Source organism: Eurosta solidaginis, chromosome X (assembly GCF_040869045.1).
Source record: "Eurosta solidaginis isolate ZX-2024a chromosome X, ASM4086904v1, whole genome shotgun sequence".
NCBI lineage: Eukaryota > Metazoa > Arthropoda > Insecta > Diptera > Tephritidae > Eurosta > Eurosta solidaginis.
Window position 1 is genome coordinate 47,531,840 of NC_090324.1, and position 67,091 is coordinate 47,598,930.

At 39.4% G+C, this 67,091-nt stretch overlaps 2 pseudogenes; one reads left to right on the forward strand and one right to left on the reverse strand.

Moving 5' to 3' along the window:
• Positions 1–40,405: 40,405 nt before the first annotated feature.
• Positions 40,406–41,034, reverse strand: LOC137234910 (zinc finger protein 254-like; annotated as a pseudogene).
• An 18,835-nt stretch (positions 41,035–59,869) lies between these two features.
• Positions 59,870–60,714, forward strand: LOC137234911 (uncharacterized; annotated as a pseudogene).
• The last annotated feature ends 6,377 nt before the right edge of the window (positions 60,715–67,091 follow it).

Here is a 67,091-nt window from a genome sequence, read left to right on the forward strand (position 1 = left end):
GTCTTTCTTACCTCTGTAATCTTCGCTTTTAGCCACTTGCACTCGTCTTTGCCTTGCTCTACTGTCAACGTAGTTAGTTGCTCGTCCACCGGCTGTCTCAAAAGTGCATCTGCCACCACGTTTAGCTTTCCTTTCCGGTACTGTACGTCGAATGAGTATTGTTGTAGTTCTAGTGCCCATCTAGCAATCCCTCCCGTCGGACTGTCTATTGCGTTTAACCATTTTAGAGCTAGGTGGTCTGTGATTGCCGTGAACGTGTATCCCTCTAGGTAGGGTCTCATCTTCCTTATCGCCCAAACTATTGCCAAACATTCTTTCTCTGTCGGGGAGTAATTTGTTTCTATCTTGTTAAGTCGGCGACTCGCATAAGCAATCACTCGTTCTTCGGTGTCTGATCCTTGGGTGAGCACTGCTCCGAGGCCAAAATCGCTTGCATCCATCTGTAGGCAAAACTTCTTCGAAAAATCTGGACAAGCTAGTACAGGTGCTTGGGTGAGAGCGGCTTTTAATGCTTCGAATGCCGACTGCTGCTCTTCCGACCACTTCCACTTCCTTCCTTTCTTTAGCATTGACGTCAACGGATGTGAAACTTGTGAAAAGTCTGAGACGAATCTCCTGTACCACGATACCACTCCTAGGAATCTTCGTAGTTCGCGTAAATTGTTTGGTGGTGTCAACTCTTTGATGGCTGCTATCTTGTCCGGGTCCGTGTGAATCCATTCCTCGCTAACGACATGACCTAGGTACTTTAAACTTTTCTTAAAAAACTCACATTTTTCCGGGTTTATCTTAAGGTTTGCTCTTCGCAGCAGTTGAAATACTTCCGCCAGGTGTCTTATGTGTTCTTCCAATGTTTTGCTCGTATTGATGATGTCATCTAGATATGCGAATGCGTAAGGTTCCAACTCTGGTCCTATAATGTGATCGAGTGCTCTCTGGAAAGTTGCTGGGGCTGAGTGCAGACCGGACGGCATTACTTTCCATTGATATAGCCCACGTCCGGGTACAGTGAATGCGGTGTATTGTTTGCTGTTTTCTTCCATGGGGATTTGCCAATATCCGTTTTTTAAATCGAGGCTGCTGATAAACCGAGCACTTCTCAATCTATCCAGGATGTGTTGGATACGGGGTAACGGGTATGCGTCTGGTACTGACCTTGCGTTTAGTTGGCGGTAATCTACGCATAATCTCCACTTACCATTTTTCTTCCTTCCCAAAATTATTGGTGCGCTGTGCGGACTTCTAGAAGGTTCGATGCAACCTTTCTCGATAAGCTCATCGATTTCCTTATTAATAACCTCTTGCATCTTGGGATTCTTCGGGTAATAATTTTGTTTTATGGGACGATCTTCTCTCATCACTATCTGGTGCGTGGCCACGTTGGATACACCTGACATCTCCTGGAACATCTGTAATTCTTTGTTGAGAAATATACTCACCGACTCGTCTGTGTTCGTAACTTTTAGGCTGTTTCCTTTGTGACTACTTTCATTTCTACTTTCGACCATTGTTGTACAAGTGACCGCATCCTCCTCCTGATTGTTTGTGTTCAAGGTTAGCGTTTGTTCTCCGCATCTCATCTCAATGTTCACCTTCGCTAGGTAATCCGTTCCAAGCACCACTTCGTCGACTAGTCCTGGTAGGATTAGCATTTCATTTCGCAGCACTTGGTTACTCATTCTCACTTCTACATCTACGGCTTCTATGATAGTCTTAGGTTTCCCATCTCCCAGTATCACTCGCGTTTCTATCGCCTTGAATATACCTGTCTTCAACCTTCTTGCCATTGTTCCACTTACAAAGCTTCGCGTCGCCCCTGTATCGATTGCTGCTACTACCTCTTCGCCATTCACCGTAATATTCGCCAAGATCCGGCCCTTTGTATGTCTTAACGTATTTAGTTTTCCCGAGGTTGCGTTTGGGGAGACCCCACTCCTCGGTGCCAATGAGGTCTCTGGCCGTTTCCCTGCGTTCGTCTACAACAATTTCGTGTGAGTGTGCCTACTTTTCCGCATGTCCAGCAGAATTCGATGCGAGCGCTACGGCAACCGTATGCGACATGGCCGCCTCCTCCGCATCGTCTGCACGCCGTGTTTGTATCGATGTATCTTGGTGCCGGGTCTGATTTCTGGAATGGTTGTTTCTCTGTCTGCTGTTCCCGCTCCTCTGCCTGTATATATTGGTAACGTTCTTCTGGGCGCCTTGGTACAAATGGTCTTGCCGTTGGTCGCATCGGATCTCTGTCAGGGGTAATATCTTCATAATCTTCTACCAAACTTACCAATTCTTCCAGGCTGCTGATCTCGCCTCTTTTAACATACAGCTGGATTTCTCTGCGGGAGTTCCTGTATATGCGGTTTAGCTTTTTGTCTTCGGTGTAGGCGGCATGTCGCATAAGCCCTTGTAGTGCTAGCACATAATCCTTGAACTTCTCTCCTCGTCTTTGCATGCGTGTCCGTATCTCGTCGTCCAACTGTTCAAAATATCTGGAGCTGAGGAAAAATTTTAGGAAGTCTTTCTTGAATGAGTCCCACTCTTTCCAACTCCGGTTGTTATTTCGGTACCAAACCAACGCTTTGTCCTTGAGTAGCTCCGGCAATGCTCTTGGTATAGAGTTGACGTTTATTTCGTATCCTTCTGCCAGTTCTTCAACGCGTTCTATGAACCCTAGAGGATTCTTACCCCCGTCGTATTTCAAACCCCATTTTCTTACCCTATCCATAGTGGTTGGGTATGTGCCTGGCTGTTGCATCGTATATCGTTGTTTTGACTTTATTTCCGTATGTCGCTGTTACCTTCCTTTGAATATCCCTGATGTAAAGCCTTGTTGATTTCCATGATCTTATTTAAGCCTGCTCGGTCGCCATATGTGATTTTATTTATAAGCCTGCTCGGGCGCCATATGTGACGGACTTATTCCTGCTGAGGTATGCCCAGTCCGTCCAGGGTTCCTATATTTGGTGGGAGAACCTATTCCGATGAAAATAAATTGACAAAGGAGTTCTAAAAACGTTATAAAGTTTATTTAAAAAAACTCAATGCCCTTAAGAGCTACTCCTATTCTTTGTCCCTGTTTAAATAAGAGTAGCTGAGGTAGAACCCCTCTGCTAGCTCTCCGTCAGTTGGAGTAGAAACCTCCTACTGAATATAAAATAATGCACGAAATGAAGTAGAAACCTTCAGGTCGTGTTGGTCAGTGGTAGAAGCTCACTGACTCGTATGCCTATCTCCTAGCTTCTGATCTTACAAGCTAATTTGCCGCCCTTATATACGATTTTGTACGCCGGTGGACAGTTATTTCCTAAAAACAATTCATTGTAATAATTCCTCAGTTATAGAATTATGTAGGACTGCACGCAGGCAGTCAGTAATTTTACAATAACAATTATAAAAGTTGGAAATGCAAAAATCGAATTCTAGTTTAACGCTACTTTCGCTGTATTCTATTGGTACATACATACGCTTACATGCTAACATGCGTTTTCACTCTTTCCATTATCATACATATGGTGGTACATCGGTATATATACATATATGCATATTTTCGATCATGTATGACAATCCGCTATCCCGGCATTTCATATCCCAATTTTAGGGAGCCCTAATATACATAGCGAACAATGTGCCAAATCTCGTACGTACGCTTGTTGTATGCCTGCCGTGTTTTCCAGTCATTGCTTTACCTATCGAATTCGATCATTTGTGTTTATGCGTATGTTCGCTGTCACTTGGTTTTGATGGTGCGTTGGCCTCGTTTGATGCTTTCGGCTTCTGCTTAGCGCGTGCGTTGGTGTGTCGTATGCTTGTACGTAAGTATGTAGAGAAAAGGCCCAATTAGTAGCGGCGCTTAGTTTGGCGACTTTTACTGCTGATCTTTGTTTATCCAAATTATTATGTATATTGTATTTGTGGCTGAGTGCATTGGATGCGCAAAGGGTTGGTTGACCGGCATAATTTTATGTTTTTGTGCGTTTCCATTTTCCTTCCAAATGTTTTAGTGTATGTTAGGGTGACCTATATTTGAAACTTATGTGGGCGAAAAATGTAAATATTGTGCTTGCGTGCAAAAGTGCGCAAGTCTGGTTTATCCTTCAATTTAGTAAATAATAATTCAATATGCGACCGCATGTATTTGTTTTGACGTGTAATTCATAAAGGTATAATTCATGTCATAAAAATGTATAAATGTTAAATTCAGGGTTAAATTCAATTCTTGTATAACATGTATGTAAGAAAAAATGAAAAAAAGGTATATGTTGTGAGGGTACAAGACCCTCGGTTTTGGGGTCCTCACAACTCTCCAGTTGGCGGCTGGCAGCGTCGGGTTGAGGACCCTTATCATACTGAGTATCCACTCTGGTTCAGCTGGTTTTGCCGGTACCACACCCTTGCTCGTGGCCGTGACGGTATGCCTTTGAAATCAACCACCCTGAGCTTCGCTCCAGGGTAGGCTTCACCTACAGACTCTACCGCCGTTTTGTATATGGCTGCGGACCTCTCGTCTCCGCATGCCACGACTTTTATACTACCCTGGAACCAACCCGCATCCTTGCATACCGGTGGCGGTCCAGGATTGCGCATAAGAACGTCCAGGGTGATATTTGACAGCTCGCTTTTCACCCATTTCCATTAGTCTTTTTTTATTGCGCCGTCTTCCTGATTGTCGTCAAGGACTGGTACCTAACTGCTTGTGTTGGGAGAGGAGGAGTGGCGGCTCGGCATGGTTGTAGCCCGGCTGAGGCTCATCGGCTTAGGGCGCGGTTCTTGCCACGTCTCTTTCCAACACTTACATAGCAAAAAGGGTTCATGCCTAGATGTGCGTGTTTGTGCAAAAAAAGGAAAAGAGATAGGGAAGCAAAAGCGGGAGAAATGACCAGACCTTGTCAAGTGTGGAGCCTTCCCACGCTTTCTGTTCACAAAAGAGTGAACAGCCTTGGACTCCACTATGGCTCCGTCATCCGAGTGGAGTCCCCTATTTCCTGACATCGTCTGTCACTAAGTCTTCAGTCCCTGTCCATCACTCCTACAACTATCTCAACTCACCTGCAACACTTGCCACAAAGGCAACACCTGCACCAACAAGGAAAGAAACTTTAGCCTGACATACCTGTGGTCATTGCTCTATAGACTCAACCCATATAAATAAATTTTCTGACGATTTCTCTAAAAATTTACAATAATTTCTTTATTCACAATTTTATTGTCTTAAATTACCAAAGAAAATCAAACATGGAACTATCAATAGGTACTATATTAAAACTTAAAATTCAATAAATTTAAATTTAAAGTGATTTTACTCAATTACCCAGTTTCAATTATCATCAAAATTTTATACAAAAAGTATTCAGGCTACACTAATACGAAATTTATTTTCTTTTCATTATTATTATTAATCTATTGATATATATTTTTCTTCAATAAAAAGTTTATTAAATTCGTCAATAAATTTCATGATAATTTAATTTATTTGATTTCAAAATCTCTATATGCCTTATTCTTCCAACAAAAGAAAAAAACCCCTAAAATTGGTACGCTCTAACGCCTATTCAGGTATTTTCCTTGCACTTGCTCTAAGACAAGCTTTCGCAAAAACCCTATTAACTTCTTAAAATATGTACATACGTGTGTACACGCATATCTATTGAAAACAAGAAAAATGTGTTTATAAGTATGTTAATTGTTGTTCAAACTCACCTCCCATTGTCAACCGGGTTTGGTACCAAATGCGGCGTATAGCTGAAAGTGGAGGATAAAAAAAAAACATACAAAGCTACAAAGCAAAATTAGTATACTTATTTGATCAGTTAGTAGGGCTTTGGCCGTGTGACCACGATCAAGGACAATATTTGCCTTGATTTCGAAATTAACAGCTTGGCGTGAGGAAACAAATTAAAAAGTAATAAAAACAAAACGCGTATTCGATTACGTGAACTTTGGTTTGGCCCTTGGCCTAAAAGTGCAAAAAAAAATTGAACGAAATGGTAAGTTTGTTACTACTGTCGGGCAGTAGTTACGCAACTTAAAAAAATGTAATTATTACAAAATTTTAAAGAACGAAATCAAAGTTGATTTTATCGAAGTTATGTGTTTTTACACATAACCCCAAGCATGAGTCAACTATAAAACAAAATGAAAAAGTATAAGAAAATTCCAAGGTGCAAAATATTACAAGTTTCTCCTTTCACACGAGTTGAGGAGAATTATTAAAAATTATAAGTTCAAAAAAAAATTCAAAAAAATCAAATTCAGTAAAAAAAAGACAAAAAATCGAAAATATGGATATGATGTGATTGCCTTCTAATAAGATTAGAAGGATTATTTCAAATTGAAATTCGAAAAAAATTTATAATGCCTAAAAAAAAATTCATTAATTCAAACAAAAATTCTCAATTTTTATTGGATTAAAAAAATGTGTGTGTTAAAAATAAGGTAAAAAAAATGTTTAAATCTAAATATTAAAAAAAATTTTTTTTTTCGAGGAAATAATATTACGAAAATTGTGGTGCTCCCTAATGGTGTGATTCGTTTTGGTTATTTTTAAGTGTTGTGAGAGCCGCTGATTGATTTTGGATGTGAAGATTACTGAGAGCCGCTGTGGTGGGTTCTCCGTGATGTGCTCTGTCTGTCTCCTTTTGGATGCTGATGGAAGGTTGCCGCTTTATTGCTACCCCCTTAAAAACGTTTTATGGGCTTTTCTCCGGGCTGGTGGATGACGTCCTCTACCCACTATCTTCTCCTTCTGCTTTAAACCTCCTGGGTAATTTTAGTCTTTCTTAAAATTCGTCCAAGTCGCGGGAAGTAAATGTAGACGAAGGTAATACATTCTTAGACTGTCTCTATGTTAGTCCTCCAGAGGCAATATGGCGACTTCATGAGCGCCAACTCTTTCACTGTTCACATTCATTTGTGCGGCTACCTGTTCATTTACAAGAAGAACATATGATTTACTTCCGAGCTGGTCGCGAATCTGAAACCAATATTAGCAAGGACTCCAAACTCATGGCGTTTTTCAAGCTTTGCAACGAAGAAGAGAACGCCCGTCAGTATTTATACCACGAAATTCCCGAACACTACGTATGGTCTAAAGGCAAATGGTGCATAAGGGCGAGAAACAGTAAGTGCATTGGTCGGATGTACACCGTAAATCTAATGGATTATGAAAGATATTTCCTTCGTCTTTTACTTCTCTATACCAAGGGACCAAAATCATACACGGAAATACGTACGGTCAATGATGTAGTATATGATAGTTTTCAAGCAGCTGCGGGAAAATTGCATTTAGTATGTAACAATGCTGAGTGGAAAGAATATTTGCAGGAAGCTGTAACTTACCAAATGCCAACTCAGTTGAGATGACTTTTTGCAATTATTTGCGTTTTCTGTTCACCAACCAGCATTTTGGAACTTTGGCATATATTTCGCGATGCATTATCAGAGGATTACCAAAAACAACACCAGCGCGAAGAGTCCTACAATCTTGCTTTACTAGATTTAGAAAACATTTTTAAAATGCATGGCAGAACGTGTCAACACTTTTGCTTACCTCAACCAACAATGAACAAGAACGTCAACATGGGCAAGAAGCTTTTATCAAACTGAATAAAGAGCAAACGTCAATAGTGGAAGAAGTCTTGAGTTCGGTTAGAAATGAATCTCCAAACTGCTATTTCATTGACGGAACAGGTGGTTCAGGAAAAATATTTATTTACACTACGCTATGTCACATCCTCCGAGAGGAAAATATAGTGATTTTACCAGTTGCATGGACAGGCATTGCTGCTAATCTGTTACCTGGGGGACGAACTTCACACGCTCTTTTTAAACTACCTGTGCCTATTTCAGATACTTCAGTGTTATCTATGCGGCCAAACTCAAAAGAAGCACAGCTTTTAAGGGAAACAGATTTATTTATTTGTAACGAAGTATCTATGGTACCTAAGGATGCAATAACCATTGTTGATAAGCTTTTGAAAGATACAAAAAATGCGAATTTGCTATTTGGAGGAAAAATATTTGTATTTGGAGGTGATTTTAGACAAGTTATTCCAGTTGTTAGACATGCCACCAGAACTTCAATTATTGAAAATTGCATTAAACGCTCACCGTTGTGGTCAAAGGTGAAAATTCATAGATTAGTTCAAAATATGCGAGCCAATAATGACCCTGAGTTTAAAAATTGGCTACTCAAACTGGGAAATGGTGACTTAAAAATCCAACATGAAATATCCGAAGATACTAACTATTAAAATTCCACGACAATACTACGCTGATTATTATAACCTAATTGCTAAGGTTTACGGCACAAATGAAATAAATGACAGTAACATATCTAAGTTTTACTCAAGAGCTATTTTATATCCAAAAAATGACGAATGCTCGTCTTTTAATGAGTATATAGTATCAAAATTATTGCCCGGGGATATTAAAGTTTATCTAAGTTGCGATACAGTCGAAAACAATGAAAGTTATAATGCTCAGTGTTATCCAACTGAGTTTCTTAATTCTCTAAATCCTTCCGGCTTACCTCCACATAAACAAATTTTGAAGAAATATACAATCGTTATGTTGATTCGTAATCTTAATGCCAAAGAAGGACTTATAAATGGTGCAAGAATGGTCGTCAGTCATTCAGGCGAGAACGCAAAACTGTCAAATTAATTGATTCGGGAAAAATAGCTATCATACCGCGAGTTAAACTAACTCCTTCAGATCCAACTATAGCCTTCCAGATGACTAGAAAACAGTTTCCTTTAAAAGACGCTTTCGCTATGACTATCAACAAAGCCCAAGGTTAAACATTCGATAAAGCCGGTTTATATTTACCTAGCCCAGTATTTTCACATGGACAGTTATATGTGGCATTTTCTAGAGTCGGGCGATTCGAAGATATCACTTTTTCAGCCCAAGCGACATTCAAGCAAAAAATTTAAAATGAATTTATTTTTACATCGAATATTGTATTTAAAGAAGTTTTGTAGACAAATGTTAAGTTAATAAATACATGTACATATCGAACATAGCTAAAAACATATACATATATCTATTACTTCTTATTGGTGGTTTTGTAGTCATTAGGTCATATTTATAAAAAAAAAAACTATTTTTTTTTATTTTTTATGATTTGTAGGCTAGTCTGATCTAATTTATGCTGGTGCAAATAAAACAATTAATTCACCTTACGCCCGACGCTTCGCTGAATATTTCAGCATCCTCAGGGGCAACACTATTTATTTCCAAATTAAATAAACAAACAAAAAATATTTTATGTTGAAAAGCACATACATATAAATTAACACAGTAGTTTTAAAGTAAACAAAATTTCTACACTTACAACAATATCGGACAATATTAAAATTTACTTATCAGTACCACCTTGTGTGGTAGTCTTGTCATAACTAATTTGTTTTTTGTTTAGACAAAGCATGTATGCTGCGGCAATATTATCGCTATCTTCCTTCTTGTTCATGGTCCTTTCTCTGTTTTGTAAAATGTGCAAGCTTTCCAAGGTATATCTCGTCATTTCTCATTTCTCCTTATCAATAATTGTCGTGTTGGTAAAATCTGCTGTATGGCCGTTGTTAATCATATGTTGTGATAGGGCTGTAGTGGGTTTTGGTTTTTTTATGTCTGCTTCGTGTTCGGCAATGCGAATACCTAGTGCGCGCTTTGTCGTCCCAATGTATGCTTTACGCATTGCTTGTTTTCTTTTCCCGTGCATTCAATTTTATATATGACGTTGTTTTGTTGTTGCTTGTCTATTGGAGATTTTGTTCTTGTGTATATTTTGGATAATGTATTGTTGGACCTGTAGGCTAGTGTGATGTTTTGTTGTTCGAGTATATTATGATCGATGCTTGCACTTAATTTCGGTATGTATGTCACACTGTAGTATTTCTTTTTATCTGTTGTTACTGTGTTAGAAGGTATGTTGTGTTGGTTGCTGTTTTTCATGGTTTCCTGGTTGATTAATTCGTGTATAAGGTGGTCGGGGTAGTTATTATTTTTCAATATTGCGTGTATCTTTTCTAAATTAGCGTCACTATTATTTTTATTCTGAAAAACAAAACAACAACATTGATCCAAAATGAAAGACTTCTACAAACATATGAAGTTCAAACACGGAGAAGATACATGCATTACATTAAAACACTACAGCAAACAAAAACATAAATTGGCAAAACAGACAGAACAGCTGAAATTTCTCCTGCGTTGCAAGCAGTACGGGCTCATACCTAACTATCGCACGAACTCAATGAAGAAGGTAACAATTAGCACAACATCGGAAAAAATTAGGAAACAAATGGAACATTGTAAACGTTTATTTCTAACAAATGCACTTAATATTGACATAACACAAACAAATATCAACATAAAAGTAACGAAAGATCTACTACGCAATGCACAACAACGGCTAAAAACAAATTTAAGTCCCTTAGAGTATGAGGCTTTCATAAGTAAACAGCACATACAATGTCACAAGACTGCAAAAGAAACAGCATCGACACACAATACGAAACTAGAGAGACTCAAACAAGATCAGATGAGAAAACTTGGAATAGGCAAGAACAACAACTGGTTCGTGAATAAAACCAAAGTAAGTTTTCCTGAGGAGGTAAGGTGGCTACTTTCGCTCGGAAAAAAGTTCGCTGTACCAACAACAAGCAAAAGTTTCTCGCCAATACGTATTATAGCGGAAATGGAACAAGTAATCATGGGCATAAAAGACCAAAAGGTTAAAGATATAGCGCGAATCAAGGTGAGCAATAGTATACTACTTTTCAAACGCAACATTAAACACAATTCGGCCGAAAAATTCATACTTGCGGCGTTTAATCAACCGAAAGCGTTCCTTAAAGCTCACACTAACATTGTTATAACAGATGCGGACAAGGGAAGTAAGACTGTAGCAATGTACAAATCTCAGTACACAGATAAAATGAACGAATTATTAGAGGATAAGAATACATATAAATCTATTAGAGCAGATCCAACTAGTACGCTACAAAGAAAAAACAACAAAATAGTAGAGGAACTTTACAAAACAAAACAAATAAATAAGAAAGAGAAAATGCAATTAACTTACACGGCCGCAGCAGCGCCGAGGCTATATGGGCTACCAAAAATCCATAAGCCACAGATACCTTTACGCCCTATTGCTTCATCAATTATGGTACCCTGTTATAACCTGTCAAAATTCGTTGGACAAATACTTAAACCTCTTATTTCAGAAGAATATAATGTGGAAAATGCGTTCATATTGAAAGACCGATTGAATAATATTAATGTGTGTGACGAAGATGTTTTAGTTTCCTTTGATGTTGTGTCCTTATTTACGAATATACCTACAATGTTAGCAACTAAAATTATAATGAGAAAATGGGAGCAAATACAAAATAAAACTGAGATTAATAAAGCCAAGTTCCAACAAATTCTAGATTTTTGTCTCAGAGAGAATAATTACTTTATGTGCAATAACAAAATATACACTCATACTTTTGGAATGCCAATGGGAAACCCACTTTCGCCTACAATCGCCGATATTATTATGGACGACCTTTTTGACTACACCATCTCGGAGCTTAAACAACAACACAATATTGATATAAAATTCTTGACCAAATATGTAGACGACGTTTTTGCAATAGCAAATCGTAATGACGTGAATAAAATTCTAGAGATTCTTAACAGTTACCACCACAAACTCCAGTTCACCATGGAAATGGAGGAGAACGCGAGCATCCCTTTCCTCGATGTTCGCATATACAGAGATAACAACAAAATCAAATTAAATTGGTACTCTAAGCCAACATCCTCTGGTCGCCTGATCAATTTCTTTTCGTCCCAACCGACCAAGTACAAAATTAATACAGCGAAGAATCTTATACACAAAATACTAACGCTAAGCCACCGAGATTTCCATGACGCTAATTTAGAAAAGATACACGCAATATTGAAAAATAATAACTACCCCGACCACCTTATACATGAATTAATCAACCAGGAAACCATGAAAAACAGCAACCAACACAACATACCTTCTAACACAGTAACAACAGATAAAAAGAAATACTACAGTGTGACATACATACCGAAATTAAGTGCAAGCATCGATCATAATATACTCGAACAACAAAACATCACACTAGCATACAGGTCCAACAATACATTATCCAAAATATACACAAGAACAAAATCTCCAATAGACAAGCAACAACAAAACAACGTCATATATAAAATTGAATGCATGGGAAAAGAAAACAAGCAATGCGATAAAGCATACATTGGGACGACAAAGCGCGCAATAGGTATTCGCATTGCCGAACACGAAGCAGACATAAAAAAACAAAAACCCACTACAGCCCTATCACAACATGTGATTAACAACGGTCATACAGCAGATTTTACCAACACGACAATTATTGATAAGGAGAAAAGAGAAATGACGAGATATACCTTGGAAAGCTTGCACATATTACAAAACAGAGAAAGGACAATGAACAAGAAGGAAGATAGCGATAATATTGCCGCAGCATACATGCTTTGTCTAAACAAAAAACAAATTAGTTATGACAAGACTACCACACAAGGTGGTACTGATAAGTAAATTTTAATATTGTCCGATATTGTTGTAAGTGTAGAAATTTTGTTTACTTTAAAACTACTGTGTTAATTTATATGTATGTGCTTTTCAACATAAAATATTTTTTGTTTGTTTATTTAATTTGGAAATAAATAGTGTTGCCCCTGAGGATGCTGAAATATTCAGCGAAACGTCGGGCGTAAGGTGAATTAATTGTTTTATTTGCACCAGCATAAATTAGATCAGACTAGCCTACAAATCATAAAAAATAAAAATTATTGAACTGATCGCAAAAAACCCAACAAAAAAACTATTGCTTTTTCTCAAATTTTCAGAAATTCGACATATGTAAGTTTGTGTGAAAGAAACTTCAAAATGTGAGAAAAAAGTTTGAAAAATCCTGGACCTGGACTAATAAAAGGTTTCAAACCATTTTTGTTTTTTTTTTTGCGCAAGGCGCGCACGGGTCCACCTAGTTTATAATATTATTATTATTATTAATTGGTCTGGAAGCACTGCGACCTTTGTGCAGATCTATTGTGTAAGACCTTTCAGCCTTATTTTGTATCTAGAGGATCTTGATGTATCTAAGTACTGTAAAGGTATGATTGTAGATTTAAAACAAAAGTGTTATTATTAGCGCTAATGTTCAGCGCAGACATCAGATTCTGTTTACTAACAAAATCCGTTCCCTTTTATAGGAATTCTACTTACAATACTATTACAATATATATTTTTTTTTTTTTTACTTACACATTAAAAATAACTACATTCTATTTCTATATATATATTCAGGACAATATTCTTATTACCTAACTATGTAATAATGTTTGGTCAGTCGCACCGGCAAACTGACGTTGTCATTCAGTTATGTTTTCGGGTTAAGCCACTGTAAATGGATATGGCTCCCCACTGGGTTCAATGTAACTTAGTTATGCTGCTATGAGTAATTTGTGTGTGTTCGAAAGTGAAATTTATTTGTTTATGCATTTCAAGTTAGACCTATTCTGGCGTGTACATAAGTACAAATATCTTGTAATGCGGTGATACCACATTATCCACCTTTAAGAAGATTCGCATACACTTGAGAACAATTGTATGTGATTCTTAAAGTGATTTAATGACCATGTAGAGTTTACTAAATTTTAATTGCTTTTTACTTTGCTTTTGTAATTTATTGTCTTGCGGTAATTTGATATTGAGCGTGAAGCGTTGTTTACTTATTTTTATATCCGTTCACATTTGCTTGCCATGTGTGATTTTTGCGTTGACAAATTTTTTTTCTATTGTTCTTTTGCTTGTACAAAATTTTTTTTTGTTGTTTCGAAGTATAATATATGTATGTACATTTGTATGGTATGTGCTTGTGTTTATGAATAATGTTTTGCTTCAAGTTTTATTGACATTTAGTTTTATATATCATAATTTTAAATTATTTTGCACAGCCGGTCTTTAAGAGCGTCGACTCACTTAAAAACCGGCATGAGGTAACCGTAACTTGATGCCAACATGACTTCATATTTATGCATTTTTCTTTCTTTATGTGTTTACATTTTACTGATGAGTAAATTGGAATAAATAAAAAGAAAAATAAATAAATGTAAGACGTGATAACCTCCGAAGAGATCTAAGGCCGAGCTTCTCTTCCAATTTGCGTCGTGCTCTTGATTTTCTCTACAAATTGGCCGGACGGGACCTGCATGATTTTATGCCGACTCCGAACGGCATCTGCAAGGCAGATGAGTTTTCACTGAGAGCTTTTCATGGCAGAAATACACCCGGAGCGCTTGCCAAACACTGCCGAGGGGCGACCCCGCTTATAAAAATTTTCTTCTAATTGAAAAACCTTATTTCTAAAATTTAATTTGAGCGAAGTTTCCCTTTTGCAATAAATGTAAAATTCATTAAAATAGACCTTGATCTTAAGTTCAAATGACGCAAAAGAATTTTTTTGCAGACAGTTGAACTTTTGCAATATTATTTTTCGCCACGGTAAAATTATCTGAATTATTCCCTCAGTTGACATAAATTAAAATTTAGCTTTTTCTTCAACTTAAATCTAATTTAAAGGAGATTTTTTTTGTATTAAAGTGGAAGATAAAATAATCTCTTTAAAATGGAGGCTGAAATTGAATAAAAATTAAATGAATGGAAAAATAAAGAGGCAGAAAAAAAATTTTAATTTTTGGAAGTTAGAAATTAGTTAAAGTAAAATTGGTGTAAAATGAAAAAATTAAATAAACCCAAATTCTTGAAAAAAAGAAAAAAAATTTGTATTAATCAGAATTTGTTTTGAGTTTCAATTTTTGAGCATCAGAAGTTAATTTAAATAAAAATAAAAATCCGAATTAAATTAATGGAGTTTTCTTTTCTGAAAATAGTGTCGCCCTCTTGTTTTTTCCCAGCTCTCTTGTGAGTTTGTTTGTTCTTTTCACAAAATATTTTCCACCGAATAAGAAAAGGCGTCCATTAGCTACGAAGAAGAGCCATTTTGCATCGCGGCAGGTGGCTAGATAAAAAGTTAGAATTTAAGAGGGCAACATGAGGGCAACATTTTTTACAGAAAAGAAAACGCTATAAAATGAACTTGAAATTAATTAAAAACGACAAAGCATAATTGATTTGAAATAAAATTCGTAGTTGAAATGAGATTAGTAGGTGAAAACACTTTTCTTTAGTTTATTTTATTGCATGCACATATGTATGTATATCCATACATACTGCCTTATGTGCCAATTGGGGTTGGAAAGTTAGGGTATGGCTGGGCATACATACATAGGTACAGGAAGCAATAAAGGAAGCAACGAGGCCTATGATATTCAGCCTGTAGAAAATGTTTCGTTTTTCTCTTGTTTCTTTTATAGATTTTGTGGCAGGACCTAGGAAGGGGCTAAGGAACGTACTTACCCGCATTTTCAAACATTTTTTAAGGGAGTGATTGGAAATTTGGAAACACATATGTTCCAACGACATACGAAGCGCACTGGATTGCCGTGGAATGTCATAGAGAGCAGGGAAAGAGAGACAACGAGAGAAAGAGAGAGAGAGAGTTTTCCAGGCTAGAGAGTGATCGTGGCCTGCAAGCGACATTACCGATAGAGCGAAAGCCAGCGCCAACGCCAACGCCAACACAGCGAAGCCCAACTAGCAGCAGCGAAGCATCGCCACCATTAGCAAAGCCGACAGCAACACCAGCGACGGTACCATCACCAAATTCCGAGGAGGGCCGAATCAGCACTTTTTTTATCACTGCCTGAAATTGTATTTATTTCTTGTGAATTTCTTTATATTTTGCTTCAAGTTTTTTTTTTGCTACATGCACGTGGCTTGCACATTTTTCTTATGTTAGGACTTAACATAAGCAAATTTTTTTTTGATAAACAAGTTCCCGATACCTTTTTCTGTAATTCTCATTGTTTTTTTTTGCAATGTACAAAAATTTTTCACGCACTTTTATATTCAAATAACTTTTCAATCGTAAGCACAATTTTTTTTTTTGATGTCAATTATATTTTTTTTTTGATTTTCTTTTCTCAAGTTTTGTTAAAATTTTTTTTTGGCCACGCAATTTCGTAACCCACTCGACGCCCGCTACCGCGAGTGAGTGAGCGTGGAGTTGATTGCAAAAATCCATTGAACCTTTCTTAGGCAATGAATGCATGGCATTTGTACGAGTAGGAAGAGACATATGCTTGAAGGCGCCTACAGTGCTGATGTGCTGAGATCAGGTGAGTGAGAAAACGAAGAAAAAAAGAACAAAAAAAAAAAACAATGCAAGCATTGACCTACATATATGCCTATGTACATAATACCTTAGCCTAGGTCAGGAATTTGCATTAACTTTATCTGCTTTGGTTTCTTTTTTTCATATATATACATACCGATAAACCTTTTTGCTGTCTGTTGAAAGGAAAGATATGACAACGATTTTTTTGTAGAAACAAAGTATTTTCCTAATACATAATACATAAGGGGTGACGAGTTATACACAACCCTCAATATCGTTCACTTAATTTTGTTTGAATTGATTATTTTTTTTTTTGCTTCAAACTCGATTGTTTTTGAATTTATGGTCGAAGAGTTATTTGAAGATTTCAAGCTTTTGTTTATATAGATATATTGTATTGCTAAATAGAATTGTCAAAATACTTTGTTAGCCTTTTGGTTGCGAAAATTTTTTTTATGTAGATTTAAACCTAGTGGTTAGGGTATCATCTATTTATTTTGTTTGCGAGTTTAAATTTAATAAAATAATGTTTATAACGTTGTCAAATTTGAAAGGTTGAAACTAACTTTATTTCGGTAATGGAAGGCAAACTTTTCAACTCGTTGGTATGGGTGTTGTTCCCGGTAGGAAGAGGGGAAGTGGGTGGAACAATGACGTGAAATACCCTTAGACAGACGAACTTGAGTCAGGTATTGGGGGCGCTGTAAGAATAGAGGAGTCAGCAAAGCGCCTATGGCTTCGCGTAAGTTCCGCGAAGAGGGTGGGTAGACTCCCCCTGACTCTGGACGGGCCTTCTTCCTTTCTTTCCCTTCTCCTTCTTTCCGATACCCAATCTTGTTTTTTTACTCATATAGGCATGAACATCTTAACTTTTTTTCCACTTCCTACTTCCCCCATTTATATATTCTCCTCTAGGCATGAACCTCATCTTTTTGTTTGTGTAACTGCGGGCAAGGCTGGGGAGCAAAACCCCAAACAATTCGACGAGCTAGCAGGGGCTTGCAACCATGCCACATGCCACCTCCGCCTTGCCACCAAAAGTCAGTTATCATAACATTCACTTGCACAACCTCTTGGGTTTGTGGAATTAGTTGATCTTGAGAACCTGGTTATCAATTTTAAATTTGCCTACTGTATTAAATATTCAATTCATTTTTCCTTATAAATTTCAAGTCCTGGATTGCCGGCATTTCTTGTATGCCTGGTCGAATATTGTCCTAAGTCAATAACTTCCTCAACAATCTGGTTGCTTGATAATTTTCTACGCTACCATTTTTCCATCCTAAGATGAAAATGAGCGCGACCAGTTTTTTATTGCAAATTTATGTAGCGGTTCACATATATTTTTAACACGCTTTTATTAGCTTGGCCTTTATGTAACGGAATATTTGAGCTTAATTTTCACCGGTTTCTTGAAGTCAAGGACCGATGAAAATGCATTAGTGTGATGGTGTGGTGCATTAGGGTCAACGGCCATAAGGTCAATTGGCCTTATTACCACTTTGAATGGCCATAAGTTTGATTGAAACTTGCACACGTATCACGGCTCGATGACAATGCATTATTGTGATGGTGTGGTGAAATAAGGTCAATGGACATAAGGTCAATTGGCCTTTTTACCACCTTGAATGGCCATAAGTTTGATTGAAACTTTGCACACGTTGATGTGACATAAGTTCAACGGCCATAAGGTCAATTGGCCTTATTACCACTTTGAATGGCTATAAGTTTGATTGAAACTTTGCATACGTATCAAGGCTCGATGACAACGCAATAATGTGATGGTGGGGTGACATAAGGTTAATGGACATAAGGTCAATTGAACTTATGACCACCCCAAATGACCATAGATTTGAAACCTTGCACATAATGTGAAAAACGCATTACTTTATTAATGATAGAAGTGGATGCATGGCACATCTACGAAAGAGCATCCTGGAGCCCTTTTCAACACACTTTTATTAGCTTGGCCTGTATCTATCTATGTATCTATGTATCCATGTATGTATGTATGTAACGGAATCTGGAGTGGAGCCGAGAGCCCCGGTAATGCAGAGATCCGAACTCCGTTGCGCCTTTTGAAGCATTTTAAGATAGGTAATTTTAACTAGTGCAGGCCATCAGACCAAGGCACCATAAAGAATAATCGGGCGCACAATGGCTGTGTAAATCAAGTAGGTCACCTTAGGGGAGAATCCCCAGGAGGTGCCAATTGCCCTCTTGCAGGTGAATAGCTCTGCTGCTGCCTTCTTGGATCGTTCCACTATATGGCCACTCCATAATAGCTTAATATCCAAAATGACTCCCAAATACTTGACTTGATCGCTAAACGCTAAGAACGTACCCCCAATTCTTGGCGGTGTAAGATTTGGTACTTTGTACCTCCTCGTGAAGAGGACAAGCTCGGTTTTATCCGGGGTGACTTCCAAACCTGTGGCGGGTTGTACTCCTGGAGCAGCTCCACGATGCCAGCTGGGTCCGTTGGCGTCACTGGAACCCAGGCTCTAGCCCTTGGTCGTGAGGGTATATCACGCGTCTCCAATACTTTGAGGCTCGCACCAGGATATACCACCGCTATCAGCGTGACGGCGGCCCTATAGAGGTTTACCGACCTGGCGTCGTCACAGGCAATTAGCTTGACATTGGCCTGGAACCACCCTGCATCGGTGTAAGACGGCGGTGAACCAGGGTTGTCTTTCTTAACCTTAACAGCCACCGTAGCGAGCGCGGCCTCGATCCACTTCCACTCTTGTTTCGGGATCCTGCAATCTTCACTGCTCTCGTCTATAATGCCAATGATCTGCCGACCCTTGGCAATTTCGCCGAAATATCGCGTCCAGCCTCCCTGCCTCTTGACCCTTTTCGGTGCCGTGAGGTTGGATTCATCCATGGGCCGCTGACGTTTCGAGGTTTCATCACTCTCGACTAAAACTTTTAAAATTACTTGAACTAAAAAATTAAAAATAAAAAATAGTTTAAAAAAACTAAAAAACACGCTTTTATAGCAAACACAACTAAAAAATAGAAAATAATTTTCAATTAAAAAGAGTTTATATAACAGTAGTAGAAGGACAAACAATCGTTTATAGTTAATCACCTCAAAATAAAATTATAATAAAATTTAAGTTATTAACAGAATAATTTAATTCACAGTAAAAACGTAGGGTGCTTGATATTGAATGTTACAATCATTCTGTTGGCAACTATCTGAGAGGAAAGATATGAAATGTAGTCAAATGCACGCCACGCTTTTTACTGTGAATTAAATTATTCTGTTAATAACTTAAATTTTATTATAATTTTATTTTGAGGTGATTAACTATAAACGATTGTTTGTCCTTCTACTACTGTTATATAAACTCTTTTTAATTGAAAATTATTTTCTATTTTTTAGTTGGGTTTGCTATAAAAGCGTGTTTTTTAGTTTTTTTAAACTATTTTTTATTATAGGTTCTCTTTGTGACTTTTTCTTCATAAATTTCTCTTTTTGTTGGTCTTATTGGCTGGTTGTAAAATTGTTGTATATTTTTTTTTTCATATGTCCACTGACGCAAATTTTACCAGGGCTGTTTTATAAATCTTTTTCTTTGACAGCCTTCAAGGAAGTTATCTTGATAACTTCCATGGAAACTACTACTTTGAAGTATGCAAATTATTGATTTGTCATTAAATTTGGGCAGGTCTAATGAAGCTGCCTTTAATGTCGTTTGTGACATTTTTAGGGTCATTGTTTAAAGGTTTATTTATTTATTTTTAATTATTTGTTGCTCTTCCTCAGCTTTGGGTTTGATTTTGAGTAAAAGGTCCTAAAGTGGATGTGTGTAAAATGGGGGAAAAATTTAGATACGGTCTTGAACGGGTTTTTGTTGCCTATATTTGAATTTCGTATACCTTTTGAGCGCCATAGCTATTGTTACAATCAATAGCATGAATGCGCAAATTGTAACTGCGAACCAAACATCTGGAACATTTGGCAAGTTTTTCGTATCTATTTCTGTTGGTGGTTCATATTTAACTATCCTGTTCTCTGTTTCTGAATTTTCCTTTCCTATTTCGTATCCAGCTATGGCTATCATAATGCCTTGCGCAATCTTTGTCCACCAAGCTGTTGAATTTTTCTATAAATTTATTTTTTTTGATTTTGTGAGAAATGAACTAAAATAAATTTTTAATCAAATTTTTGATTTTATTCTTTATCCAATGCATTCCATTTTACTTTTAAATTATTACTAAATTATATTTTTCCTTATTTAATTAATATTATAGAAACTACTGCTTAGAATTTGTTTCTACAATTTTTGATTTCCTTTAAAAATTTTCTAAAGTTAATATTTTTAACATTTCTAGTTTTCTAAAATGGAAATTTTTTTTTCAAAGTATTGCTTAAAATTAAGTTTTATGTTATTATTATTTTCTACGCCACATGGGGCTTCAATCTTTTTGCCTATTTTTAGGTTTAGTTTGTGTCATTTTCAAAGCTGACATCAAACTTTTGGGAAAGAAAAAAAATATTAGAAATATCTCCTATTGTAATAAAAAAAATCCTAGGCAAAAATGTAATTTTTGCCATTGGTTAAGCGTCACAGGGCCGCTTAAGTTATTCTAAAAAATTTAAATAATTTAAATATACCTAATATACATAACATTCGCTGCCACTCGTATTGTCCATTATGTCCTGTTGGTTTGCCATATAATATTAGTTGCCAGTCTTATTCGATTGTGGCGAACGCGGTGGTGTGATGGTAGCTCCGCCTACTACACCTTACGCCCCAGGTTCACACCCCGGGCAAAGCAACATCAAAATTTTAGAAATAAGGTTTTTAAATTAGAAGAAAATTTTTCTAAGCGGGGTCGCTCCTCGGCAGTGTTTGGCACGCGCTTCGGGTGTATTTCTGCCATGAAAAGCTCTCAGTGAAAACTCTTGCCTTGCAGATGCCGTTCGATGTCGGCATAAAACATGTAGGTCCCGTCCGGCCAATTTGTAGGGAAAATCAAGAGGAGCACGACGCAAATTGGAAGAGAAGCTCAGCCTTAGATCTCTTCGGAGGCAATCGCGCCTTACATTTATTTTTTATTTTAGTCTTATTCCCATTATGTCCTGCTGGTTTCCCACTCTGCATTTATTTAGTGTTCGGCCAGATATTATGGTTATTCCACTCCATTTATGCGTTTAATTTATTTTTGAGCTTCCGTTATTTTGCTTCAAACAAACGTTCATAACTAATTGATCCAGATAACCAGCATGAGTTTATTCGTATTTGCCATAAGTCCAAATTACGTTGGGTTGATCTAGCAAATTACGTTGGGTTGATCTAGCTTGCGATGTAATTATTGCTCCTTTTCTTCTGTGCAGGATTTTTATCCAGCATGATTTAAAAAAAAAAAAAAAAATTCTCTATGTTTTAAACTTGGCAGGACCTTTCAGATTTTTAGCCAAATCTGTCAGGATCTTTTTCTTTAGCAGTTTTGTCAATTTTTGATCAGGCTGCCAGACCAGCCATGTAAAATTATTATAATTTTAATATTGGCAGGATCGCCATGTAAAAGTATGATTGTAGATTTAAAACAAAAGTGTTATTATTAGCGCTAATGTTCAGCGCAGACATCAGATTCTGTTTACTAAAAAAATGCGCTCCCTTTTATACGAATTCTACTTACAATACTATTACAATATTTTTGTACAATACTTACACATTAAAAATAACTATATTCTATTTCTATATACATATTCAGTACAATATTCTTATTACCTAACTATGTAATAATGTTTGGTCAGTCGCACCAACAAACTGATGTTGTCATTCAGTTATGTTTACGGGTTAAGCCACTGTAAATGGATATGGCTCCCCACTGGGTTCAATGTAACTTAGTTATGCCGCTATGAGTAATTTGTGTGTGTTCGAAAGTGAAAATCATTTGTTTATGGCGAGTACATAAGTACAAATATCTTGTAATGCGGTGATACCACAGTACCTCATCAGACTTTACACATAGGGATTAAGAGTTCCACCACCTAGATGGGATAGTCTCTGCCTAGCTAGAGCGACGCATTCGCAGAGAATGTTAACCGGCGTTTCATCATCCAGCTCAAAGAAACGACAAATTTGGGTATCAGATAGATTTAATTTACTTAGGTGATATCGTAGACCGCAGTGTACCTTGTAGTACCCAGTAAGAGTTCTTAGGTCCTCCATGCTTAAGTTAATGAGTTTGGCTGATAATTTCGTTGCCGGAAGTATAAACAGTTTGGCCTGCCTTTGCCCTGGACGATCAATCCAGTGACGTCTGAATTGTTTAGTTTCCCAGCTACTTATAGTTTCCCTGGCGTGTGCTTTTGTGATTCCACAAAAGGGCTCTGGACCATAGAATGCTGATGTAGTACCCTGCTTTGCTAGATAATCAGCATGTTCATTACCTTCATGTCCCTGATGTCCGGGAACCCATCCCAACAAAACCTTGTTTTTGGCTCCCAGGGCATTAAGGATTTCAGTGCATCCATCCACCAGCTTTGATGTAACTATGTAGGATTGCAAGGAACGCAGTACCGCCTGGCTGTCCGACATAATGTAGATGCTCTTCGATGTTGAGCCTCTCCGCAGACATTCTCTACCACAGACATCTATTGCATGAATTTCTGCCTAAAATATGGTGGGGTAACATCCCATTGGTATCGATTTTTTAAAGTTTGGGCCATAGATGCCAGCTCCCGTTCTTCCGTCATCGAATTTCGAACCATCCGTGTACCAGACCTCTGAGTCAGGATCGTTATAAAGATTCCCAGTTTCCAGTGGGTCCTGTCCACAATGGACACTTCAAAGTTCCGTGAGATTATCAGCTTAGGGGACATTACGTCACGCAGTTGTAATGAGGGATTTCCTATGAATTTTCTTATTACCTTCATATGCCCTATCATATTTCCTTCCTTCAACTCAAAAATATTTGGAAGTCTTAGTGCACCTAGTGTTGCCTCTAAGTAGCACTAAGTGTGTCAGCAGGGGCGGTTCTCATCGCACCCGTTATGCCAACGCAAAATAATCGATGCAGTTTGCTTAGTTTAGCCGATGCCTTTCTTTGCGTGGCCTTCTGCCACCAAACTAGAGAAGCATAGGGACTATTGGCCTTACGACATTATTAAATGTCCAATATACCATTTTTGGACAAATCCCCCATGTTTTGCCGTAGAGACGAGTACAGGAGAAGAAAGCGTTTGTTGCCTTATTTAGGATAGCATCGAAATGAGCATTCCACGTGAGGGTTCTGTCCAGTGTGACCCCTAGATATTTAGCCTCCATTGGGAATTTTATTTTTGTACCACACAGGGATGGTTCTGGGATAGATACTTCCTTCTCCGGGTGAAAGGCACTATAACAGTTTTGTTAGAATTTATAAACCATCCTTTGGTATCGCACCACGTCTCTATGATGCAAAGGGCTTGTTGCATGCGATCTGATATTGTATCTTTGTGCATCCCTGTGATGCAAATAACACCTGCATATCCTTGTGTGTCAAATCCATTGGTTTTCATTAACTGAAGGAGGTCATCAATGACCAGGGTCCACAGGAGAAGGGAGAGCAAACCTCCTTGTGGGCAGCCTCTTGTGGCTGCAATTGATTCAGTTGTCCCTCTCAGTTCCAAATGGATTTTTCTACTCTTTAACATAGACAACACCCATCGTATTATTATAGGGCTTACGTCCTTGTCAATCATAGCTTGTTCGATAGCTTGATATGTTGTATTATCGAAAGCCCCTGATATATCAATAAAAGCGCAGAGGGCTATATTTTTTGACTTTAGAGCCTTTTAGATTTTTACCGGGAGACTATGAATAGCCGTCTCCCTGGATTTCCTTGACTGTTAGGCGAACTAATTCCTGCACAGAGGGAGTTTATTTAGATTGACCTCCCTGATATGCTGATCTAAGATTTTCTCCATACCTTTTAGGAGAAACGAGCTCAGGCTTATTGGTTGATACGACGAGGGCAGTTGCTCGGGTTTCCCTGGCTTTGGTAAGAATAATACCTTAACCTCTGCCCGCCTGCTCGGGATATGGCCGAGCAGTAGTGATGCCTTATACAAAGTGGAAAGGACTGGGGCTATATGCTTTATCCCTTGCTGTAACAGACAAGGGTAGACCCCATCCGGTCCTGGTGACTTGAATGGGCTAAAATGAGACAGAGCCCATTACACTCGTTTCACAGTGGTGAGATTTGTTGCTAAGCTTTTTTATTACCACTGATCGTTGGCAAATCTGCCATTATAGGTGGTGATTGATAGCCTGCTTTGCAGTCAGGAAAGTGTGTTTGCTCGTCTCTTTCGGCCGCGTGGTGTAGCTCCCATCAGTTTTTTTCAACGAGAAAATTTCATTTTTGTGATCTCTAGAAATCGCTTTTTGTGATCGAACCGCCGCTGGATGATCATTAATCTCTTCAAAGTGTTCCCTCCAGGTAGCCCTTTTAGATTTCCTAAGTTCTTTATTGTAAGATGTTAGACCGAATTTGTATGAATCCCAGACGCCCGTAGCTCTCGCTTTGTTGAACAGCCTCCTAGCCTGGCATCTTAGCTGCGCAAGCGTTTTGTTCTACCAAGGCACATCACGTTGTGTACGTATCTTTCCTTGGGGGCAAATCTCATTGAAATGTGGTTTAATGTCTGAGTGGAGCTGTTCAGCTTCCTTCTCAAGCTCCTGCACGGTGGTTATATGTCACTGTAAGCTGTTACCAGCTTCCTCAATAATAAAATGGAAAAGCTCCCATTTCGTTTTCCTGGGATTTCTAAAAGCTGGAATGTGTTCCGGAAAGTGAGAAATGTCGAATACAATGTGTTTGTGGTCCGACATTGATTCCTCTCCTGAAACATGCCAGCTAGTGACGGTGCTGGTCATATTATGGCTGCACAGTGTAAGATCTAAAACTTCCCCTCTAATAGGATTTACAAGGGAGGGTTCATTGCTCCGATTGATAATGCTTATATTATTACTACTGATAAACTCAAGAAGGTACTCAGCCCTATTGTTGATGTTCGTACTACCCCATGTTGTATGATGGGAATTGGCGTCACAGCAGAGAATCCATGGAGTGCCATTCTGCTGACAGTATTTGATGAGAGCTATTGTTGTGGTTGTTGGACCGTTTCTTCCTCCCTCGGAAAAAAGTCAGAGGCCAAGATTGCCTCTTGTTCGCCTCTTGTGGTTGGAATTTTAGCCCAAACTGCTATGAGATCAGCCGTCATAAACTGTAAAAGTGGAAGAAACCTTAGTTTGTTGCTTAAAAGCATCGCCGCTCTTGGGCGAAAACTGGTGGCATAAATTAACTTACCATCAGTTCTGTTCAGGCCTTTTACGGCACCGTGTTGAATCCAGGGCTCCTGGATGAAGGCTACTCCGAGACCTTCGTCTTCAAATTTTTTAATTAGGACGACTGAGGCTGCCTTGGCAAGGTGAAGACTCACTTGAAGGCATTTCAAACTACTTTGCTATTGGGCTTTGATAGGGAGGGGAGACACTATTTATGTTCTTTGCGGCCACGTGTAGCCACCTTCCTTGCCCTATTGTTAAGCGACATTACGGCTTTTCCAGGCGTTCGTCCTCGTCCTTTTTTGTTCCCTTTCCTGACAATGGGGCTCCCAAGAGGTGGTTGTCTTGTTGCCGGGTTTTGGGGGACAGGCTGGCGGACTTTCACCGCCTCGTTTGGCCTCTGTGGCCAACACTAGACCCAGAAGGCCTGGACTCTTCTTGAGAAGGTTTTTGGGGGATGTCCGATTGACTCGGTAAATCCTGCTGTTCAGTAGGTAAATGCCTACTAGATACCTTCTGGTCTTCGAACAGCTCGGTTTGTTATCGTTAACCGTATCATCCCCCTCACCTTTATTGTCACTGCCGCTGGTATTTATATTTACCAGGGGCAGGGATGGCTTGGTTTTGGGCCTTAACTTGAACCTGTCAAACCCACAGAGCATAGTAGTTGCGTTGCTTTAATAGCTCCGCAGACATCGGATCGACGGCTATAGTAACTTCCGCCACCGTGAACTTTCGAATCCGGTTGAGGATTATCCAGTTCCTGGTATTCAAGCAGACATTTTTGGCCTCAGCTAACCTCAATATGTCGTCGTTTGAGGGGCATTCCTCTTCCTTAAATTACCCCACGAGATTGATGCGACGTGGTATATCGACATCAGATACCACCTTCAGCTTGGCACCTTGCCATGGAGTGAGCTTTGGGTCGATAGCCCTTAGCCACTCCGCGGTAGCTCCATCCCTGCAGGTGATAGAAAGCCAACCTGGGCGAGGTATGCAAACGCTAAAGGTGGGCTTTATAGCGCCATCTTTTTGGCTCATCACCTCTCACAGGATGGCCTTCTGTATGGCCTTCAGTTCCCCTGAAGACCAGACCGTGGCTGGATAGTCGGGAGGTATAATGCACAGCCTTACCCCACTCAGGACATCCCTGAAAGTTGCCGACTGCTTGGGTGTTGCATCACGATGGGGAGGCATGGTTGCCTCGACATTTGATGCACAGCTTTCCACAGGTTTTTACAATATTTTTGCATTGCCAGCTGTGGGCCGCGACATCTTTTTGGGCTCTCTCTCTGGTGGAGTCCAGCTATCTGAGCGGTCTCTCTTGGCTGACCCCTCACCACGGACCGATCCCAAGGGTTCTTGGGCGAGTCCCCTGGCTTCATTGTAGCTAATCCCCCTGACCAATAATCGCTTGAGACGTTTTCGAGCGGCACCACCTAGTCGATCTCGCTCTGCATACGGGCCAGGCTGATAACTTTTCCCCGGAGAGGTAACGAGCATCTCTTCATCCTCCGGCGAGACTGTGGATTGTGACTCTATCCAATTTACATCCTACAGAGTACCCACATCTGCCATCTCCACGTCATGCAGGGGAGTATTCGGCTCCGGCAAGTCTGTGGCGACAGCTGATTCGGCTTACACCGAAAGTTCGCAATCGGCCATTTATCCATAAGAATACCCACGAGTATGGGAGAAGATGGGTCAGCTGGGACATAGCCCCCAGTATCCCAGCAAGACTAATTACAACCAGAGGGCGTCAGGTATCTGGAGGCCACCGTTATAAGACACACTAACGAAGTGCTATTCATCCCATGAGCACGGTTCGGATGACACTGCCAATTACCGGTTTTATCGAGTTGTCTTCCCTAGTTCCGCCATATTTGTTAGCAAAGCTTGGTCAGCTTCATCAGGGTGTGACTCTTGGCCACGTATGGCCGAACTAAAATGAACTAAAAATACCACCTGTTTATAGGAAAACTTGGCCCATGGGAAACGGAGTACGGATGGGAGATGGGAGAAGAAGGGAAATCTGGTTGAAGGGAGGAGAAAGGGGTTGCCGCTCGCATTCGCCGCCGAAGCGTTACCAGGTGTCACCGCGAGGAGGCTCCACCCCAATGTGGGTGGAGGGTGCAAGCACCTACGAGTCGACGTTTTGGGATGACGCCGGTGTGTGCAAGGCGAGACATCCCCATCAAAGACACCTTAATTTATAATAAGAATTATTCTTATCCAATCGTTTCCAAACCCTAGAAACCGTGTGATTTGAGAGGAGACACAGTTTCCAAACCCTCAAAGCCACAAGTAGCTCGTTCGACAACAGATACATCTGCTAAAAAATTAAGGTCCTATCAGGCAAGTGTAGCCAAACCTACATGTAAGATGTGCAAAAGTCCTGCACATCGAATTGCAAAGTGCGAAAAGTTCTTACGTTTAACGCCTACTAAACCGTTTGAACAAATTAAGAGCAGCCGTGGGTGTATAAATTGTCTTTCTGCTGGCCATTCCGTAACAAAGTGCACCAGTCAAATGAACTGTGCAACATGTCATTTAAAACATCATACGCTGCTTCATATTTCGAATCAGCCAAAACCAACAAATACTTCAGATGCTATCGAAGATCAACGTCACGAGAAGCTCAATTACGATGCAATGTTGAAAGAGAAAATACTCAGATTAAGAACGTGAACTCATGTTTAGTAAATACAAGGGACAGCTCAGGCTAATATTCATTTTAATGGCGAGAGCCCTAGTAGACTCGGGGTCTGAATGCTCATTCATTACGGAGAAACTCAAGCGCAGAATTAATCTGCCATCCAAACACCTGCATGCCCAAGTTTTTGGCATCAATAATACAATGTCTGCACAAGTAAAAGAAGCGTGCAACATACAACCGCGGTCACCAACAGACCCATTAATCGAGATCAATACGATCAAGCTTGTTTTACCACAACTAACAGGGAATCTTCCAACTTGCCAAATAAACGCAATGACTAGGCAAGCATTCCCTGACCTAGTACTGGCTGACAAAAGATTCTTTGTCAATGAGCCAGTCGATCTAATTCTGGGCGGAGACATATACCCCAAATTATATTAGGCGGCATTAGGAAAGTTGTGCAAAACACATTTATAGCACAGGAAACGGTGTTCGGCTGGATTTTGACAGGCCGGACAGATGCGGTTGATACAAACAAGACCCTAGCTTCATATTTCAACGAGGGCACTTTAGACAAACAACTGGCGGCTTTTTGGGAGATAGAGGAAATTCTAAAAAAGAGGAGCACCAATAACGATGACACTTACTACGAGGAGCTTTATAAATCCACAACAGTTCGGAACAACGATGGCAAATACGTAGTCTCCTTATCCTTTAGGAAAGAATTTAGCTTAGGTGCCTCTCTAAGAAGTGCGTGTTCTCAACTTTATCGCAATGAGACACGATTAGCTAAAAATCCCGACCTACAAACAGAATATGAAACCTTAGGGCATATGAAACAATTCAGTAATATCCCGCCAGACTCAAATGACGGTTACTTCCTACCTCACCATGATGTTATAAAGGAGGGAAATACAACGACAAAAGTCAGAGTCGTGTTTAACACATCATGTCCTACCACAAACGGAAAAAGTTTAAATGATGCCCTATACCCAGGTCCAATACTCCAATCCGACCGAACAATCCTTATACTAGGTTGGGTTAATGAAAATCAAATAAAATTCCAGCGAATCGTATTTCGCAACTGCCCCAGAGATCCAATAAACATTTATGAACTGAAAACAGTAAAATTTGGGGTGAATTGCGCACCCTACCTGGCGATTCGGACACTACACCAACTAGCTGATGACGTGGAGACCTCACATTCAAGGGATGCGGGGCACAACATCGAAACTGCGTTTAAGGCCAGGGATGAAATAACAGAAGCACTACAATCAGCATTATTAACAGAGGACTTTTTAGAGTTTGAATATACTAGTATGGTTAAAGCTCTAGGCATTAAGTGGGATGCGTATTCCTACCAATTCTGTTTTATTGCTAAACATTTTGAAAAAAGGGATGCCATCACAAAAAGGGCTATACTTTCTGCGATTGCAAAGCTGTTCGACCCTCTTGGCTGGCTGGCACCAGTGATAATTGTAGCCAAGGTTATAATGCAAAATATTTGGTTATAAGGCACGAATTGGGACGAAGAAGTATCACAAACTACTCTAGATCGTTGGACCGCATTTATGCAAGAATACGGAAAATCAGCGATATCCGCATACCGCGATGGGTTCATTTTACTCCAAAGGACAGCGTCGAAATACAAAGGATTCAGCGATGCTTCGGAAAAAGCCACTGTTTTCCTGAGGATCGAGTATTCTCCATTCTGTTAATTGCAAAGCAAGAGTAGCTCCGGTCAAAACTATATCATTGCCACGACTCGAACTCTGCTTCGCAGTCCTACTTGCAGAAATTATAGAGTCGGCCATAGAAAATATGCAACTTTCCAATATTAAAGCAACCCTTTGAACAGATTCGACTATAGTACTGGCATGGATCCGAAATCCACCATGTTCGTGGTCAACGTTTGTGGCACATCGAAAAAGAAAATCATTGACATAGTTTGAGACTAAGTATGGCAGCATGTAGACTCCGCGTCAAATCCTGCAGATTTGGCGAGCAGAGGCTTCCTCGCTTCGGATCTAATCGACAATTCTTTGTGGTGGCAGGGACCTTCTTGGTTACAAGAAGACAAAGAAAATTGGCCAACACACACAAGAAGAGCATTATAACACAAATATCGAAGAAAAGGGGGTGAAAGTACATGCAAAATCGGTCGAAAATAACTTTGATATTCTGGATAGCTTTTCCGATCTACCAAGGGCTTTGCGGGTTATATCCTATATTCTTCGGATTTTCCAGAATACGCACCCAACAACTAAAGCCTCCTTTAAAACGGACTCTCATTCGATAGCCCCTGACTAAATAGAAAAAATAACATGTTTAGGCAGGATTCCTAACTTTTGCGCATCTAATTGTGATCCCCCCAATGCAACTCTGCAAATCGATACTCGATACTCGACTTAATTTCTAACCACCCACACCATCACCGCCACATGCATTTTCATGCATGTACATGCACGTGTATGTGTGCTTTTTGTCAGCACTCATGCATATATATGTCGGGGTTGATGTGTGGGTGCCTTTCCCCTCCAAAACACTGTATTTTGCGGGTCACCGGTTGTAGCTTTCTATTGGATTTCAACAGCCGTACAGCTCACATCTGCCTCCAGCGATCTCTGCCGTTTTTGATGCCAATATATTCAAGTAATATTGTAACCAGGTTATTTTATATATTCACCCAATAAATCACATCCATTATAACGAGAAGTCTCGTCTTCTCTTATTTTATTCCAACCCGCTTATTCCCATCGAGATCGACCCCGGTGCGCCCACCGACTCAGGAGCAGACGCACCCCCGCAGAACATTTGATCCTATCTCCGCGAGAAAGGAATTAAAGCGCCTATATACAGTCCACATCACAACATAAGATCATAGCTAACCGCACCAAAATTTCAGAATTCCTCAAAGTAAAAAGTTATACGCAGAATTTTTGCCACAATCAACAGCGATACCACAAAAAGTTTAAGAACGGCTATTACCTCACCACGTAACCTCACCTTCACAAAAATTTCACGCCAGTCGATTGCGGCAAATTTCTGTTTCTTTTGCATTACGTTAATTTCACTAGTTTTTCTAATAAATTTTTGTTACACAGTTTCTTCGTTTTTGCACAAGATTTGTCACACGTTTTTACACTTTTCTTCGGGTTCATATCAGCGCGCGCACTTATTAAACAATACAATTTAACTTTGATGTGGCGAGTGGCCCCCTTTATTACCACAAAAGAAGTTGTTGTTGCTCTCCCCTTCTCCCTGCTTTTCGGCACAAAATAAGCTGTGAAGTCAGTGAAAAAATAAACAAATTGAAAGTTTTAAATAAAGGGTTTTTTGTATATTTACCGGTTGGTTGGGTGATTCGCTCAGATTGTTCAAGTCACTTCATTTGATTCATCCACTTTTCTTCTATGAACATGGAATCGTACATTAGGTTAGCTGATCGAATAATCGAGTTCAAGGCTAACTTAAATGACATAAGTGCGGCTCTGCACACAGTACACACTCTTGCATTACAGCTAAAAGAGTTGCAAGCTAAGTGGGAAAAAGCAGAGACCGTCCTCGAGGAGTTACTTGCGTCTGACACGCTTGACGCAAAAAAAATTCCAGCGGTCAAGATCAAGCATAAAGCGGCATATGCCGTATTCTTGCGATGCATGTCGAACATGGCTGAACTTCAAGCCAAATTAAAGCAGGAAAAAGATAGAGAGGCTCGTCCTGAAGGAGAACGCGTGTGCGAACACAGTATCCGCCTGCCAGCTTGCGATATTGAGGTATTAAAGGGCGACTACCTATATTGGCTAACGTTTCGTGACCTGTTCATGGCCATCTATAAAAATAACAATCGCCTAAGCTCGGTAGAAAAGTTGTTCCACCTTAACCAAAAAACTCAAGGTGAGGCAAAGGACATCGCAAAGAAATGTCCCTTGACAAATGAAGGCTTCGAAACAGCCTGGAAAAACTTATGTGAGAGATACGAGAATAAACGGATTCTCGTCAACTCACAATTACAAAATTTATTTAATCTAAAAAAGGTAGACATCGAGTGCGGCAGCTCAAGCAAAACCTTACAGCGCGACATAAATAATTGTTTGGCATCCTTAAAAACCCATCAGATCGATGTTTCAAATTGCTATTTATGCTTGACAAAATTACCTGAAAATACGTTGGCTCTATGGGAGCCGAGCATTGACCACAAAACGGACATATCCAAGTGGGAGGATATGGACAAATTCTTTTCAAATCGTTTTCAGATACTTGAAACCGTGTCTAGTTTTAAAGGGAATGCCACTTCTAAAGTGCAAAAGTCACACACGTGGACAGAAGCCCCTACAAAAAGACTTGGTGCTTTTCAAACAAAAGTATCCAAGCAAACAACAAAATCAATGTGTAAAATGTGCAAATCTACGGAGCACAGATTACGCAGCTGTTCACGTTTTTGCGATTTAACCCGGGAGAAAGGATTAAATTCGTAAAATTCACAAATGGCTCCTGAACTGTTTATCCCCAGGACACACAGTGACGAGGTGCACCAGTTCGTACAACTGTTTCAAATGCCACTCTCGTCACCACACGTTTCTGCATGCGGACACACTTCAGCAACCGGCGGTGCGCAATCCCTTCAAAGATGCGGATAACACCCCATTAACTTCGGCACAGGTACGGAAAAGACAGGAGTCGGGACAACCACCTTCCTCCACGAACCAGAATGACAAATCCTGCCATGCCAATTCCAGTACAGGCGTGCTACTAAGAACTGCGGGCGTACACACTCACCATAATCGTACCGACTTCTGCGCGCGAGCAGTAATTGATTCTGGGTCTGAATGTTCCTTTATAACAGAAACACTGAAACGCAGAATCAATTTGTCAGCGAGGAAAATGCATGCCCAAGTTTCAGGCATCACAAATGCGGTGTCAGCGTAGGTCAAAGAAGCGTCCAAAATCGAATAACGTTCACCAGTGCATCTCTGCTTCAGCCTGACTACATTCGTTCTCGTTCTAGCTAAACTCACTGGGAATCTTCCATCCTGCCATATCCACGCAATGACTATGCAAGCATTTCCAGACTTGGTTTTGGCAGACAAGAGGTTCTACGTCAACGAAGACGTAGACCTCATACTTGGCGGAGACACATATCCCCAAATTATAATGAGCGGTATAAAAAAGAATGTGCTAAACACACTCTTAGCCCAAGAGACAGTGTTCGGTTGGATACTAACCGGTCGTATCGAATCAGCGAATCCAACGAAGAGCATTATGTCTTTCCATAACGAGGTTGCGTTAGGCAATCTTTCTGGGAGGTAGAAAATGTACCCAAAAACAAAATATTAAACGAAGAAGAGAAGTATTGCGAAAAATTATTTAAAGAAACAACGAAACGTGATGAAGATGGAATATACACCGTGTCACTACCTTTCCGGCAGGATTACCCTATCAATATTAATTTAGGACCGTTCCTGAAGCAAGCATGCTCTCAATTCTTCCGGAATGAGGGACGACTAATAAAAATCCCAGAGTTAGGTAGAGAGTATGTTCGGGTGTTGTCGGAGTATTAAACGCTCGGAAATATGAGCAAAATAAAAAACAATATCTTATCCGACGATTCGAATAATTATTTACTGCCCCACCAAGCCGTTATTAAAGCAGAAAGTACCCCTACAAAGGTACGCGTGGTATTTAATGCCTCGAGCCCTACGGCCGACGGTAATAGCTTAAACGATTTCCTCCTCCCAGGCCCAGTTCTACAAGCCGATCTACCCATCCTTATCTTACGATGGAGACTATACCGTTTCGTCTTCAGTAGCGACATCGAAAAGGTGTATCGACAAATTTGGGTGAACGAAAATCACACAAAATTTCAACGTATTGTGAATCGCACTTCCCCGAATGATCCTATTAGCCTTAACGAATTAAAGACGGTTACCTTCGGAGTGAATTGCGCTCCATATCTCGCGATAAGAACGCTCCTACAACTGGCTGACGACGTAGCAAATTCACACCCTACAGCGGCAGGCATACTAAGAGAGAGTATGTACGTAGATGATGTTTTATCTGGAGGGCACACAATAGCGTCAACCATCGAAGCAAGAAACGAAATTCGCGAAGCCTTACACTCAGCTGGCTTTCCATTACGCAAGTAGACTTCAAATCGTAAGGAAATTCTAAAGGACATCCCAAAACGGAGTTGCTCAGCGAGGATTTCTTAGCGTTCGAAGAAGCTAGTTCGGTAAAAGGCAGACGTATTTTATTTCAAAACAGGAACCCTAGAAAATGGCGAGAACATCACCAAACGAGCAGTCCTATCCGCTATAGCCAAACTTTTCGACCCTTTAGGCTCACTTGCGCCAATGGTCATTGTGGCAAAAATACTCATGCAAAGTATTTGGTTAGAAGGCACCGCTTGGGACGAACCAGTATCGACCAGTACGCTAGAACGATGGAAAACCTTCACCGACCAATACCGTTAAATCAATAAAATCAGGATACCTAGATGGGTCAACCTTTCACCAGGAACCCACATCGAGATCCATGGATTTTGTGACGCATCCGAGAAGGCTTATGCAGCCCTCGTTTACATGCACGTAAAAACGGATGATAATGTCTGAACAAACCTGCTTCTAGCCAAAAGCCGAGTAGCCCCAGTGAAAACTCTTTCTCTTCCACGTTTGGAACTTTGCCTAGCAGTGTTGTTAGCGGAAATCGCCGAATCAATTTTCAGAAATCTCAAATTGGGATCAGTGAAAGTGCACCTTTGGACGGATTCAACCATCGTCCTTGCATGGATAAGGAAACAGCCCTGTTCTTGGTCCACTTTCGTCGCCATCGGATCACCAAGATCATCGACATGGTCGGAAATAAGGACTGGTCGCACGTTAATTCAGAATCAAACCCAGCAGATTTAGAGAGCAGAGGATTACCTGCGTCTGAATTGGTCTACAATTCGTTGTGGTGGCAAGGACTTACTTGGCTGCAAGAAGACACTTCCCAATGGCCTGAACAAGAAAATGACTACATCAGCTCCGTAGAGGAAAAGAAGGCGAAGACCTGCGCAACGACAACCGTGCATTCTACGGATGTTCTAAAACGCTTTTCTGACCTACCTTTACGTGTGCTATCATACGTTATGAGGTTCTAATGAAGAACTCACCCCGAAACAAAAAATTCATTCCATGTCATGTCGCACTTAATCTCACCTGATGAAGTTAAGGCCACTACACGACTTTTAATTAAAATATATCAGAAACAACATTTCAGTTCAGAATATAGAGACTTAAAGGCCGTAAAACCAATTGAAGGGAAAAGTGTAATACTCTCACTTAATCCCTACCTAGACCAACATGGCATCATTCGGGTAGGAGGGCAACTCGGGCGTCAAAGGACTTAGCTTTTAATGAACGCCACCCAATCCTCCTCCCATACAACTGCAGGCTATCCCGTCTGACAGTCTTAATGTTTCATCAACAAAGTCTGCATGGGGAAAATCAACTCATGTTACGTCTGATACGCACCCAATACTGGATACCTAACATCAAAACCATGATTAGGGCAACAATTCACAATTGCAAAGTTTTCACTATACACCGAAAGCGTGCTCAGATCCAACTTATGGGTATTCTCCCTCGCGAACGCACGACATTCAGCCGTGCACTCACGAATACTGGAGTCGACTTCGCCGGACCCTTTGACATCAAAAGTTATCGCGGCAAGGGGTGTCGCCTATCCAAAGGCTATGTTTGTCTTTTCGTTTGTTTTCCACACGAGCAATTCATCTGGAAGCCACTACTGACCTCAGCACACCATTATTTCTCGCTGCATTTTCCCGCTTTGTATTTAGGCGCGGATGCCCAAAAAATATGTACTCCGACAACGGTACGAACTTTGTCGGAGGGTCGCGATCCTTACGATCAGAATACAAGACTTTCATCTCACAAGCGCGAGAGAACGCCGTCTCAAAATACAGCCACCAGTCACTCACGTGGCATTTCCTCCCTGTGGGCGCTCCCCATATGGGAGGGCTGTGGGAGGCTGGAGTGAAAAGCTTCAAAAGCCACTTCAAAAAGATAGCCTCACCACATAAATTCATCTTCGAGGAATTCCATACACTCTTGTGCCGCATCGAGGCATGTGTGAACTCGCGACCGCTCTGCCCAGCATCCAATGACCCAACGGACATAGAGCCGCTTACCCAAGACCATTTGCTCAGTGGCGGCTACCTATTGGCTCCGCCAGAACCAGATACTAGTGAGAGATCTGCCTCGATGATCAATCGGTGGCAGAAACTCAAAGCCCTCCATCACACTTTCTGCTAATGATGGAAGGTGGAATAACTATTCGAACTTCAAAAACGAGTGAAGTGGAAGCATCCCCGGCAAAATATAAAAGTTGTTCTTTAAAAAGGGTCAAGTCATACGACCTTTGGTCAAAATCATCCTCCTCCCAACGGAAGAGACGGATTGCGAGAAGGCTAAGAGCTCCTCCTAACAATCCCTCCGTTCCCCCATATCCCTACTTTCAAAAAAAAATTCAGTTTACCCAGACTACCCAATTTCACTTGCTCCCCAGAGCGAAGACACAAATTTTCCCACAATTCACTCACTAACCCATAGCGAGGACACCAGCATGATAACCCAGTTCTCGTTCCCCTGAACGAGGCCAACATACCCTAACGTAGATTCATTATATGCCACAAAAGCAGCAACAACATTAGCAATATCATCACCCCAGAAGAACTAAACGTCCAAATCTAAAAGTACTTTTCGATTGAAAAAGTAATGTATCGTCGGGAGGAAAATGTACCTTAATTGTGATTATTCTTAAATAATCATTTAGGATTCACCTTACGAAACGCTTTATTCAAAATTGATATCATTGTCAAAGTGAGCTTTAATTGTTTGGGAGTGATATTTGACTATTCTTCACAGGCATTTTCAGATCATGGTCATGAACATATTTCAATCGTTTTAGTAGAGATGTATGAATGATTTTCGGATACGATTATCATGTATTTATTCTTCAGATCTCATACAAAATAAGATCTTCAATGGACAGCTAACCTCTAACAAGTTTAGTATTCATTATTCACTCAACAGAGATAATCAGAAAAGATTTAGAAAGCCGAATGAAAAATTATTAAAAATTGTTGATCTCCCAAAGTAACCACATTTAATTCGAATATGATTCAAAAGTATGATTGAAAAACTATATTCAATTTTTTGATCATCTAAGTATTCATATCTGATTATCTCTTTTGTTCAATTGTATGGCAACTCGTTATTCAGTCAGAAAGAGTAACCAGATTGTATGGATAGGTAGAGAATTTCAGAATTGTGGTAAAACTTGACACATCGTCCATTGCATTCAACAGAGAGTAAGCGATATTTGTAAATAAAATTGACATGACAGACAGTTATTGTTAATATCCGCTTCTGTATTCAGTTATAGAGGTCTTTTTTTTCGCCATTGTTTAGGAAGTTAAGTCATTACTGAGCCTGGCATGAGCTATGTACATAATATCTCTATACGTATTTATAATTGTTCCTTAGCTATAATCATAGTAAATGCTTAATGAATGAGATGCGACTAATTTTTCAAAATCCAGAAAATTGCAAAATGAAAAGAGAATGTAGAAACTTTTACTCATTTCGAACATTCTTCCGCGTCAAATGCGGGCCTACCCCACCAAATGCCGCACTGTTTCATCAGTTGCCAAGTCAGCCAGAGTCCAACCAGTTAGCATAAATGTTGCAAGGCCTGATAATCATATTTTCGTATTCTAACCAAAGCGTAATGCCGTCGACTTAACACCATTTTGTATATCACCAAGCTTATCCTGAGGTGTATAAAAGGTATCATAAACAATAGTCCAACAAATGCCAGACATGTATAGTGGTGAGCAAGCTGTCCAACTGACAGCGCCTTGTGTCGCACCCCAATTAAACGCCTTACCCAGGCATATGGTCAAACTAGTAAGCAGGTACCTATCGGTCGAATGAATAACCTGTACTTCTGTACTCCTGAACATAGGTGTGTATGTGAGTTAGAGTAAGCCGCGCTAAATACTAAATACATACTCGTATAAATTGGAAGAACATTGTATTAAATAATGCATACGATCTTCACAAACGCGGTGATAGAAAGTAGTGTAGACAAACAGCAAAATATAGTGAGTAAATACATTTCGAATGTCGCTTACAAATATGTTGTAACTATAAACAGTTTCAATTTAAAGGTCGAAACCAACCACTAATCCTTTAAAGTCTCCTTATCCGATTCAGGACACAAACGTAAAGGCGATGAGCTAGTCAATTCTAAGAACTATTTCATACGACCTTCTATATCGTTCTCGACATATTCAGTAAACAGTGCACCCTTACTTATGGCTACAAGCCGCAGGAAGGGGCTTAGCGTATGATGTAGTTTATTCCTAATGGTGTGGATATGATTTTTAGGCGCGCTTTTGAAAGCTTAGTAACATTTGTTCGAATTTTTACAGTATTTGTTTTTAATACTTCCGCTGTTACTATTATATCAATATGATCATATGTATTTAATTAGCGAGCTTTGCTCATATTGCTTTATACAATGGGTTTTGTAATTGATATTAGAGAGAAATTGTCAGTTTACAAACGGCGATGGTTACTAGGACATGTTTCTGAATTTCACTTCTTCATCAGCTAGCTTTTCGGGAGCTGAGCGTTGAACTCGAATCTCCAACATTCATATCAGTGCATCGGTACCACCAAATCCAAATATACTACAAAGCTATTATCCTACCGGCGCAATTGATGCCTATCAAGGCACTGCAACTTTTCACTACAACAAAAATGCATGCTTTCCAAATCTTACAAAAGGACCCATAAGCTGGTAAATTGGCAGAAACCACGAAAAAATAACAAGTAACTTTATGAACCGAAAAGTTTTAGTCGGTTAAAAATATTGGGAAAACCAAAGATTGTTTATGCATATTAATTATTTATTTAATTGATTCTTACAGCCAATTACATTCAAGTCCATATTCATTGTCCACGCCCTGTGATTGTAGTATTTCCAGACTAAAATAATCGGGTGTGCTAGCAGCGCTGCTTGATATCACCCAACCATTCGGTTCCATACGCATACATGTACCAATTCCGGCCAGTTTTAAATGGCCACGACGATCGAGGAGCACCTCTGGTTTAACATCACGATGCGCAAAACCCATATTATATATGGTGTCAAGTGCGAATACAACTTCCATTGTTAAAATATGGCCCATTCTTCTGATATTTCTTACATGGATATAGGCAAAACGTCGGTGCGCCGCCATGCGGTTGCATATTCGGACTCGGCGATCCCAGTTATTGTTTCACTATCGGGGCTATGATATTAAGTTCTGTATATACCCAGAATTAAAAATTAATTATTTACCTTAGGCAAAAGTGCGTTTTTTCAACAAATTTATTTTGGTGTAAGATACACATCATCGCGTACTGGAATCACCATCCGTAGCCAGTTTCATTAATTTTCTTCATCCCCTCAAAAATCACAGCTTTTCATGCGTATTTTGTTGGTTTTAGTATAGGCTCCCATAACTAATGCATATGCAAAACACTACGTGACATATTTACATATATTTTTAGAGCTTTTCTGATTTAAGTCTGATAAACCGACTTTATTTCTAGTCATTTCCCTTTGTACGTTTATGGTTCATCGCCTTAAATGGTCGAGCCTGGATTTTGAGCAGTTTTCTATTTCTTTTCCTTTATTCTTCGACTTTGATGTTTTTAATCTCGTTCCATCACTTCAACTGATTTGGTGTTTGATTGCATTGTTATTAATTCCATGTGCTTATGTTCATACATTTCGATTACACTGACACTTACGTTTTTAAAAAAAAGGTGTCTCCGCTTCATACTTTCATGCCAAAAAACTTTAAGAGCATAGCACCAGCCACATTGTTAATTATGAAAGCGCCCCCAAATCAGAAAAAAATTGTAGCGCCCAGACCGATTAAGTTGTTACTGAAGCACTTTATACGCTATTAAGGACTCAACTGCTTAATATATATTATATATATCTATTATTATTACAAATCATTTAGTGGTTCCTTAAATAGCGAAAATTCCTCCCGCAACCATGTACTCAGCCTTTGCTATGCAGATTTCTCATTTGCTAAGTCCATTTTTTATTGTGAAACGTCTCTGGCAATAAGAACTCGGAAGAATACTGCGTTTGCAGACATCTTTCATAAGATGCTCGTCCACCTTATCTTTAAAACGAAAAGGATAACCACAATGGGGGCAATATACAGTGTCATTTTGTGAACTATTTCCTTATGGTATTTCCATTCATCATAAACTTTAAAGTATTTATTACAATCGATGCAATGGTAACGTGTAGTACTTTGCTCTGTATGTGTAGTGATGAAGTGACTCCTAAATGTAAAAGTTCGTGTAACCGATTGCTCACATAGTGGATCAGGACATTTGAAGTTACGTGGCCCATGTCGTTGTTGGATATGCTCCAGTAGATGTATTTCGCACACGCACGCCTATCCAGACTCATTGCATAAATATCGATTATCTTTGGGCATTATTTTATGAACGAGTTCAATGTGACGATAAAGAGTGGGATTCCAAGAGAGCCGTTGGGTACAATGCGTGCAAGCGTAAATGTTCGGGTCATATACTGCACTGTTTGCCTATGTCCTATAATACGTTACTTGTCTCTTGGTGCTGAAGTTGCACTCCTCACAATTGAAGATTACCACAATAGCAGGGTCTCCATCTTTCATACGCTACGCTGATGGCTCACTTTGTGGTGATATCGTAACGTCTTCTTCTTTTTTTAGAATCGATTGAGCCTAATGTATGATGTTCTGTTGCTGTATTTAGTGCTGTTCGGGCTCTTGGCATTGTAATATAAAGTTTTCAGCAACCAGAACAGATGCAGCACATTGGAGGCAAAATGGGCTTGCGGTTCATTCATTCATTGGAGATATTAACTCAGCGTTACTTATAACTTGTGGTTAATATTTCTTTTTCTTATACGTATAAATTGTAAAATTATCTGGACTTCGTTTAAAACAAATTAAAAATAAAAAAATAAATGTAAGGCGCTATAACCTCCGAAGAGATCTAAGGCCGAGCTTCTTTCCAATTTGCGTCGTGCTCCTCTTGATTTTCCCTACAAATTGGCCGGACGGGACCTACATGTTTTATGCCGACTCCGAACGGCACCTGCAAGGCAGATGAGTTTTCACTGAGAGCTTTTCATGGCAGAAATACACCCGGCCAGCCTGCCAAACACTGCCGAGGGTAGGAAAAATTTTCTTATAATTGAAAAACCTTATTTCTAAAATTTTGATGTTGCTTTGCCCGGGGTGCGAACCCAGGGCATACGGTGTGATAGGCGGAGCACGCTACCATCACACCATGGTGGCCGCCAACAAATTATTATTAAAACAAATTGTTCACCTGAAAATATAATAAAATCCATTAATCATCCGAGAGGAAAAAACATATTTATGGTAATAAAATTAAGTCTAAAAATTTTACTACCTAGCCTTTTTGTCCAGCAACGCGTACATTTCAAACAATTTGAAGCAAAAACGGTAAAATAATTCTTTCGATTCATTTTTTTCTGCTTCATTCTCTATACTGGAATGTTCAACCAACATAGGTATCTATGTATGGTACATACAAGAAAACGAGAAAGGGCAGAGTAGCCATGTCAGCGAACCCCCCCCCCCCCCCCCCCCCCCCCCTCCACTCAGTCTAACTAATCAGGCCGAAATAATATGCCGGAGGGAAGAAACAAGTCCATTTTTTATTAATTAAAAAAAATTCAACTAAATTAATTTACATAATTTATTTAAAAATTGGAAAGAAACCCACTTCAATGACGAATACGGCGATGCGCGGAGAGCGCTGCGGACGACGCATATCGCCTATGGCAACTCCAACACCTATATGGGAAAAATTGCATATGCCCATTTATATGGGCAATCAAGCTTCCAAACGACCGAAGATGCCGCTGGCACACACGGCATCGATACCCCCACGGCAGTCTCATTAGTGTTGTAAGACTTAGGGCGGATACCGAACACTAAATAGATAAAAGCAGTACCGAAAACCGCAAAACATCACAATCGGGTCTGACGTGGTTTTTATTTTTACTCTTGTGGGTATCTCATGCAGTACCAACCAGTCATCCACAACAAAGGAATTCAAAAAAAGGAAAACAAAAAAAAAAAAAACCCTCTCTTTACAATTTACTTAAGTGATTGGCATAATTGACATAATTGACATAATTTACTTAAGTGATTGGAAAGAAACCCACTTCAATGGCGAATACGGCGATGCGCGGAGAGCGCTGCGGACGACGCATATCGCCTAGGGCAACTCCAACACCTATATGGGAAAAATTGCATATGCCCATTTAGATGGGCAATCAATATTCCAAACGACCCAAGATGCCGCTGGCACACACCCCCTCCCCCCCCTGAGGCGTTGGGCCCTGGGTTGGCCGCTGCTCCCACAACACATTTTCATACGCCTTATAAAATTTGGCATACCAGGCGGTGGTGCTCCCGCGCAGTTTAACCACCATCGGCGTCTGCAGGGCCCGAAGCACACAGGGCTTAACTCGCGGCAACCACTCCTCAATAGGAGCCCCTCCGCCGCTCCGGGTATTGGACATCCGCCACCACCTCGATGGGCTCCTCATCCCCAGTCTCCAAATACACTAGGAGCAATTGCATGGGTTCCATCTGAAACGAGAAGGAGAAAAATCTATTATAGGAAAAAATTATCAAAAATCCGTTAGGAATTTGTCACACTTACGTTATACTAGCCTGAGAATCCGCTGGCAGATAACAAGGTGGTGAGGATAATTTATCCAACACAATCCTACATTAATGTACCCTGGAAAATTCCTGTTACTGGTGAACAACTGGATGGCAACCCGCAATATGACAACGGCAGTCTCATTAGTGTTGTAAGACTTAGGGCGGATATCGAACACTAAATAGACAAAACCAGTACCGAAAACCGCAAAACATCACAATCGGGACTGACGTGGTTTTTTATTTTTACTCATGTGGGCATCTCATGCAGTACCAATCAGTCATACACAACAAAGGAAAACAAAAAAAAAACCTCTCTTTACACAAAAAAATTCACATTTTTTTTACAAAGAAGTTTGTTTTGTTGTTTTTTACCCTTTACATTTTTTGGGTACTGTTTTCTGGCTTGGGGGGGGGGGGGGGGGGAGGCAGGACTTGTTGTTTTCAACAACAAACATCACAAACAGTCATTATAAGGGTTGGGTACAAAAACAATCTGAGTCCCGTAATTAAAGAATCCCGAAATGACAAAATCCCGAAATTGATAAAAGTCAACTGTTTCTACTGGCTTAGTGTGCTACTGCCCCAGTGACATAGTTTTTTTTTCAAGGGCAAGCAAATACATATATGTTTATATATATTCGCACGCCACAAACTCACCATATCAGCTATCAGCTGACCAATAAATACACGACAGGGTTGCATGTTACATTTAGCATAATGGTACGTGCAGATAGAACGCGTCGCGGAGAACGCATCGCCAATCTGCAAATTTATGTCAGGTGAACGTAAATAACGCATCTCTGCTTGGTAAAAATTGTATTTAATAATATGCTTCGCATATGCACTTGATTTATCTATCCTAACATACTTTTTGTAATAAAACACCTCCGCTTCACCCAACCAACCTCACGACCGCTCGCCCAGGTACATCCATAAAATGCCACAGTTGCCCTGAGAGCGATACGACACGTTAGACGCTGGATCGGAGACCTCGGTCTCTCCGTCCAGCCCAGAAAAACCTCAAAAACCCTCGAGTCTGGAACGGAGACCTCTGCCTTTTCGTCTAACCAAAAAACTGCATATATGGAACGGAGACATCGGCCTCTCCATCCAGAACAAAAAAAACAAAGGATAACAAAAAAAAAATGGTGCCATTCTGGAACGGAGACCTCGGCCTCTTCGTCCAGCCTTACTGGCCATCTACTATACATATATTACGTTATGAATTTCTATATTTAAGAGTTACGTATAAACCAATGGCAAGAAATATTCACTTCTATCTGTTCATAACCGCTAATTTTTTCATCTTAGCTCAGGTGGCATGCTAAGCAAGTCGGAAAAGATTCCCGGCCATTTGCGTCGCAGACGAACTCCTCATCTAGATTAAGTTTAGTGTGTAAGTCTTATATTAATTTTTCTCGTTTCAGCGGAGGTCATTGGTAGAAAACGATGTTGCGTATCGGAACGGGGGACGGCATGTTTAGGCAGGATGCCTAACTTTTCCGCATCTGATTGCAATCCCCCCAATGCAACTCTGCAAATCGATACTCGACTTAATTTATAACCACCCACACCATCACCGCCACATGCATATACAAGCATGTACATGCACGTGTACGTGTGCTTTTTGACAGCACTCATGCATATGCATGTCGGGGTTGATGTGTGGGTGCCTTTCCCTCCAAAACGGAGGATTTTGCGGATCACCGGTTGTAGTTTTCTATACAACCGGCCTCTTGGATTTCAACAGCCGTACAGCTCACATCTGCCGCCAGCGATATCTGCCGTTTTTCCTGCCAATATATTCAGGTAATATTTTAACCAGGTTATTTTATATATTCACCCAATAAATCACATCCATTATAACGAGAAATCTCGTCTTCTCTTATTTTGTTCAACACAAATATTGATAACAATATGCCAAAGGCAACATTATCAAGAAGAGTACGCAAATTTGAAGTCAGGAAAGGTAATAAATGGTAAGAGTGAGATTTTACCCCTGGACCCATATATAGATGAAGAAGGCATTATTTGAACGGGGGGGGGGGGGGCGGACTGGGGCATTCACAGATATGTCCCATAATGAAAGTCATCCCATTATCCTTCCTTACACTTCCAGGTTATCCAGACTAATAGTTCCATCCTCTCATAAGACCACCCTGCATGGAGGGAACCAGCTGACGCTACGACATATCCGCACTCAGTACTGAATCCCACGCGTTAAAATCATGGTAAGGTCTGTTATCCACAACTGTAAGGTCTGTACTATTTACAGGAAGCTGACACAAACGCAACTTATGGGGATCCTTCCGAAATAGCGCACCACCTTTACTAGGGCCTTCACCAACACTGGGGTAGATTTCGCGGGACCATTCGGTATAAAATCCTACCGAGGGAGGGATACCGGATTTCAAAAGGATATGTCTGTCTGTTCGTCTGCTTTTCGACGAAAGCCATCCATCTAGAAGCGACAAACGACCTTAGTACCGGATCCTTTCTAGCTGCCTTCGCCAGATTTGTATCCATACGAAAAACTTTTACTCTTACAATGGTACTAACTTTGTCCGGGCTTCGCGATTTTTACGATCCGGGTTTAAGGCATTTCTGCGTGAAGCAAGGGACGACACCTTGAATAAATATTGCCATATCCTTTTAGAATGGCATTTTATACCGCCAAGCGCGGGGGTAAAAAGTTTTAAGACCCATTTTAAAAAGATCGCGTCCGAACATAAATATACTTTTGAAGAGTTTACTACCCTCTTATATCGAATTGAGGCCTGCCTCAACTCTAGGCCCCGCAGTCCCTCATCCGACGACCCTTCCGACCTGGAGCCGCTTACTCAAGGCCACTTTCTCGTAGGTGGGCATCTTTTAGCTCCACCTGAACTCGATTGTAGTGAAAACCCTGCCTCAGTTGTCAACCGATGGCAGAAGATGAAAGCCCTCCATCAGATATTTCGCAAAAGATGGAAATCGGAATATCTCACCGAGATCCAGAAACGGTAAACATGGAAGCGTCCACAGTCCAACTTAAAACCCGGGGACCTAGTCGTCTTAAAGGAGGATAACCTACAACCGAACGAATGCAGAATGGGGAGAATCGTCAACACACACCCAAGTTCCGATAACCGTGTACGTGTTGTTAACGTAAATACAATTAAGGGACGAATTACTAGACCAATCGCGGAATTAGTACTACTTCCGCCTAACGACAAAGAAAATGAACTTTAACGTTCCTCTATCCCAAATAACCTAGCTCTCGTTCACCCGAACGAGGCCAACATACCCTAACGCAGGTTCACTATCTACCACAGGATCCGCAAAAAATTTCCAATTTCCAATTGCTTTTCTACTTCGAAGACTAAGTTTAGATTCAAATTGTAAAAAAGATTTAAAACCGGTCAATTGAAATAATAGCTTTGTAATTATTCAAGTAGTTTCTTATACAAATAAAAGCCCTAAATAATCTTCATGGTGTCCAAATATAAAACAATCTATTGCTTTCTTGCTATATGTCAAAATGGCACTACTATATGTCCTACTTATTTCGCTATTATTCTAAAATGGACTTTGCGAATGAACACATTGCGCATTGACCGAATAGAGTAAATTGTGGATATTTTTGTCGATGACAGAACGAAAGCAGATACTGGAGTTTAAGCTATTTAAATTTGAATACATCAAAGTACATAGGTCCATCGGCGATTTCGTTGGAGCTTCATAATTCCGAAAAATTATGTCTACTTCCATGTAATCGTCCTACTGCGATTCTGGCCTTTCTCTGTCTATCTGCTCGGCATTGGTTTGAGTGGATTGAAATTGCTTTGGAAGGTTGAATTCTATCTTTCTGAACAGATTTGTATTCAATTTTCTTTGCTATGACGAAAGCTAAAACTACCCATAGAGCCTACGTTAATCCTGTAATTACAAACTATTGTGTTTGGAAGAATAGTTTTCCTTAGAAAATATAGAAAAGTAGTATATTACTCTTGCAATTTTCCTACCCACAAACCAGTTTAGATACCGTGTTCCATCTGGCCACCACCATATACCGCCAAGAAGGCTATATGATGGAAATTGCATTAAGAGTTTTATAATGAATTGCCTTTTCCCTAATTGTTTAATCACCAATTGAGGACGATCGAATGTAGGTTAGTACTTTCTCATGCAGTACCCTTTATATGGTACATTGGCAACACCTATTTAGAACGATGACAATTTTCGGAATACGAATGTTGAAATATTTCTCATTGGCTTCTTTATTATTCAATTTTTATGCAAATTTCAAAAAAAAAAATCCTTTTCCAGTTAACTCCTTTGTGGTTTATTACAATTTAAATAACGAAAAGACGGTGTTGTGTTGATATCTTAAATTGACTTTAATAAAAGTAAGCCACATTCCTTACTAAGGAGTGGTTGAATGAAGAAACAGCATTCTTAAATCGATGATTCAAAATTTCAAATGATGGCACACTTTTAAAGCCTGGTTTCAATATGAACTATCTAACCTAATCGCACGGAGGTGTCCTCAGCGTAATATGGCAAAATACCGTTGTTTAACTCGTATCATTCAAGTTAACATGCTGCGGCACCCAACACATTCCATTCCCACACTCAACCTGTACACGTGCCCCTGTATCAGCATAATTGCAGTCATACCATTTTGCAACCCAACACCCTAATTAAAGGCCAATGATATTTCACCATATACACCTGTGGGAAACCAAGTTCATGATTAGTACCACGTACTAATGGTTACGCAATAAGAATCATACCAACATGGCCAGACAGTAGCGTTAGCAAATTATGTTTCACACGATTGTGAAATACTTGCACATCAATAAGAATCATGCCAACAGGGCCAGACAATAGCGTCAGCAAATTATGTTTCACATGATTGTGAAATACTTGCACATGCCCTCAGTGCATGTCAACCGTGAGAAGCTAGGACCTAAGCCAGCGTACCAAATACTGCGCACCCCAAGGCAGCAGAGCAACAAGTCTATAAAAGGAAGCAGCGCGCATCAAAGTGGCAGTTGCATCGTGGACTACTAACCTGCTTGCTCTATTTCAATAAATTACTGTAAATCTAACTTTTCTGTGTTTCATTGCAGGGCAAGTTGACCCTTTAATTTTTTTATTGTTCAAGGACCTTCAGTCCTTTACTGGCGCCCGAGCATGGACCAGCAGTGAAGTGAACTGGAGTGAAGGATAATCAAGTGAAAAAATTAGCTAAATTAAAGCTATATTTAAAAAAGGAATTAAAAGCCAATAAGTGAAAGAAAAAATTTGCTAAATTAAAGCTATATTTAAAAAAGGAATTAAATGGCAATAAGTGAAAGAAAAATATTAGCTAAATAAAGGCTATAAATTAGAGTGAACAATTAAATGCTAATCCTGGTTATGTGAGTAATATTTCTTGTTGTTTCCATATTTCTTCTCTTTTGTCTTCCAGGATGGATTCACTCCAGGTTACAGTTACAAATTTGACAGGTGCCATGAATGCATTTATGGACCAAATAAATTGTCTGGATAGGCGTGTATCGTGCTTGGACACACTCCAAAGCAGAATCGCTTCGATAGAAGCTGCTACCCCGGAGCGAGAAACGGTAGAAGCTCCAGTTCAACCCCGAGCTCCAGCAACTGAGGCGGAATTAAAGGATATGTCGAGGCTTCCAGACTCCGTACAATAATTAAAAATATTTAATGGTAATCCAACGATGTTTGTGTCGTGGGTGCACGCTGTCAAAAGCATCCTTAAAGATCTCGAGCCAGTGAAGTATAAGCCCATCTATCGGGCAATTTTACAACACGTTCTCCAAAATATACGAGGGCTCGCAGATACTGCCCTCGTATCCTATAGTATTTTTGACACTGACTGGGCCGCCATGAAACAATGTCTATCACTCCGTTATGTGGACAAATGTGACATCTGCACCTTGGAGTATCAACTCCACCAACTCTCCTAAAAGGATTCACGGCTCGATGACTTCTTCGGAGCCATGAATCACCAATTTCCTCTAACAATTATTAAACTTAAAACTGAGAAATATTCTCCGGAGACAGTGTGGGTACTTATAGACACCTACAGGAACCGCGCGCTGGATGTGTTCATCCGCGGATTGAATGGGGATCTCTCGAAGATGCTCGTGGTTCAGCATCCAAAGACTCTACCCGAGGCATATTCAAGGTGCCTCGAATTACAAAATACAAACTTAAGAAATTACACGGTGCATACTACGCGATTCAATAATCGCATCATCGCACCAATTAACACCATGCCAGAACGCATGCATGGCCTAGAGGGCAACAAGGCACCTCCGCTACCACCTAGGACGACATATCGTCCCCAGGAGCGTCGACATCCCTTTGATACACTGCACCAAAACGAGATCCTCCAACAACCTCTCAGCCACCCATCGAGAAAATGGACGTAGACGAATCTACCCAGTCCCGTAAGGTAAATTATATGAATAGCCCAAATCTTTTTAAACGAGGTGCAAAGTCAGACAATCTTCCGCGGAAACAGCAAAAGCTGTTCAACATAGAAACAGAAAGCACCAACGACGAAGTGAATAACTAAGGCACAAGATGCACAGGAGGAGGATTTTTTATCCGGCGGCCATCTAGCGTACCTTACATAGAGTACGTACTCCCTGACGGCCGCATCCTAGATTTTCTCATCGACACCGGTGTCAATAAAAATTTCATCAGCCGAATGGTCGTAAAGCATGGTAATCCGGTCGAAAACTCTTTCTCCGTAAAATCAGCTGACGGAAATATTCTCATAAAAGAAAAAATTAAAGTCTTAAGTAGTGACTTTGAGACAACCTTCTTTGTGCTTCCAGCATTGACGTCATTTGACGGGATCATAGGAGACGACACACTTGGGGATATAGGCGCTATAGTTGATAAGAAATCGAACATCCGGAAAGTAAACAAATACAAAATTCCAATGAAAGCTCGCACATCTACGCAAGTGAATTATGCGTTGTCTAAAGATCTCTCTCCTAATACAGACGGACTTATTGATAAATTTAGCGATCTTTTCTACCCCTTAATGGGACGGAATTAGTAGACACTTGCGTACGAGCTGAAATCAAGACAACAACCCCCGAACCCATTTATAGCAAAAGTTATCCCTATCCTTCTTGTATGAGGGAAGAGGTCTACCGACAAGTGTACGAGTTGTTAGAAGAAGGAGTTATCCGACCATCCAAGAGCCCATATAACTCTCCTATTTGGGTGTTTCCTAAGAAACCTAAGCCCAATGGGGATAAACAGTACCGAATGATGTTAGATTGCAAAAGGCTTAACGCTGTAACGATCCTTGACACCTACCCTATTCCGGATATAAACGCCCCCTTGTGTAGTCTTGGCAACTCTCGCTACTTCACAACCATTGATTTGACTTCTGGGTTCCATCAAATCCCTATGAAGGAATCCGACATACCAAAAACGGGTTTCTCAACGATGATCGGAAAGTATGAGTTTTTGAGATTACCTTTCGGCCTTAAAAACGCACCGCCCATTTTTCAACGCATGATCGACGACGTATTTAAACAATATATCGGCAAAATCTGCTATGTTTACATAGACGATATTACTGTGTTTGGTAAGGATGTTGATGATCATTTGAAGAATATTGAAATGGTACTTTCTCAATTGCTACGATCCAATCTTAAAGTGCATTTAGAAAAAACACATTTCCTGCAGACTGAGGTTGAACTTTTAGGGTACATCATCACTCCCGAAGGAGTTCGTCCCGATCCAAAAAAGGACGAGGCCATGAACTCAATTTTGCCACCATGCAATTTGAAGGATCTAAAAAGTTTTTTGGGAATGACCTCCTACTATCGGAAGTTCATTCGGGACTATGCCAAAATAGCTAAGCCATTAACAAACCTAACGCGTGGGCAGAATGCACAAATAAAGGCCAGTGCATCGAGGAAGGTAGCAATACGACTTGACAGCGCTGCTTTGCAAGCTTTTACTGACCTGAAGCGTGTGCTGACCTCCGCCGATGTTCTGTAATTTCCTGATTTCGGCAAGCCTTTTAACCTAACAACTGACGCATCGACCTATGCAATTGGTGCAGTTCTATCACAGGGGGATATAGGTACGGATAAACCGATTGCATATATTTATCGATCCCTAAACCAGACTGAAGAAAACTACGCCACCAACGAAAAGGAGATGTTGGCTATTGTATGCGCATTAGACAATTTGAGATCGTATTTGTACGGTGCCAAAAAGATAAGGAATTATACCGATCATCAACCTTTAACCTTCTCCTCAAGCTGCCGCAATTATAATACGAAATTAAAAAGGTGGAAGGCACGAATCGAGGAGTATAGTTGCGAAATAATTTATAAGCCAGGGAAGGCTAATGCAGTTGCCGATGCTCTTTCACGTCTGAGGACAGAAGTAAACGCTTTAACGGATTCTGTGATGAGGATGCTGTATCAGAAGCAACGATGCACTCCGCTAAACAAGATAATTCCGATCTGGTACCGCATGTACCCATAAACGTCTTTAGGAATCAGTTGATATTTAGAGTAGGTCAAGAATCTTGATGCCATGAGCAACAGCATCACGGTTACCGCAGATATTTTATTTCTTTACCAAACATCGATAGATCAAACCTCATTCCAATTCTTGAGGAATGCCTTAATCCTAATATCATAAATGGCATAAAAATCCCTGAGGAATTTATCCAACTGTTGCAAAACGTGTATACGGATAATTTCCACAGGTATAAAATCAGGATAACTCAGCCCCTAGTAGAAGATGTAACTATCCCTGACAGAATTTTCAATATAATCCAGGAAGAGCATCTCAGAGCACTCAGGAATCGGAAAGAAAATCGGGAACAGGTTTTAGGAAAATACTACCTCCCAGGTATGTCAAAACAAATTAGGGATTACGTTAAGCAGTGCGAAGTCTGCAAGCTTAACAAATATGACAGGCATCCGGCTAAGCCTCATCTCAAGCCGACACCGAATCCCAGCCACCCATGTGAGATCATTCACATGGATATTTTTGAAATCGAAAAACAAAAGTTCCTTAGTTGTATAGACAAATTTTCGAAATTTGCCAAACTGTTCCCTATCAAGGAAAGTCGTCCATTTATATCCGGAAGAAACTTACCGATGTTTTGCATTATTTTTCCGTGCCAAAAACCTTGGTCATGGACAACGAGAGGGGTTCCTAACAACACTGGTTCTCAATTACATTAGGTCTCTCGGGATTGAAATCTACCAGACGCCTACACAAACGGAGCGAGACCAATGGTCAGGTGGAAAGGCCATCCAACCCTGATAAAAATTTATCGATGCTTGTCTAAGGATCTTCCCAGAATGACTCCCAAAGAGAAGATGGCGATTGTTGTAGATAGATACAACAATACTATCCACTCTATAACAAAAACCGGTGGATGTGTTCTTTAACAGAACGGCTAGAATAAACTATCAAGGCCTAAGAGACTTTAGCGACCAAATGCACGCAAATATCAAGGCTCTCTTATTCCACGAACAAGAGAGTAGAAATGCAAGGAACAATATAACCCGCCCGCCTCCTCGGAACTTTAATAGTGGTGGTGAATTATTCATCGCCAACAAACAAATAAAAGGGAAACAAAAGGCTCTCTATAAAAAGAAGCCGCTGCCGGAAACAGAAATGTGACCATTACCACGGAAAGTGTAAAAAAATTCCACAAAGTGGATGTAAAGAACGTATAAGATAACATTGGTCAAGAGGTTAATGAGAAGCTTAAGATCATTAGAATCCGGAGGTCCGGATGCGAGCGTTAACGCGCCTGTAGCCGTTGAAGTTATAGTGGTTCAATTCCTTTTTTCTCACTGGTGTGGGATAACTGATTCGGAGGGGTTCAATTCCCCCAAAATAATCTTCTGCTTACTTGCGTGAAGTCATCCGAGCCATGAGTAGGTCGTTTGCAATTATAAACGCTTACGGGATCAACGCGAACCTTCCATAGTCAAGTTAACACCTACATTCCAATGCAAATGAAAAAATATGCGTCACAAAATATAAATTGCAAAATGAATGCAAGTATAAGCTGCGAAAAAGGCGGCAAACATGCGTAAAAAGAAACGCCAAAATAAAAAAATAAAAAAAAAATAAAGAAAAAATATAAAAAAAAAGGGAATGGATATTGTCTCTCAAAAAAAGAAAAAGAAAAAAATTTGTTTGCATGAAATTTACTAACAAATTAACAATTCTAAATTTTTCCATAACCAATAACACTAGTCGAATTAGAAATTTGCAACTAATATAACCAACTACTTCACTACTGGTTTCCCAACTAATGGAAATAGAAAAAGCTTCTTAAAATAATAGACTTCACCAGCTTTTACTAATTCACCTTCCACTATGCAACTCGAATAAGGATAAGTTCCTAGAATATTCTTAAGAAATTTATTGTATGAATGAATTACTGTTTGAAATTTCATAGACTAGCTTAGCAAAATAGACACTAAGATGATAAAATTTTTACTAATATTACTATAATTCATAGCATCTGCCTCTGCGCAACCGCGCAATGTTATGAGATATTTAAAATAGACTCACCATTGGCTTCTATACGAGATGGGTACGGTTGGATCATCGGTGGACACTTTAAGCTCATTCACATAATAGATTTGGAGCGCTATGACTTGGCAACGGCTCAACTGGAGCGGTCATTAATCAACCTCAATGAAACAACAACAACAACGGAGGTACTACTGTTCCAACTAAATAGAATTCACATGCATTTGAACGAGCTAAGAGGGCACTACTTTGCGAGATCGAAGCAATCCATTAATTGGATAGGGTCTGCCTGGAAATGGGTAGCTGGATCACCAGAAGCCACCGACTGGGATAAGGCCCTCAGCAACGAGAACTCCCTTAATCAAAATAATAACAGACAATATAAGGTAAATAACACAATCTTCAAGAAAACAAAGGAATTATTGCAGAAGCTAAACACCATTGTGACGATCACAAATGACGTCGTTGAGCGGAGAACCAGGGAAAGGCTCGAACAGGATGTCCAAAACAAAATAACCATTCTGGAGGAAGATATAAACGAGCTGATACGCGCCTGCCAAATGGTCAAAGCTGGCATCGTCAACAGCAATCTTTTAAGCAAGGAAGAAGTTAACCAGCTTGTTGGCGAGATCGACATCCTTCCATACAGTAATGCCATCGAAGCCATCGAGTATAGTAAACCATCGATCTACAATAACAACACGCTATTGCTGTATGTTTTATCTCTGCCTAAAGTCACAGAAGAAAGATTAAATTATCTTATCACACGAGCTAATATTCAGAGGGGCCATCGGATAGAATTGGCCTACAAAACTATCCTTATAAGAAAACGGCAGACGTATGGCATAAAGGGAGATTGTTTGCACATATCCTCTGCAATGGTATGCGAAAGGAAATCCTTGGAATTGTTACCGGAGGCTGGTTGTTTGGCGCGCCTCCTCAAGGGCGGAGAAACAAGTTGCCCTTACTTAACAAGCAACGCATCCACCATCGAAATAATCAAAGAGGATACAATTTTCCTGGACAATTTCGTTGGCACCATAAGTTCAGGTAAAACCACTGCTAATCTTAACTTATTAATCTTATATTCTACAGGTAGACAATGAGACGGTAGTGATCAATAACTAGAAATATTCAAGCATTACCACCTCAGGAGTTCAGGTGCTCTCACCAATCCTAACTAGTGTCACGAACCACACCATGGCTTTAAACCTCGATCTGGTACCTGGAATGGCAAAAGACAACTTGAAAATATTGAAAGTCCTTAAGTCTGAGGCGAATTGGCTCATGCTATCCGAGGGATCAGGACTACTACTACTCATGATACTAATTTGGTTTATCTGGAGGGAACTCACAGCAAGGATCCACTTACCCGAAATAAAAATCGAGAACCGATTTAGTCGAAGGATCGAGAAACCCCCTTCGCCAACTTATCTGCGGGACGCAGATATTTAAAAGGGGAGGAGTTAACACGCTGCGGCACCAAACTCATTCCATTCCCACACTCTACCTGTACACGTGCCGCTATATCAACATAATTGCAGTCATACCATTTTGCAACCCAATACCCTAATTCAAGGCCAATGATATTTCACCATATACACCTGTGGGAAACCAAGTTCATGTTTAGTACCACGTACTAATGGTTACGCAATAAGAATCATACCAACAGGGCCAGACAGTAGCGTCAGCAAATTATGTTTCACACGATTGTGAAATACTTGCACATCAATAAGAATCATACCAACAGGGCCAGACAGTAGCGTCAGCAAATTATGTTTCACGCGATTGTGAAAAACTTGCACAAGACCTCAGTGGATGTCAACCGTGAGAAGCTGTGGCCTAAGCCAGCGTACCAAATACTGCGCACCCCAAGGCAGCGGAGCAACAAGTCTATAAAAGGAAGCAGCGCGCATCAAAGTGGCAGATGCATCGTGGTCTACTAACCCACTTGTTCTATTTCAATAAATTACTGTAAATCTAACTTTTCTGTTTTTCATTGCAGGGCAAGTTGGCCATTTAATTTTTTTATTGTTCAATGACCTTCAGTCCTTTACTTTCATATTCTTCACTTTTTTATCGTAACTGATCACTACTCACATTTAACAACGTAAAAATCATTCATGTGTACATGTCAGTAAACGGCTAAGAATGTAAATATCCCTTGGTTTATTACTTGAAAGCGTGGATAGTGTCCGATTGGAAAGCAAGAATGGTTTTGATTCTGGTTTAGGTATTTCAAGCTGTTGATTATCTTGTAATCGCTAAATTTCTTCTGGCAAATCATATTGCGCATCAATATGATGTGCGCTTCTTACAGCTAAAGGAAATTTTTTGCGCACTGGTGGCATTTGATTGTAAAGATCAACACATTTGCTATCCAATAATGCACTTAAACTATATAGCTTTGATAAAACTTCCAATGAGAGTGAGCTTGTTCCCACAAAAAGGTTGTTGCGCATGATTTTGGCAAAGTACACCGATTCTTGTTTGCAGCATGTTCGTATTCATTGATAAATTCATTAACAAACCCATTAATATATAATCGAAACTGTTCCTTGTTGGTAATTCCAAAGTTTTGGTAGAGTTTAGATTAAAGTCAGGCAATAAACCCTGAAATAGTTCTAACTCGCGGGTAGTGTCGATTCGCAGTAACCTACATGTTGCTGTGTTGCACTTCTTAACAGTACCTCATCGCCACTCAACTACTGCACGTGTTTACAATTTTGGCAGTTGTATATTTATCTGTTAGTTGAATCATCAAAATGTCTGACAAACACGCGGTACCTAATAAGTTACCTGGCAAAACTGTGTCGTTCCCAGCGCATCGCAAGCGCCGTATACTTGCTGACAAAGCTACACTTGAACAACGGAAAGCTTTAAAAACCAAAAAGAGTTGCAGCTGCCAAGAAGCACCATAAATTCCGACGGCCCGAATCATTCGCAATGGGCAATTTGAAAGCTGAGCGTTTAGCGAAACGCATCAAACAAACTATTCTGCGCACGAAGTTTCAAGACACAAAAGATTCTAGCAAAATTAATAAAAAACTACTATTGGTTATGAGGCACGCAGGCAAAAGATTTTCGACGCCACCACAAATAAAATACTTCAAACATTGCATATGGCACTTTATTTTTAAAGCCATCTCTCAGAGCTTTAAGCAAAAAGGAACAAAAATTCTCTCACGGCAACAAAGTTTGGACCCACGCACAGTGTTTCGTGTAGAACAAGCTAGATGGACAAAATTATTATATGAGATTTTCCGTTTCATATGTAGTCATTTATTACAACTACGTCATTTTTTTCAGCCATATGTTCTTTTTTTTTATTTTTTTCCAAAATTTTACTTCATATGCATACATTTGCTTATTTCATATACAGTAACTCAAGTGAATAAGTGACATAGATCCAAAAAAATTTAAAGTACTTAAGAATATCTTTATTGTACTTAAATTGAATGGAATACAATTCTCAATACTCTAAAAAATTCTAAAAATTCGGAAAAAAAATTAAAATTTTTTATGAAAATTCGTCGAATTTTTTAAATATAATTTAGTTTTTGTTATAGATCTGACAAATTTTTTTATGGGAAATTAGTTAGAATTAATTTGCGAAAGCAAAAATTGTAAGAATTATCCAAAAACGGGTGTCTACTTATTTATGTGAGTGGCTGTACATATGTACATACATATTTTGTATTTATTTGAGTATTTATCCTGGCACTACAATTTTTACAGAATTATTTTCATAGTACCAGTCAGGAATGTAAAAGTGAATTAAAATAAAAAAAAAAATAAATGTAAGGCGCGATAACCTCCGAAGAGATCTAAGGCCGAGCTTCTCTTCCAATTTGCGTCGTGCTCCTCTTGATTTTCCCTACAAATTGGCCGGACGGGACCTACATGTTTTATGCCGACTCCGAACGGCATTTGCAAGGCAGATGAGTTTTCACTGAGAGCTTTTCATGGCAGAAATACACTCGGAGCGCTTGCCAGACACTGCCGAAGGGCGACCCCGCTTAGAAAAATTTTCTTCTAATTGAAAAACCTTATTTCTAAAATTTTGATGTTGCTTTGCCCGGGGGTTGAACCCGGGGTATACGGTGTGGTTGGCGGAGCATGCTACCATCACACCACGGTGGCCGCCAATTACAAAAATAATAATAACAATGTAAATAATTAAATTAATTATGTGAAAATTACTTATTACAAAAACTTAAAAGTAAAGTATCATACAAAGTAGAAAAGACAATAGATTTAAATTGAATAAAACCTGATCCAACAAAAAGTTCTAGGGTAGGTTATCTTTTATAATTATGTTATTATTCGCTATCATCACTTTCATTGGATGAGTCACTTGTGAAATAGTCATGAACATCAGCAACACTACTGTGAAAGCTTGAAACAACTGGGGTATTTATTGACTCCTCAACATTATCGGGGGACAGTAAATTTAAGACTTCTGAAGTCAGACTTTTAAATATTTTCTTAGGTATCTCCCTAAAACTGTTAACTAAAGGATCCGATGTTATAACCAACATATTCATAAGATCTCTATTCGTGGCTTCACGCAACTGCTTTTGTATGTTATCATCCCTGAATCGTCTCAAATCTTTGTTACGGGCTTCCTGTGCTTCCTCAGAAAGTTGACCAATAGGTAAAATTGCTGATTTTATAATATCAGTACTATGCACTAAGAATTTATGAACTGTAACAGGCATATTAAACCATGGATAGAGAACTATGTATAGTTTCTTAGTCTCGACCGCAAATTTTTCAAATCTTTGGATATTTATATTGTACCCAGAATCTAATGCGCGAAGGAGAGTGTCGATTCTTTTGATGAGCGTTACATCCAATCCCGTAATCTCAGCACCAGCCTCAGAATTTTCGAAAACCTACGAGCAGTGTTGCCGTCATTGGTATTGCCGAAACCTGGTTTTGGTTTATCTTCATCAATCCATTGTATGTATCTGTTTTTATGCCTTGGTGACTGGTGTTGTAGGTTGTGGCAGGTTGAAGTCAATGATCTTCGCCTTTTTGCTTTTGGTATGCTCTTGTTGACCTTGCGCGTTTATTTTTGTAGGTTTTATGGCTACTTGTTTGTTCCCTGTACCAGGGAATTGGTTTTGCCGTTTGTAGATCAGCTTTAAAGGTTCAAATATCTCGTCGGAGCTGGTACGTACATACATCCTATTTGATATGTAGAGATAACTAAATCTACAAAAAAAAAAAAAATTTAAAATAGATGTTCAAAGAATTCGCAATGGTTTTTTCTTTCGACTATTAGAGAATACTTGCGACTATAACATATGTAAAATTAAGCCCGGATGTACGCGGATGTATGTAACTTTTTTGTCCCTAAAGTTAAAAATATAAGGGAAAAATACCTTTTCTTCTTAATAACGGAATGTTAAATATATTGAAAATACTCTAATTGTGAAAGAATTACTATTAAAAAATTTTACTTACCTTCGAGCTTAGAATCCATCAAAAACATTATATAAAAGTGTTCACTTAAAAGAAATATGTTATCTTAATATTCAACAAGAATTTTGCAAATTAATCAATGCATTTTACGGCCACTCCTGCCTTCTTACTTCAATTACTCAATATATATGAGCAAAAATATAAAAAAAGCAAACATCCCGTTATTTTGTTTGTTTTCTTTCATTTCTCATTACACTTTTCTTGGAATAAGAACTTTGTTTTTGTTCAGCTAGCTTGTTCTACACGAAACACTGTGCCACGGTATAAATTTCATGTATAATATCTTCTAAGCAAATTACACCTTTTTCACCCAGATGCTCCTCGACCAAAGTGTTGGATTGAATGGGTGTTTTCCGATTATTAATCCTATCATACCGCGAATGAACATGCTCGGGCGGATGCAGCTGGTGCTGATTATGGCCTGCCATATCATTGCCATCTATATCAGGTGTGCATCCGAAACGAGTAATCTATATTTTTGAATTGTCGAGGTCATAATTTGTACTATCTATGACTTGCTCAACAAAAGCCGATTTTCTTTTATCTTTTGTAAAACTGTTGATTTCATTTGGGATCATTTATTAACATACGTTTTTTTAGGTTGTCGAAACCTATATTATTAGTTTTTTTTTACAGTTTCCCAATCATTTATGTTTAGTATATACGAATATATTCCTCACTATTTTAATTTAGGAATTAAGAGACTGTATTTGGATTCGACGCATTTTGTACAAGAAAAATGGGTACCAAACGTAAGCAAATCGAGGGTGAATTGTCGCGGCTCGGAGCAGAAATACCCAAATAAGCGACACAGCCTACAAGTAATTTATTTGTTCCGAGTCAAGTGCGGCCAATTATTGCGTCTATACCCAAAATCAAGTTCAGCAAAAATTGCAACAGCCACATATGACTTCGTTAAGCGCCAGTTCTATAACAAACTCGGCCACAACAGCACAACCAGCTCAACGTGCACCAATTCCACCACCACCAATACCGCCGCCGGCTTTACGCAACTTTGTGCCAACACAAACAAATGGCGCCATTAACTCAAAGCAAATAGGATCGCCCGGCTTACCATTACAGCAACACCAGTTGTTGTAAGTAGTGCACCAAGCTTTACCAAAGTCGTTAGTCTGTTAATGTTCCAACTACACGGCACATCGGTATCAACGCGATACAATTTGATGTAACACAACAATTAAAGAAATTGAAACCAGAAAAATCTGGCCCGAATCCTATAGTTGAAGAAGCTATTACAGTTGCATGAGCATCATCTGCATTGCAAGATCCTATTACATTTAGCACGTTTAAAAACGATGACAAATTGCGGCAATTTACCATTGATACCCGTCAAGTGGTTGTAGTCGCTGTAGTAGTTTTGAGCAATGATAGGTTCACTTAAATAAATTTTATCACAAATATTTGTGGCAATAAACAATGAAATACCCTAAGCCATATCCTTTTTGCAGCAGCTCATCCAGCAAAAATACAATTAAGCCGGCAGCAAATAGTTGTATAATATTTGGCAAACATACACCAGCGCCAATTTCCGATGGATCACCATATATGCCAGTCATAACATAGACGATAGCTTGACCAGGCCAAGTAATTTTTGGGCATCATTAAATAAATACGATCTTTAGGCGTATCACCGACTTCAATGATTTGGCACCTGTCAGCAGTTGCATAATAAAACCGGACGTCACAATTGGTGATATACCAAGTTTCATAAGTGTACCACGATTCGAAGCCAAAATCACACGTATCCAATAAAATGAATCAGCTGAGTCTGAGCTCATAATACCGAAAGCGGGATTTGGCAACAAACCAAGAAGATGAAAAGTGTTATAGCAGTCCGTAGCACTTTCTCTCTGAATTGAATCTTTCTTTCTGGCTTTGCACTGTCCGGCAGTATACTTCAAAAAGGCTTGATAACTTCGAGGATTTAATTCCCATTGTGCTCCCTATTATTTATTATTACTAAATATGTGCAATTTCTTGAAAATACACAAACTTTCTAATTCAAGCTACCACCAAGCTTTGCTCTCATTTCGGATGACCTTTTTGCTATGAACGGCGAATTGCGCGAAATGCATTTGCAGCAAAATCTTATGGAAACTGTTGCCAGGAATACTTGTTATAAGTTGTATAAGTTACGCTTTTTAGACTTATCAGCGAATAATATCCGCAGCATGATCGTAAAGCTTTCGATTCGCTAACAAGTTTATTTATGCTTAATTTGTCGATGAATAGTTTTGACTACAATTTCTTCAATAATTTTCTACCCTCTACATAATTTACAACAACTTGATTGGAGACATAATAAATTCACGCTGCTACCACATGGCATATTTATTAGGCTGGAGCGTCAACATATGGAAATTTTTTTTTCAAGTTTCAGAGTTCTAATATGGGGGGATAGGTGCCTTATAATAACAAAAAAATACCTCTTTTTTTATTGAAATCGGTCAATGTCTTCTGCCTCCGCAGTGCCTTCAAAATTTATAAGAACGCTAAAATGTATATGGTGAAATACTGAAATAATATATAACACTTCTCGACAAAAAAATCTCTCCATGAATGAAAGTACATTTTCATAATGTAAAATCGTCTCCTGATTCCGAATATCACCTCCAGTTCTTCATATATGTAATATTTAATTTGTTTATTTATTAAGGTATTATTCTGATAATGAATATTGAAGTTTTAAAAAGATTTTAAAAATTACATACAACTTGGCTTTTATTGCACCTAATCGTAACTTTCTTGAACACTGATAAACGGCAGATTCGGTCGTTATCTTCACAGCTCTCTCAACAGCTTGAATATGACAAGGAAGCTTTAAAAACAATGGTTTGGTCTCACCACCAGATTCTACAATGCCATGAATTTCTGCGTCTGATAAATTTTTCAAAAGTGGAGGCTCAGTTAAGTTTTCCTACGAGAATTCGACGCGCACCAACATAATTTTTTTTTTAAATGTCTCTATTTGCACTGCTTCAAAGAATTTTTACTATTTAATATCTCGCCTACTATTTTTTAGTATTAATACTATGCAACAAGTGTTTTAGGAACATCATACCCTTTTAACGAATGCAAAAATATAATTTCTTGGGTAAAAACAGAAAATTTTTGATTGAAGACTTTCAATATAGCAGGGCTTATAAATTCAAGGGCGCATCATAATGTTGTACTAGTACGCTTAATATTTTCATAATTAAATTTACTACAACATAGAAAGGCTAACTTTTTTTTCGTCCATAGACTTTTTCTGATTTTAAAGTGGTTAAATCTGAAATTAAAAAAAAAAAATCGATATTTTTTCAAACTTTTTTGAACGTTTTTTGGCATAGTGGCCAAACTACTGAACATATAGAGTTAAACGCAAAAAATGTTTATGGGAATTAGTATAATGTATATTTCAACAGTTTAAATCGAAAAAATAAAAAATGCAAATTTTTACGTACCTATATGAAGTAGTGTTTTGCAAAATTGGGAACTTTCATATTTTCACCGCTGCGGAGGCAGTTACTCTAATCCGAATTGACAAAATTTTGCCAGACGTAATTTAATCCCAAAAGGCACCAGATTTTCACTAGTTACATTGCAGTCTGATGAAAAAAAATTTCGCTCCACCCTAATATTTATGTCTCAACGTGCATTACTGTTTTTGCGTATCGACTTTACGCCTTTGCAAATAATTGGTAATTTCATATCACGCAGCAACCATTATGTAGATCCAAATGTATTGGCCAATTTGCGTATACTCTCTATGAAACATAACACGTCCAACGCAATCAAATTTCTGAAAAATAAAAAGAAACATTAATTAATAAAAAACCTGATTACGCATTTCGGAAATATAATCACCACGGCGTGTTTTATCTCAATGACTTTTTTCCCATTCAGGAAATGGAAAAGCGTAGCAGATGTCAAAATCTCTACACTTAATTTCTGACTGTCAATGCACTGTGTTACCGACATTATGTTTGTGATCACTAATACACACAGCATCTGTGAGTGGTGGTACGTAGGCATATTAGATTTTTGACCGCTGTGAGCCCGCGGTACGGCAACTTTGTTGCCTGGAAATCAACGAAGGGGCTGTATCTTGGGTTCATAGGCTCATGTTGCAAAGAGGCTCGTCCTCTTTGAATCCAGCAGCCATCGAAGGTACACGTTATCTCACGTCACGTAAGTGTTCATATTCTCAAATACTTTTCAATATTTTCAAAGTACATATATTTTCACAACATCTGTTAAATCTTCCTTAACACTTGTAGTATTTCAATGCATTTAATAAAAACCATTGTATTTCTGTTTACTAATACGAAATTTTGGTGAGAGAAGAGAAGAGAAGAGAAGAAGAAGAGAAGTGAAGAGAAGAGAAGTGAAGAGAAGAGAAGAGAAGAGAAGAGAAGAGAAGAGAAGATAAGAGAAGAGAAGAGAAGAGAAGAGAAGAGAAGAGAAGAGAAGAGAAGAGAAGAGAAGAGAAGAGAAGAGAAGAGAAGAGAAGAGAAGAGAAGAGAAGAGAAGAGAAGAGAAGAGAAGAGAAGAGAAGATAAGGAAACAGAAGAGAAGAGAAGAGAAGAGAAGAGAAGAGAAGAGAAGAGAAGAGAAGAGAAGAGAAGAGAAGAGGAGAGAAGAGAAGAGAGGAAGGAAGAGAGAGAAGAGTAAGAGAAGAGAAGAGAAAAGAAGAGAAGAGAAGAGAAGAGAAAGAGGAAGAGAAGAGAAGAGAAGAGAAGAGAAGAGAAGAGAAGAGAAGAGAAGAGAAGAAAGAGAGAGAAGAGAAGAAAAGAGAAGAGAAGAGAAGATAAGGGAAACAGAAGAGAAGAGAAGAGAAGAGAAGAGAAGAGGAGAGAAGAGAAGAGAAGGGAAGAGAAGAGAAGAGAAGAGAAGAGAAGAGAAGAGATGAGAAGAGAAGAGAAGAGAAGAGAAGAAGAAAAAGAAGAGAAGAGAAGAGAAGAGAAGAGAAGAGAAGAGAAGAGAAGAGAAGAGAAGAGAAGAGAAGAGGAGAGAAGAGAAGGGAGAGTAGAGAAGAGAAAGAGAAGAGAAGAGAAAAGAAGAGAAGAGAAGAGAAGAGAAGAGAAGAGAAGAGAAGAGAAGAGAAGAGAAGAGAAGAGAAGAGAAGAGAAGAGAAGAGAGAGAAGAGAAGAGAAGAGAAGAGAAAGAGAGAGAAGAGAAGAGAAGAGAAGAGAAGAGAAGAGAAGAGAGAGAGAGAAGAGAAGAGAAGAGAAGAGAACAGAAGAGAACAGAAGAGACAGAGAAGAGAAGAGAAGAGAAGAGAAGAGAAGAGAAGAGAAGAGAAGAGAAGAGAAGAGAAGAGAAGAGGAGAGAAGAGAAGAGAAGGGAAGAGAAGAGAAAAGAGAAGAGAAGAGAAAAGAAGAGAAGAGAAGAGAAGAGAAGAGAAGGGAAGAGAAGAGAAGAGAAGAGAAGAGAAGAGAAGAGAAGATAAGAGAAGAGAAGAGAAAAGAAGAGAAGAGAAGAGAAGAGAAGAGAAGAGAAGAGAAGAGAAGAGAAGAGAAGAGAAGAGAAGAGAAGAGCAGAGAAGAGAAGAGAAGAGAAGAGAAGAGAAGAGAAGAGGAGAGAAGAGAAGAGAAGGGAAGGAGAAGAGAAGAGAAGAGAAGAGAAGAGAAGAGAAGAGAAGAGAAGAGAAGAGAAGAGGAAGAGAAGAGAAGAGAAGAGAAGAGAAGAGAAGAGAAGAGAAGGAGAGAAAGAAGAGAAGAGAAGAGAAGAGAAGAGAAGAGAAGAGAAGAGAAGAGAAGAGAAGAGAAGAGAAGAGAAGAGAAGAGAAGAGAAGAGAAGAGAAGAGAAGAGAAGAGAAGAGAAGAGAAGAGAAGAGAAGAGAAGAGAAGAGAAGAGAAGAGAAGAGAAGAGAAGAGAAGAGAAGAGAAGAGAAGAGAAAGAGAAGAAAAGAGAAGAGAAGAGAAAATAATGATCTTTCAGAAAGTATCATAATAGCATTGATAAAAAAATCTAAATCTATAAACAATGAACACAAGCCGAAACAACCTATACTATTTAAATCAGTAACGTATGTACCTCGATTATCAGAACGCTTCACGAAATCAGATTGCTACAACAAAGAGAAGGTCAAAATCGCCCACAAACCTTCGAGTAAATTTATATATTTATTCAATAAATGAAGTCCACGATACCCAAAGTTGAAAAAAAGGCAACGTAATTTACAAACTTCCATGTAATGGTAAACCCAATGAACCATGTATCAGCATTTATGTCCGGACAACTAAAGCCAAATTAAAAACAAGTAAAGAAGGTTAAGTTGGGGTGTAACCGAACTTTACATACTCTGTTGAGAGCTATGGTGACAACATAAGGGAAAATAACCATGTAGGAAAATGAACCGGGGGAAACCCTGGAAAGTGTTTGTATGACATGTCTATCAAATGAAAGGCACTAAAGAGTATTTTATGAGGGAGTGGGCCATAGTTCTATAGGTGGACGCCATTTAGGGCTATCGCCATAAAGGAGGATCAGGGTTGACTCTAGAATTTGTTTGCACGATATGGGTATCAAATGAAGGTGTTATGAGTATTTTAAAAGGGAGTAATCTTTAGTTCCATAGGTGGACGCCGTTTCGAGACATCGCCATAAAGGTGGACCAGGGGTGACCCTAGAATATGTTTGTACAATATGAGTATCAAAAGAAAGGTGTTAATGAGTATTTTAAAGGGGAGTGATCCTTAGTTCCATAGGTGGACGCCGTTTCGAGATATCGCCATAAAGGTGGACCAGGGGTGACCATAGATTTGTTGTATGATATGGGTATCAAATTAAAGGTACTAATGAGGGTTTTAATAGGGAGTGGTGGTAGTTGTAAAGGTGGTCGCCTTTTCAGAGATATCGCCATAAAGGTGGCCCAGGGGTGACTCCAGAATGCGTTTGTACAATATGGGTATCAAAAGAAAGGTGTTAATGAGTATTTTTAAAACGGAGTGGGCCTTAGTTCTATAGGTGAACGCCTTTTCGAGGTATCGCAACTTAGACTTTGTTTGTACGATATGGGTATCAAATGAAAGGTGTTAATGAGTATTTTTAAAAGGGGGTGGGTCTTCGTTCTATAGGTGGTCGCTTTTTCGAGATATCGCCATAAAGGTGGACCAGGGGTGACTCTACAATATGTTTGTACGATATGGGTAGCAAATGAAAGGTGTTAATGAGTATTTTAAAAGGGTGTGGGGCTTAGTTCTATAGGTGGACGCCTTTTCGAGATATCGCCATAAAGGTGGACCAGGGGTAACTCTAGAATGAGTTTGTACGATATTGGTATCAAATTAAAGGTGTTAATGAGAGTTTTAAAAGGGAGTGGTGGTAGTTGTATATGTGAAGGCGTTTTCCATATATCGACCAAAATGTGGACCAGGGTGACCCAGAATATCATCTGTTGGATACCGCTAATTTATTTATATATGTAATACCTGCCAAGATTTCAAGGGTTTTTTATTTCACACTGCAGAACTTTTTCATTTTCTTCTACTTAATATGGTAGGTGTCACAATCATTTTACAAAGTTTTTCTAAAGTTATATTTCGCGTCAATAAACCAATCCAATTACCATGTTTCATCCCTTTTTTCGTATTTGGTATAGAATTATGGCATTTTTCGTAATTTTCGATATCGAAAAAGTGGGCGTGGTCATAGTCGGATTTCGTTAATTTTTTATACCAAGATAAAGTGAGCTCAGATAAGTACGAGAACTAAGTTCAATAAAGATATGTCGATTTTTGCTCAAGTTATCGTGTTAAGGGCCATGCGGAAGGACAGACGGACGACTGTGTGTAAAAACTGGGCGTGGCTTCAACCGATTTCGCCCATTTTCCCAGAGAAGAATTAGCGTCATAAAATCTATGCCCCTACCAAATTTCAAAAGGATTGGTAAATTTTTGTTCGACTTATGGCATTAAAAGTATCCTAGACAAATTAAATGAAAAAGGGCGTAG